Below are 72,089 nucleotides of genomic sequence, written 5' to 3'. Positions count from 1 at the left end.
CTATTTAATTTTCTTTTTGTTCTAAAATGTGTCATTATGTTCTAAAGCCGTCTGAGAACGTTAGAGACTCTATAGAGAACCTTCTCCAAGGTGAAGGAAGGTTTGGAAGCATCAAGGTTTCCGTTCATCGTTTTGCTTTATAAAAGGTTAACATTCATTCTCTTCTTTCTAGTTCTTCTCTTTTGATTGTTTTTACCTACTGTATAGACCTTCTACAAGTATTATATTTGTCTTTATTACTTATTTTTCTATTCTCCATGTTCTAAAGTGAATCTCCAATCACTCTAGCTCTTCCGTGAACTTCACGGTATGATTTTGGTAAAGGCCTAGCATAAGATCTATCGATTTTTATTCTCTTTGATTAATCTAATCTTCAAACCATGTTAGATCAAATTCTATGATGATTTCAGACCTTATTCTACTATTCTCTTTACTCTCATTCACTCTAGTCTATCCGTGAATCATGTGGTTTGATTTTGGAAGAAACCTAATATAGGATTTGTTAGGTTTTCATTCCTTTTGCCATGATTAATGCTTAAACCATGCCAGATAATGTCCTACCATGATTTCATAATTTTCTAGTTAATTTTGGAGTGGTTTGGAACCCAAACGATGAGTTTCCTATCAATCTAGGCTTTTATTGTCTGTACACAACAGCCTTGGCAGCCCCAGGCGACCAAGCTTGGTGCTGACAACATGAAGTCTGGGTTTTGTCCTTTTTTCATCTCGAAACTTTTAGGATTTGTTTCTAACATTGAATCATCATATTGTTAGGACTCTTTGACAAGTTTGAATTCATATTTTGATATACTTTTCAAAGGTTTCAATCAACAACAAGGTGATGACGTTCACTTACATATAACCCTAGTTACATTCTTATTTGTAATAGGACTTGAATGCATGTTCTATATTGTTGTTATATGATTCAGACATGATTGTTATGATTCTGTAATTTCACAATATAGTTTAGTAATGATGTTTATCATATATGATCTATATGTGACTGTTTTGTATGATTTATGATATGATAATGTGATTGGAATCATATTGTAATGCATATGTTAAGTTGTGGTTGTGAATTGGGGAATGCCATTTGGGTGTTTTTGTCTTGGGACATTAGTGGAGGTGGTATGGGACACAATCCTCTGATGCCCCTTGGCACTTTTCATGATCACTGGATGTCATAACTAGAAAGTCTAGAAGTGTTTGGTTAGAAACCTTGCCATATCACACCCTATCAGCATGGGTATTGATGCCGTGTGACCCATGGCAACAATGGGGATTGTGGGCACTCAAGACTGATAGCCAACTCATGAGAGGACACAATCACATTGTGGGGGCCATTCATTGGTAGGGTAGCATCATAATAAGCCTGAGCTCATGGGCGCTCAAGACTGGTAGACAACCCGTGAGAGGACATGAGAGCTTCTCGTTTATTATATGTGGATGACCAATAGGGTCAATAGTCCGTAGTCCAAGCTGGTTGGTGCCATAGGATACGATGACTGTTGTGGGAAAGGATAACGAACTGATTGTGAGAGGCGTGAGGGGAAGTATTTGACCATAAGTTGATGTGACTCAGTAGATGACTTGCATTGGGCTAGGTACAACCTTGATATGCGCCAATACTCATACCAATGGTGTGGTGAGAGAGCAGTGATCTAACCCCAGCCATGTTGATAGTCCGAGAGGGATATTACCCGGGATCCCAAAAGTGGAAGCCAGTCCATGAGAGATCAGAGTGACGATACTTTCCCAGAGGAGGCTAGTATTCCATCTTAATGCGTGTCCGCCATTAGAGACTAGCATCTGTTAGAGTTAGTTGCATTTTTGCATATTGTCTCATATCATTTTGCATCAGGCTATTTTCTTGAATTGGATTGTAATTGTTATTTGTATATGAACTACTTGCTGAGTTCTTTTGAGCTCACCCTTCAGGGACAATGTTTGGTTTAGATGATTTTGCAGGTGAAGAAGAGATCCCGAGCTCCTATTCAGAGATCCTTCCCTCATACCATATAGTTGAGGAACTAATGGGAGTTGACGGTAGCTCGTGGTACGATCCATATACTAGTATGGAGTACTCTTTTGGCTCCGATCAACAATGATAGAAGATGCCTTGCCCGCCGATGGGACTATAAGCTAGACATGAATCCTAAGTTACAAGAGTACAAGTCCTCGGAGAAGAAGGTGAAAACAGAAGAAGAAGAACCGTTAGAAGACATATATGAGATTTGATTTCCTTTATTCTTCTCAGTTTTATACATTAGATTTGATTATTCTTCCGAACACTTTATTACTCTGATTATTGACATCACTTCCACACTCTGATAGTTGTTTCAAGATCCTTACTTTAAAATTTATTCTTTAATTACATTAATACAATGATTTATTCTTGCTCATGATTGTACGGTTGTGTTATGTGGGAGGATGATTGTCTGAGACATGATATTCGGGGTTGTGGATCACACCTCCGGAAATTTCAGGTTGGTTACCGACTAGGGGGATGTGACAGCAGTAGCATGTAAAGAGGAAACCTAACCATGCATCTAGACATCATAGTCATGAAGGACAACAACTAAGGAAAGTGCAGGAAGCACCAAGAATAATGGTCCAAACCACAGTCCGTGATGTTCAAGGATAATGATACCAATCCAAGTACTTTTCAAGTCAAAATCACACCAAACATCATCTCACATCGTATACTAAAGTAAAGCACAATAATTATCATTCATGTATCACAATAAATCATTAATCATGCACAAACAATAATTATAGCATAATAAAGGATTATAGACATGCTTAGTATAATGAACAGATCAACACATCAAACAATCTAGTATAATATGTAATTGTGTCCTTACCTAATTTAGTGGAAAAATACTGATAAATGACCAAGACCTCACAATCAAGCACTTCAGTAGATCCCAGTAGCGTTATGTTCATGAAGTTACATTTAGGTTTAGGAATCAAACGGAGCAAAATCAACATCAAAACAGATTAAGGAAACCAACTGATTGCTTGAGTAGTTTGCTTGAGTCGGTTGATTCAAGTGACCTCCTCAAGCAACCATCAGGTTTTCTAGCAGTTTTTCACATTTGAAATTCAAACATCTGATCACTCGTCTTCGATAGATTATTGAGATGATCCTAGACCTAAATCACGTTCCTGAGGCACTACACAAGCCTCTCCAACCATAAGAAAACAAAAAACCAACTACAACATGGACTATAAATTTATATCTCTTTCTGAAAGTTTTCGCCATAAAAATAGATATATGATCTATTCTCCTGGCGTGATTTGATCGAAAGTGAAGAATATAACTATTTCCCATCTCCAATCTTCTCCCAGCAGATATTTGTAAGAAAAACCACTTTCTAAAGAGAAGAAAATTAATAGAATAAGAGAGTAGTTAGCCTACCTTCTTTTAGAATCCAAAAGTCAATGAACTCTGCATGATTCTCTGTGAAAAGAGGTCTCCTTCTCGAATCACATGCTCTCTAACTTTGCAGCCATCCCCAACAGTTAGAAGCATTAAAATAATACAAAATAGGGTTTAGCGGGCTTTAAATAGGGTGTTGGGGGAAAAACAGGCAAATTTGCTTGTACTATTCCAAGCGATTGCCCAAGGTGCGGTTGCTTGGCCAATCAATCACCTCAAGCAACTGCCCTTAGTACTTTTCAATACTTGGACTCTTTGCACTCCCAGCTGATCCCTAACATTGTTGCAAGCTTAAACATCATAAAGAAGACTCTTACGTTGCTCATTGACATCTTCCAACCTTAACTCTCTTGCACTGGATATTCATTGGCCCAAGCCATCCGGGTTTCGATTGGATCATCTTCCAATTCCGAATAAGGTTGATTCTTCACCATCTTCAGCTAGGTCCATAGGTTCTGGGGCCAAAAAAAGAGTTTTGATCCACATGGCCCACAACTTCTTTCGACTAGAGGCTTGGGTATTCGAACCTTTAGGATCATGGGGGTTATTACATTTGTATTCCTTTGCTCTTTGGATTATCCTATGTTGTACTATGTGGATATGGATTGGTTGTGAACCTAGATATTGTAGTATGTATCACCTTCACGGGTATTTGGGTAAGTTAGATACCAGCTAGGTGGGGTGTGACATCCTAACCCTAACATTCTTTGGGAACCTATACTTCTCTTGGAGGGACCTGAGTTCAGTAGATTGAAGTTTGGACTCAAACCATTCTGTCACATCCTCCCAGCCGGTACCCTAACTGGCATACCCGAGAGTGTGATCCACAGCCCCGAAGATCAGGTGTCGAGTAATCAACCTCTCACATAAACAATAACATAATCATGAACAATAATAATCGATGTGCAACAGATAAACCAAAGATCCAAATAAGGAAAGAATACACAATGTATATGATCAGAGTACGAAAGATAATCAGAATGTCTAAATCAATAAGTAAAGTGAGGCGGAATCCCACTCTACAACCAGCGGAAAAGTAGTTCTAAAAGAAAAGGAACAAGATAAAATCTAATCCCAATAGCAGGTACAATAGGTAACTAAATTGTTCTCAATCTTATAGACAACGTCTCTATAAGTATAAATCTCATAAATGGCACAAGGGCTCTTCCATTCTATGGTCGGATTAAGCATCGTACGGAGCATAACCACCCGCGGAATCTTCAGTGTAATTGTCGTAACCGCAATCACCTTCCTGGAGATATGCCTCTTCTCCTTGTGCTTCTTCATACGAGCAGTCATGATACTCAGAACCCGTAGAATAATCTAACAAAACATTGTACAAAAGGAATGAGTTTCAAAGAAACTCAGTAAGGCAGTTAAATCGTAATAACATAAATGGCAGGATTTCAAAGCAAACATAAATGCAATATGGTATGAGACAAACAATGAATGTATGAATCTAACTCTATGTATGCTGGTCTCTATTGGCAGACATGCTTTAAGTCATAGCACCATACTTCTTTGGGAAGGTCTCATCACACAACGCCTTTTGGTAGTGGGTCCGGCATCCCTCGGGACATTCCATGGCTGGGGTTCAAGTCACCGCTCTCTCACATCACCATTGGTCTAAGTACTGGCGCATGTCAGGGTCAAGCCTAGCCAAATGCAAGTCTCCTACTCAGTTACATCAAGTCAGATCCAGATACGTCCATTCCTCGCCCCGGCGATCCTTTCCGGTATCCTTCACACTAGAGTCCTCATAGTCCCTGACTACGGACTCATCAACCCTATAGGTCATCCACATATGGTAAACGGGAAGCTCTCACGTCCTCTCACGGGTTGGTTACCGGTCTTAAGCGCCCGTGAGCCCAAGTCTAACCATATGCAACCCTACCAATAAATGGTCCCCACAATGTGATTCCTGTCCTCTCACGGATTGGTTACCGGTCTTGAGCACCCATGAATCCCCATTGCTACCGCGGGTCATTCGGTCTCAATACCCCTCCGATTAGGGTCTGACATAACGGGACATCCTAGCCAAACACTACTAGACAGTCCTAAATATATCATCCGACAGTTTAGGAAGGTGTCCAAAGGGCATCTCCGGAAACATCCCATAATATTCCCGTAGTAGTCCTAGGACAGAAGTGTCAAGAGGACACCTCCCCTTTCCAAACCATACTTAAGCATACACAAACATCAATCCATAACCTCACATATATGGTAACTTCATATATGGAAAGAAATCAACAATAACATTCAACTTGCATAAAACTAGTAAGTAAATCATACATTAGTCTATTTAATATAAACAAGTAATGCTACTGATATCAAGACAGTACAACAGTAGTATAACATTGTAAGAATCTAATTAAGGAAATAAACTAACAAGATTCAAATATAGAAACTAAGATATACAATTTATGTTGTTAAGGAAGTAACCATCCTTACCTTTTATAACTTGCAAAGGAATCTTAAGAATTCAAGTAAGACCTTGACAAACTTGAGAAGAAGGTCCTAGACAAGTGTATACAACATATTAGGAAAGATCCCTAAAAGAAAAGATATCAAAACATCCAAAACAGACCAAATCTAGAGTTGCTGTACTCATTGGTCGATTGGATTGGTCTACTGTCCCAATCGACCAATCAGTCGACCAACAGAGACAGTGGCGTACAAAATCAGAGTTTTAAGAATAAAGAACCGAATTTGGTGGTTCAAAAGGGTACTAAACAAGGGGTAAACTACATTGGTAGTATCCTAACATAAAGAGGACTTCAAAACATCAATCGAATCAAGTTTTAGAGTTACAAATTAGGAAATAAAAGTTACCATAATTAGATTAATCATGGTTCTTGAAGAATTAAAAATACAAATCATAGACACGAACAATAGGAGAATGAATCATTGATTTTGATTAAGATATCATAGAAGGTATACATAGGTCTTCAAGAAATAGATCTAAGAACCTGAATCTAAATAAGGAAACAAAACTTACCATAGATGTATCAGTCATGATACTTGAAGAAAGCATGGTATGATAGAGGAGAAACAACTAGAGATTGATAGATCATGGATCATGTAAGGAAAACACAACGATTGACTACTAATATGATCAATAATATAGATCTAAGAAGATCATAATTTAAATCAAAGGCAAACGAAGACAAGATCATGATTTAGATCATGATTCCTTCAAAAGCTTGCAATGATCATGATTACGGACATTGCTTTAGCCATTAATCCTTAGGAAGATCATGAGAGATAAGTTCAGAGATGTTTGCAACATAGAATGCAGCATCTCCTCTACTGTCTCAACTCAAAAAGGAAAGAAAACAAGGATTATGAAGAAGAAGAGAGTGTAAACATACCTTTTTGTATAAGAACACAAGTTTTGACAAAGATCCGTCAAGATAAACACCAAGAGCGCAAGGGAGATGACTTGCAGAGGTCTTTGGTTCGTTCCAAAGAGTTTGGAGGCAGAAAATACGAAGTAGACTCGAGATTGGACTTAAATAGAGCAAGCAAGACCTAATTACCAAAGACAGAACCCATTGGTCGAGTGGATTGGTCGACTGGTCCAGTCGACCAATTAGATCAGCAAGTTCAAAACAGGGAATTGAAGGCTCAGATCAAATCCAAACATAAAGGGGTTTTGCACACACACCAAGTGACTTACCTAATAGGTAGAAATGCCTTCAAACCATGATAGAGAACACTCCAAGTCCATCAACTAATCCGATCTTCATCAAGATTCAGTTTCCATAAATAGCACATTGTCATCAACACTCATGGATTCAAAGCCAGACACCAAGTCCTCCACTGGGATGGCCCAAAGCTGACTTCTTGCTTTACTTCGAGTTGTCGGTCCTACAAACAACAGGGTTTTTCGGGTCAAGGTTAGGCTGGGTTTCACACATTCGGTCTTTACGGAACTGGGGTCAAAGTTTGTGGTAGTCTCTATTGGTTTATAGGGAACAATCTTGTCATTGTGAACTTATGGAACAAGGGGTAAAGTTAGGTTGAGAGCGACATTTAGAACAACATTTGGGAAGTCAAGCACATTCTCCTTGGAAGGTGGAGAAACATCTTGAGACATGTTCGCAGATACAAGCGGAGAACAAGAATTTGAAAACGAAAATAAGAATGAATGAGATAGAGGAAACTAAGACTTACTATTAGCAAAGGAAATGAAGATGGAACCTATTAGTAGAGAAAGGGTAAACGAAGAAGATGAATTGACAGGAATGGCAATTTTGAATCTTGAAGGGAAAGAATACATTTTTTCAAATCAACAAAGAGATTAAGTCGAGACGAACGATCAAGATAAAGAATTTGTTCATCCCCTTGAGTTGTAGTAAATACATGGCTGTGTGCAATCCATAGAGTGATCAGCAAGAGAGAGACAAAATCATGATCCTCAGGATTTGGTGTATCGTGTGCTCAGAAGTTGGTATCTAATTAGGACACGTGGTAGATTGGGTTGAAGTCGAAGTGAGGTGAGCAAGCAGGTGGAAGACATTTTGGGTGTTGAGCATATTCCCAAAGAGATGACTGGATAGGAAGATGGAGAAACCACGATTTTGCTTCAGTGTTGTGCATATGCGAGAAACCAAAAAGGAATTATAGACTGGGAACGTCTAAATACAGCGTTGGATTAGGTTTCCAAGGCACAATCATGATGGTACTAGGTGAATTCTAAGGAGAGAGAAGGATTGATTTGGTGGTGCTAGGAGATTGAAACAAGCGACAAGCCTTACAATAAATGGAATCTTCTTTGTTGTGAGTGTTTTTATTTTTTTTGGGGTACAAAGGGGCTTTATTAAGCTTGGGGGATGGGGATATTAATATGCCTCAGCAATAGTCAAACCCACGATATCTTCACTAAGAGGTGTTGGTTTCACCACTAGAACAGCTCTGCGTTGGCTTTTTTTTTTTGTGTGTGTGTGTGTGTGTGTGTGTTTTTGTTTTTTACTTTGTTATTTTTGTTATAAAATAAAGAGAATATATCAGAGACAAAGAAGAAAACTAGAACAAGATCAATCAGAAGTCATTCATTCAGTTGAGTGCATTACATATTTATAGTAGAAAAATCATCTACTCTGATATGGAAATATAATATATGATTCTTACACACAATAAGATATTATTGATATGGAAAGATAGATTGCCACTCAAGATAGAAGGTGCATAGAATGGAAATATTGATTGGCAACATTGTGTAATGAGATGGTTGTGATCTTCACCAATATTGCATCCTGAGGTAGTTGAGATCTTCAATTGGAAGTACAATCTCTTTGGGAGTAATGGACATCCATAATAAATATTATTTATAACACTCCCCCTTGGATGTCCATCAATAGATAATGTACCTCGTTAAAACCTTACTAAGAAAAACCCTTTGGGAAAAAATCTTAGTGAAGGAAAAAGAGTATACATATCTAAATAATACGTATTGGTAGCTGCCTTATTAAAAACCTTACCAGGAAAACCCAGTGGGACAAAAACTTGGTTAAGGGAAAAAGAGTGCAGCACGTATTTTACTCCCCCTGATGATAGCATCATTGAGTATCTTTGAATACAAACATTCCATTATCATATACCAACTTCTCAACATTTGAAGTAGGCAACGCCTCAGTAAATGAACATGTCAAGTTATCACTTGAAAGAATTTAATGAACATAGATTTCACCATTTCATTGAAGATCATGAGTGAAGAAGAATTTCAGTGAAATATGCTTCAATTCGTTCTATCTCCTTTGATGTATCATCCTTTCAATTGAGCTATGCATGCAGCATAATCTTTATATAATATTGTTCAAACCTCTTCTTTTAGTAGAAGACTGCATGCTTCCTGAATATGCTGTATCATTGATCTAAACCAAATATAAAATAACTAACATTCACTTGTAAATAAATAGCCTGTTTAAGATCTAGTTGTATATAGATCAGATAAAAATCTTACATCTGCATAACAAGTAAGTTGATGTCCACATTCATAAAATAATATCATGTCAATAATTTCTCGAATATACTGAAATATATGATTTATAACATTTCAGTGTCTTCGTATTGGAGAAGAGATAAATCTTGCTAATACACTTATAGAAAATGCTACATCCGATCGTGTATTATTAGCAAGATACATTAAAGCCCCAATTGCACTTAGATATGGTACTTCAAGACCAGTAAGTTCTTCATATTTTCATGGGGTTGAAATGAATCTTTTATTTATGTTAAACGATCTTACAACCATTGGGGTACTCAATGGATATATTTTATCCATGTAAAAATCGCTTCAAAACCTTCTCTATAGAAGTTAATTGATGAACGAATATTCTATTCGTTAAATGATCAATACTTTGTCTCTCCAAGATCTTTCATTTCAAATTCTTTCTTCAAATAGTATACTGCTTTTGGAAGCTCTTCAGGAGTTCCAATGATATTTAAATCATCATCATATACACTTACTAAAATTAGATCCATATCCTTTAATAAAGGCACAATAATAAATTGGATCATTTTTATACTTTTCATTTAGTAAATATCCACTAAGGAGATTATACCATATATACCTTGATAATCTTTGAAGCCTTATTGAACAAACTTCCTAGGAATTTTTATGTGCTTCAAGTATTTTGAATCCTTCAGGGATTTTCATATAAATTTCACACTCGAGTGAGCCATATAAATAGGCTGTAATAATATCCATTAGACGCATGTCAAAATTTTCATATACTGCCAGATTAATAAGATATCTGAAAGTGATTGCATCCACCACAAGAGAACATGTTTCCATGTAATCAATGCCAGGCATCTGCGAAAATTCTTGTGCCATAATTCATGCTTTATATATCACGATTTCATTCTTTTTCTCATTTCATTTTTCGCAGAAAACTCAATTGTACCCCACTGACTTTATACCTTCAGATGTTGGACTACAGGTCCAAAAACTTTATTTTTCAAGCGAATTCAATTCTGCTTGAATTGCGTCTCTACATTTTAGCCAATCACTTCTTGATTTATATTTCATCAACAAATTTATGTTCAAGATCCTCGTCTTGTTATATTATTTCAACAATAACATAATATGCAAAAATGTTGTCAACAACTTTATCTTTTCGGTTCCATCTTTTTCCTGCAACGACATAACTAATCTAGATCTCTTCATTATTTTCAAGTACCTGAACCTCTTCTGGGGTTTTATAGGAAGTTATGTCTTCAGGATTTTCATAATCAATTGTCTCCATATTATGACCATCTTGATCATTTGCTCCTTTCATTTTCTAGGATTTTATCCTTGGAACCGATTGATTTTCCACGTTTTAAGCGTGGTTTAATTTCATTTGCATTGATAGATTGTCCTACTGAGACATCAATTCTAATTGGAGCATTTACAGCTGGAATATGAGATTTAGTAACTCTTAGCAGGTCAATAAATCTGGCAGTTGATTCATAATATTTATTGCATTATCCTTTGAACTTCAAGTTCACAGTGCTCAGTGCGAGGATCTAATGAGATAATGATAATGCATACAATCAATCTCTTTTTCAAACTGTTTATTCTCTCCCCCTCATGTTGGAAAAACTAATTCATTAAATAAATCTCCTATCATTGGCAATTATTGAATTATATAAGGAGATTCATATCCAACATATGGGAACTCATCTTTGTGTGCTGTGGTGGAGCAATTAGAACATAAGCCGCACATCTAAAAAATTTTAAGATGATAAATATTTTGCTTCTGACCATAAACCAATTGTAATAGAGAGAATTTATGACAATCTTTTTTGCCTGATGCGTACAAATGATGCTTTGTTCTCATAAACAATGGTTTAGCTATTAATTGGAGACATTTAATAAATAATTTTATCAAACCATTTTGGATATAAACATGAACAACAGGCTATTCAACTGTGATTTCAGTTGTTATACAATAATCATAAAGCCTGAGATGTAAATTCACCAGCATTATCAAGACAAACTGTCTTTATCTTATAATCCATAAATTATGCTCTCATTATTTGAGCAAACAATCTCGCAAACACCAAATTGCGAGTTCATAATAAACATAAATGTGACCACTTTATAGATGCATCTACTAAAATCATATATTATCTGAATGATCCACATGATGGGTGGATGGGCCCATATATTTAATCCTCTATACGTTTCAAAAACGTAGAATGTTCAATTTCAACTTTAGCTGGTGAATATTTAATAATAAATTTTTCTTGAGAACAAGCAATACAAGAAAATTCACTTAATTGAAGAATCTCTGGTTCTTCAATGGATGATAATTGAATTTTCAATAATTTTTCGCATCATACTTGATCCGGGATGGTTCAACCGGTCATGCCAAATAATAAAATTATTGGAATCAATGTTCATTTGATTTACCCAAGCATGTGTTTCAACCATGCGATATTCGTGTAGTACAAATTGAGGTAAAATATCTAATACCTTTGTATAGATATTCACTTTTACCATTATTTGTAGTCTCAATCTGATAATCATTTTGGCTACATAGGTTAGAAACTTAATAAATTTCTTTGAGACTTACTACAAAATAATGAATTATTCATAGCCAATTTTATCTCCCATATAATAATAGATTAGCTCTTCTGGAGCTTCCAATTAATGTTGTACTACCGATTTTTATATGAACATTGGCTTCCACATCATTAAATAAGAGAAATATGTATATTTTCTCTCAGTATAATATGCGTCACAGCATATAAGAGAATATTCACATTCTTCATCAAAATGAAACAAAATATATAAAAAGATATATAGAAAGTCAATAAAAAAAATTTATAGAAGAAAAATATTAAATTAAAGATAAACTAACATATGAGATGAGATTTGAAGAGAAAAGAATTACAAACTAATATAATATTAATTTTATTTTTATTTAAACTCGACTAACATAATCAAATCTTCAACTATTATCTTCAAAGAAGTTTGCAGCATCTAGATGTGTAGTATCTGTGAGGCCATCAAAATCATTCATTTTATAGGCAAAAATTGCTCAAGTATCATGATTTTGGAAAATCCAATTTATCTCCACATTATTTTTATTTATTTATTTAAGGCTTGACAAAGTTTAATTAAATATTGTGGAGTATGACAGATACATGTCTAATAGCTTTCATACCACATCGTTAACAAATATTATCTTCACTTCTTGAATTGTTATGTTGAGAATCCTTATTATTCTCTTATTTATTTCCATAATAATGACGGTAATTATTCCGTCTTTTGCCTCATCCTCTTCCACAGTCATGACCATAATTTTAATTTTGCCTTCTTTCAGGCATATCATGAATTGCTGCATTCACTTCAGGGAATGGAATAGAACCAATAAGACGAGCTTCATGACTTTTCATTAATAATCCATTATTTTACTCAGCCACAAATAGGCATGATATCATTCAGAGTATTTCTTAAAACTCCTTTTACAATATTGTTATTGTAACAACAAATCTGAAACTTGAAAATTTGTTGGCATATTTTTATGAATAATATTTTCTCCTTATAATTTCAATAAAGAATTAATTTCAAAACCTACAGAACTGTATTTATTTACAGTTTTAAATCTTGCAGTTTCAAATATTGCAACTTCATGTGCATCTGCAGAACTGTATTCATTTACAGTTTCAAATCTTGCAACTTCAAGTGCATCTGCAAAACTGTACTCATTTACAGTTTCAAATCTTGCAACTTCATGTGCATTTGTAAAACTGTATTCATTTACAGTTTCAAATCTTGCAACTTCAGGTGCATTTAATAATATTTGTGGTGCAAAGCTAGCAACCACTATATACAATAAATAAAATCAATTGTTAATGAAAAATCACAATTGTTAAGAAAATCTAATATCTTATTATTTGTTTGATTCTTAAAATCAATAAAACATATACCTTTTTATCATGATGCACTTACATTTCAAGATGGATAAGGTAAACTCCATTGTTTACAAAAACGTGTGAGGAGGTCCATCATTCTTTTCACTTTGGAATAGAAAACATAATGATACATAGTCTGTTGTCTTTCTTCTCAAAACGCAATACTTCGAGCGGAGTCGTTCACAATTACTTCGAGCGGAATCGTGCTGACAACGTGTTATAAAATAAAGAGAATATATCAGAGACAAAGAAGAAAACTAAAACAAGATCAATCAGAAGTCATTCATTCAGGTGAGTGCATTACATATTTATAGTAGAAGAAGCATCTATTATGATATGAAAATACAATATATGATTCTTACACAAAATAAGATATTCTTGATATGGAAAGATAGATTGCCACCCAAGATAGAAGGTGCATAGAATGGAAATATTGATTGGCAACATTGTGTAATGAGATGGTTGTGATCTTCACCAATATTGCATCCTGAGGTAGTTGAGATCTTCGATTGGAAGTACAATCTCTTTGGGAGTAATGGACATCCATAATAAATATTATTTATAACAATTTTGTTTTTCTTTGCATTTTGAAATGAATTGGGTATTTAGATTACTTTAGGAGTCCACTTTGAGAAACAAGAAAATAATTTTTTTCCTTCTTGAAAAAGAAAGAAACAAATTAAGTGTTCGATTGGGGGTAATCTGGTCATTTTACCTTTCAAAACATTACAACCTTAAAATGACCTAAACAAACCCTAAAACACAGTCAAAGCTCGATGTGTCTCTTGCTATTTCTCCCTTGAACCTCGCATGTCCTCTTTCGAAGCTCCTCTCACTCTTCAGTCTCCCTTGAAGGTCGCTCGTTTTCTATCTCTTCAGATCAAACATCCACCAAAACTCAATCATCATGTTGCTCTTCAGCTCCATTTGCAAAGCTCTTCTCGCAGCCTCCCTTGAAAGCTGTTCACCCTCTCTTCTTTCGTTTTTATTTGTAAGTTAAGGTTTTTGATTACTTTTTGCTTACTTTGCCGAACTTTAGGATTTTTGGTGCTTTTATTTCTAAATTTTAGACATATATGTTGGAAATAGATGCTTAAGTCAAGGGCATTTTAGTCTTTATACAGGGGCTGTACTTACTGGTCTTATGTAATTGTTTGTAAGTTCATTCTTGTCATTTCAAGGCCATGTATAAATGTCTTTTAGGTTTAGGGTTTTATGATTCTATTCATTTTTCTTTTGGTTTTTTGGGTTTCAGTTTCTTCTCTGTTGGTGCTTTGGTTCCTAGAGTTTCAACCCTTGTTTTTTCTCTTGTTCGATGGTGGATTTGCCTAGCATGAAGCAAGCATGGATTGCAGCAGTTCTTCTTGCTAGGTAAGATCATTGCATATCAGAGTGTTTGGTGGTGTAAATTCTCAATAGGTTGTTGTGATCTTAGTGTTTCTTTATGTTTGAAAGATTGTGAGTGCAAAGAGTTTTTCTTGTAACATTTTCATTGATTTAGTTAGTGCATAATGAATCCCTTTGAACTCATCCTTGGATGTAAGATTTAGGTCCGATCTAAGTAAATCATTGTCTCTTGTTTGTAATGTGTCTAATTTTAGGTCCGATCTAAGTAAATATTTGTCTCTTGTTTTTATGTGTCTAATTTTCGTTGTGCATTTTACAATATTCTTAACAATATTTCTTGATTTGTTTGTTATTGGTTGCCGCATCTGCAATCGGGTTTTGAAACTATTATTGTGCACTTAAGCCCAAGCTCTCAAGGCTTTAGGGTTCTTGATTCAAACACGATGAAACATACAAATTCATAACTCTACCTGCAACTTTTTTTTTTTTGGAAAGTCTTACACCTATTGTTCTTAAAAATAAAAATGCAGTTAAGACCTTATTTTATTTGTATGATGTTCTATTATCATTGTTGCGTTTTCCTTGTCTGTTTGGTTAACTGATTTTTTTTCTTCTTTTCTTTTGGTTATTGACAGAAGAATGGCATCATCATCAGCGAAGTATAAATACGTCGAGGGAACTGAAATTTGAGTAAACGACAATATCAGGGTCTTTTAAGAATTCAAGTAAACTCTACTTCAACTGTCTAGAAGAAATATGCAATTGATCCGAGAACACATTCGTGGACTAAAAGACAGGAGGAGGGCACTGCTTGAAGAATAGCAAGAGCTCCTTGTGCTAACTTCTATTGGGGTTATTACAAGTACCACTAGGTGCGAACCCAATGGCACGGGTGAACATAAGCAATCTTGTAGAGGCTGATCGAGCAGTTAGCGAAGTGGGGTGAAGTTAGAATCTCTTTGGCTATTTGTGGATCTGGAGACACCACAACAGGAGTAGATCCAAGGCTAAAAGCCATCATCTTGGTAGTACCAAAGGTGAAAGCGATAAAGGCCAGGGTCTTAGCCATGGCTGAGATAAAAAAGCCTGCCAAAATAGGCAAGCCTTTGGGTCTAGAAATGGGTGTTTAGCCCCTTCTGTAGTGGCTGTGCCTATTCGCACGACCGCTAGGGGTGAAAGCCCAGGGGAGGAGAGCAAGTGAAGTGAAAAGTTATGAACATATATAGAGCAAAGGATCCAAAGAGTTTCTGAATCCAAGAACTATTGGGAGTGTAAACACTCACCATGAATGCATTGAAGGACTAAGAGTTTCCTTTGTTTCTCTCCAACTCCTGAACAATGGAAACTTTTAGTCCTTTAATGGATTCATATATGGTGGGTGTTTACACTCCCAGTAGTTCTCAGCTAGCAGATTCAGAAATTCTTTGGGATCTGTTTGTGTTTCGCTCTATCTTCATAGCCTTCACTTCTCTTGCTCTCCTCCCCGAGGCTTTCACCCACAGTGGCCGTGCGTGGAGGCACGGCCACAACCAAAGAAGCAAAACACCCATTTCTGGACCAAAGGTCTGCCTGGTTTAGGCAGGTTATTTGATCTCAGCCGTGGTTTAGCCCATAGGACCTTGGCTTCTATGGGTTCCACCTTTGGAGCTGCCAAGTTGATGGCTTTCAGTCTTGGATCTACCTCTATTGTGGTGACTTCGGTCCACAAATAGTCAAAGAGATTTACTTCTTCCCACTTCGCTGACTGCCCAATCAAGCAATCCACAAGAATGCTATGTTCAGCCGTCCCATTGGGTTCGTTTCGTCTAGTATTGTAGAAGATTTAAATAAATAATCCGTCCACTCATCTGTGTTTTAATGCATGCTTTCTCCAGGAGATTGTGATTTCTTTTTTCTTAGAAGTATCCAAAGAATGATATAGGAGATCTCCAAAGGGACAATCTAATACATAAACAAATGCAGCAACTGAGGGATAAACTTTGTAATGTGAAGGCCATATTAGCATGTGATGATGTGTCAAGTTGTTTTGATTTTATGTTGTAATCATTGTACTATTTGTTGTGAAATAATTATGTAATTTTGCATATTTTCTAAGTTATTGACGTTTAACCTATTATACACACTATTGTGATTTGATATGCACCATTGTGATGTTTTTTTTTTTTGGTAAGAAAGTCTTCTTTATTAAGCAACAAGTAGAGCCGAGGAGGAAGAGCAAAGCGCTCTCAACCAAGGAGTGGAAATGGGCCAAACAGTCACGCCCGAAAGTGACTGGGCCCTCCGGGCTAGGAAGTCCGCAACTAAATTGATCTTCCTAGAAATAAGAGAAAACGTACAATGAGAGAAAATGTTCTTCAAGTGCAGAATATCAGAAATTATGGAATCAACCGAAGAGGGCCTTGGACTTGTTGGCTGATGAAGGAGGTGTATGAGTTCTTTGCAGTCCGATTCCAAAATAACATTTTGAATATCTTCACTTAGCCCATAAAGGAGAGAAGATCTAAGTGCAAGAGCCTCCCCTTGGAGAGCCGAAACGCCCGTTGTGGGTTCTGAGATAGCAGAAATGACAGTGCCCATGTGATCTCGAATGACTAGGCCCAAGCCCAAAAGCTGTTTTTCGGCAACGAAGGAAGCATCACAATTGATCTTAAAGTAGCCTTTACACGGTGGACACCAAATGGGCTCCGTTGCTTGTGACATAACGGTTTGTGCATCACGCTGTTGGGCCTGGGTGTGCAAATGGGCTTTGGGCTTCTTAGCTGTCTAGAATTCGGTATGTGCTTCATATGCTCGAGTTGCCACTTCGACAGGGGTCCATATCCTCCTTATAAAGACCAAATCATTTCTTGCTAACTACAAGTACCAGCAAATAAATGAACATAAACTGTAAAGTTTCCGGTCTGTAGTCTTCTCACATGAATCTAGTTTCTTAAGACCCTCAAACCACTTGACAAAGCTCAGGTTTGGATCATTAGGGGGAATATGGTGTAGCTCACTAGCAAACCACGTGGCCTTGGCGAAATCACAACCCAAAAGGCAATGTGTGGCATCTTCACAATCATCACATCCTCGACCACAAAGTGGATCAATTGGAAGTTTTTTCCGGTGAAGTCCAGCTGCTGTGGGGAGGCCATCTGCACAAACTTTCCATAAGAAATATTTGATTTTGGGAAGGGTATGAAGATTCCAAATACCTTTCCAAACAAACTTTGGGACAGATTGCCATCTTGGTATGGGATTGGTGGAGTGTTGTTGTCGAAGTCTATCCCTGTGCTCATTTGATAGTGTATGGTATGTGGATTTGACTGAAAACACCCCATTTTTTGATGGTTCAAGTTTGCTAGTCTTCTCTAGGAAATATGCTCAGCTTGATCTTTAGAATGGCTACAATATCTAAAGGATGAAAAATGGTAGAGATGACATCTTCCTTCCATATTCGGCTTATTGGATCAATAAGATCCGCAACCCAAGTAAGATGACAATGAGCTGGTCTTTGGTGTTGTATGCGGCCATGAGGTAAGAGGGGTATCCATCTATCCTCCCAAATCCGAATCTTGTCACCATTCTCAACCCTCCAAATAAGGTTATTTGCAAGAATTCTTTGACCTTCCATTATACTTCGTCATGCCCAAGAAGGTTGTTGTCCCAAAGATGCTTCTAGAAAGGACACATGCGAAAAGTAAATGGCTTTCATGAATCTTGCCGAGAGAGAATCTGGATTTGACCAAAGTCTGTATGCGACTTTGGTAAGAAGGGCCAAGTTTTGCCTATATGGATCCCGAAAGCCCAAACCACCTTCTTCTTTAGATAAACATAAGCGGTCCCATGAGACCCAGTGAATCTTTGATCTACCTCCTTCTTCCCCCCAAAAGAAACTTGCTGAATTCTTCCTTATATCATCATGAACAGTTTTAGGGATTTTGAAATGCGAGCTTGCAAATTGTGGTAAAGCAAAGGCCACAGATTTGAGCATGGTGTCTTTCCCTACTGGAGAGAGTAGTCTCAATTTCCAACTTTCCATCTTGGATTGCACTCTTTCTTTCAAGTATGAAAAAGGATCTTCAAGCCCCCAATTTCAGGTGGTAAGCCAAGGTATTTAGTGGGTTCTTTCTTGTAAGATACCTTAAGGATTCTGGAGAACCACCTCTTGACCTTGGCCTGGGTATTGGGACTGAAGACAATACTAGATTTCTCCAAGTTCATATCTTGGCCGCTACTCTGACAGTAAAGAGTGAGTGCATCCTTAAGGTTATGTACAGCTCTTAAATTCACCTCTGAGAATAGTAGTGTATCATCTGCAAAAAGGAGATGTGAATAGGTGGTGCTCTATTTTTTATCAGAACGCCTTTGATATGTCCCAAGTTTGCTTCCCTATTGATAAGAGCACTCAGACCTTGTGCACACAAAATGAAGAGGGCTGGTGAAAGAGGGTCTCCTTGTCTAATTCCCCTGGTAGGAAAGATGGAGCTACTACTATTCCCATTTACAAGTAGCTTATAAGACATAGATGAAATGCTATTCATGATCATAGAAACCCACCGAGGATCAAAGCCAAATTTTAATAAGATAGCTTGGATATAGGTCCATTCTATCCTGTCATAAGCTTTTTTCATGCACCATTGTGATGTGGTAAACACTATTTTGTGAGTTGTATCGTATTCTAATTAAGCAGTAGACTAACAATTCTGCTCTCACCCTTCTCCTCTCTTTTTATGGATTAGAGGACCCCACCTTCTACCTCTTGGTTGATATAGGTGGGCTGTCAAGACAAGAAGTTTGACCATTAGATTAACAAGGGTCCCTCTTGATAAAATGCCAAGTTCAAAGAAGAAAATGATGCTTGAAGTAGTCAGTGGGTACTAGTGGATATGCGCTTCTCATTCCATAAATTGAAAATCTTCCATGGATGCATTATCATTCCATATACTGCAGATCCTTCGTAAATGATATATTGTCATTCCATATATTGCAAATCCTCCTAAGATGGTAGTATAATGTAGATCCTCTAAAGGTAGGATGATATACACTTTCCATTATTTTAGAAGATCTCAGCCACTCTACAACAATTTTGGCAATCTATATTTCCATTGGTGACACCTTTTTTATGTATAGTAGTCTATCTTTTCTTTCAAACACAGTGTATATTGTCTTTCTATATAATCTTTGATTGTATTTTATAAGATTTATTATAAATAAAAGATGCACCTCTATGGTGCAATGTGGAGTAGGCCGGGGTGAAAGTTTGACCCTAGCGGCCTTGACCTGCCCTAAGCCTGCTCTGAGCCCGAATAGGGCTTGGGCTAAAGATTTGGCCCTAAGAGCGGGTTAGGGCCAAAATATTATGGCCCTAAACTAGGGCTTGTGGTGGGCCTAGGATTACTCTCTGGACCGCTCAACCCGTCCCTGATTTTGTCCCTAATTTTGACCATGATCTTTGCAATGATCTTGACCCTGATTCTAACCCTGATCTTGGCCTTAAAACTGGCCATGATATTGGCACTGATCTTCGCCCTGATTCTAGCCCTGATCTTGGCCATGATCCTGGCCTTACTTTGAGTCTGGACCCTCCACCCATATGGAGAGGAACTAATTCTAATCCACATTAGTGAATACTTGACATGTGTCAAATTTTAAAAACATGATCATGTTTTGTAGAAAATTAATAAAACGAAATTACATTCTCATTACCAATGTAGTAAGCATCTATTTGATTTTGGCCCTGATTCGATTCTAATTTTGATGCTACTCTTAATGTTAATTTGACCATGATCATGTACTAGATTTTTTTCCTAATCTTCATATTATCATTGATATAATTATAAGCCTCGATTTTGACCTTCAGTCATTTTGATCATATTAGACTATGAGTTTCCTTTTTATATTATTTTTAAGGTAATTTTTACTTTTCGAACTAAGTCATTTTTAGTTAAAAAAAAACCATTGACTTTTTTTTTTGGACTAAAGCAAGATAATATATTATAAATAATAAAAACTAGTATAGATAATTAATATCTAACAAATCAACACCCCAACTTCTCATCATGAATATTAACTTCTTTATTTTGCCCCAATGTGATATTTCATAAAAATTTATTAAAGATAGATAGTTGTGTTTGTAACTAAAATATCATTTTCTTTAACTACGAAAAAATATTAATACTAAATTATTGTTGATTTACTTGTTAATAAGGTTTTGAATGTGGATCTTTTTGTTGAATAAGGATATAAATTGGAGAGGTTTTTAATTTCTATCACCAAAGTAATGGGAGAGGTTTTCAATTTCCATCACCAAAGCAATGGGAGACTTTCAGAGCTCAATATAGAATTATGGAGTGTGAATTTATTTATGTTTACAACAACACTATTAACTTATTGACTATTTTATCATTTTGTAGGAGCTTGAATCATCTTATCTTTCTATAAATTTTACTTTTAATTTACTTGACCTTTTTATGTTTTTTTTTTAATTATTTATTATTATTATTTTTTTAAATGAATTTACATTTGATTTTTTAAGTCTAAGGATAAGACCAATTAAGGCTAGGGACAAGGCCAATCAGGGTCAAGGTCAGAGACATGGCCAATCAGGGCCAGAGACAGGACCAATCCATCCCGTCTTGGCCCAATTAGGGCCAATCAGCGCGAGAATGGGCTTGGCTTGACCCTATAGGGCTTAGAGCTAGGGACAATAATCATTGATTCTGAATTAGGGTCAACGCAGGAATGGGCTCATATTAGAACATATAGGGCTGTTGTAGCCCTAATGTGGAGTCATTGATTTAAGCTAATCCAAACCCTAGTTGAAGATTAGGGAAAAAAAATGGATGGGTGAAATCTAATGGAGTTATCCCTTTATGATTTCTCAAGCCTAGGGTATTTATTCCTTCAGATTTCGCCCATCTATCTTCATTTCCTAATCTCCAACTAGGGTTTTAGAAGTAGGGATTTAGAATTGGTAAAGTTAGGGTTTTATTTTGTAAATTTTATAAAATAATAAACCTTTAAACGTAAAAAGAAAACTTTTTAGTTACATATGTACCTGCATTTTCTCGGAGAACCTTTAAATTTTTTCTTGTACACGTGACAGTGTCATAACGACTTGCTAGAACAAATAAAAATATAAGGGCGCGTTTGATAACGTTCTTAGAAAACGTTTTTGGAGTTCTTTTGTTCTTTGGGAACGGAAGAACGGGTTAGAGGCGTTTGATAAAACGGTTCGTTCTTCTGTTCTTTAAGAACAAACCGGACAGAAAAGTGTTCTAAAGAACGCTTTTTGCAGAACATCAAAAAGATGTTTTTACCAAAGAACAGAAACGAAAGTGATAAAATTGGTTCAAATTGAAGCTTTAAAACGAGTTTATCAAACACCAACTTTATTTTTCAACCCAAAAAAGGAAAAAAAAAAAACCAACTTATTCTATTATTAGTGTTCTGAAAATATTTTTAAAACGAATTTATCAAACGCCATTTTTAAGCAAAGAACGGTCTTTTAGCACATAAACATTAAAAACGGTTTTGCATAAGAACTGGTTTCTCATAACAGAAACGTTACCAAACGCATACTAAGAGAACACCACGTGCACCCAAACAAAATACGAGGACAACAAAGAGGAGTTTGAATTTCCTTTTCATCAAGGGAGAGCAATGTGCTCTTTGGATGTTTTTAAATCACATATAGTGGTGGGACCCACTTATTAAATATCGAAGAAAAAAACTAGAAGATAAATATTTTAGCGGGATTTTATATGCGCTATCTCCTACTTTGTGGTTCAAAAGCGTTAATTGAGCATATTTTTCTCCCATGACGGAGAGCTGATCCGCACTCCCAAAACAAACGCGGAAAGCGGAAACGGTTTTTATTGGTAGAGAAAAACTGAAACGGTTAATTCAATGTGGGTGGGGGGAGATTAAAGTTTAAGCAGTTCATGGCTTCAATGGCGCGTTTCCTACAGATCTTGATACCCTAAGATTTCGGGAAACGCTAAATATTCTCTCTTTTTCAACATTCTTTCTTTCTCTCTGCAGTTCTGCCTGAGATTCTTCATGATGGCTTAATTTGAAACTTGGATTGATTTGAAGGCCTACGGCATTCTTTTTAAGCTATTTTTGAGTTTGCTTCGCTGTAGAGGCTTTGCTGTGTCTCTCCAAGAGGCACCTTAGCTTCTTTATATGGATTTGTGCAACAATTGATTGCGTTTCGGGGGATTTAAGGATAATTGATTGGACTTTGAGGAAGTCATTGGAAAACGCTTTGATTCTCCTTCTTTTGAGGCTATCTGAGGAGATTTGGTCGCCTTCAGGGGATTTCATTTCAGGAGAACCCCTTATTAGCTCTGTCTTATATTGCTTTGCAAGATTCAGTGGCTGACCGGTTCTGATTTGGTTGATTAGAGTGGTGCAGCTATGAGGTAGCAGCTGATATGGGAGGCCGTGGTGAATCATACGTTGCCGTGAGGAGGATTCCTCAGGTTTTGGAACGGCGTAGCCCTCACTGCTCACCCTCTGGTAGGTGATAAATGTTCTTTGTTTTTTTTATTTTTTTATTTATTTTTATTATTATTTATAAAGTTGATATGCTTTTTCCACTCCATTACCTTAAACAAACTAAAATTCCTAGCTGTATCTAATATATTTACTGCATTATGTATGTATTCTGAGAATGAATATCATGTTAATTGCGAGAAATGTTGGATTTCTTGATTGAAAACTCAGACAATTTCAAACATCGTTGCTGCTTTCTTCCATAACCTCGTGAAGTTATCCTCTCTGAAAATTTCAGCATTCTTACGTAATGTGCTGAAATTGCAATTTATTTTTAAATTTACTGTTGCTGCAAGATTCATGGAATTTTCTAACGCATGGTTTGTTGGAATTACATCTTTTATATAAGCTTTGTTCTTGTGAAATATCTTGTCTAAGAAGGCTTGAGATATTATAAAATCTAAAAATAGGTAAGTTAGCTTAGGTACTGCTAACTAAAATCAACATATGTGTTTAATCTATACCCTTCCCTGCACTGAGAATCGATCCTTTCACAGATTCTGCTTTTTCAGTTTAGTTCATGTTCATTACTGACTCTTCATCTTAGGCATGAAGTTAGGTTAATGGGTGATGATGAAAAGAGGAAAAATCAAGTTCTTTTGATTGGAGCAGATGCAGGAAATAATTATAAGGAATCTAAGGGATTTTGATGCAGGCTTGACCTGTGAAGTTTGGTCAGACTGAGCTACTTCTTGTAGGATGACTTTTAGTATTTTGGCATTCGTCCTGTTGCCTAAGAGTAACAGATTATTGTCTTAATATCTTAATACCCCTCCTTGTTAAATAAAGGTCAAGCATTCAAGCCACTTGCAAGTATAATTTAGATATCTTGAAATTAAACAGGTTGCAACAATTGAAGTATCAAGGCGCTTTTAAATCTAGAGCAAATTACACGGCACCCGCTATATTTGGGGTAAAACTCTTAACCACCCGCTATTACCTCATAAATTACATGGCACCCATAGTCAAAATTACAAGTTACCTACAATGACATATTCAGTTAAATGGAGGTTTAAAATGACCAAAATACCCTTACTTGCATTCAACTCATTTAAATTTTGAAATATAAATTACCTAAATGCCCTTTGGACAGTAAAATTACTTTAATGCCCATGTGCCTTCACCTTGACTCACCGGCTTGACTCCCCTTCCTCTTCTCTGACTCCGACGACGAAACCCATCCTTTCTAGAGAGGCACAAGCTTTCTCAAATTTCGACCTTGCTCCTCATCAAGCTCAATCAAATGAGGAACTGCTGATTCCTTCTTACAATACTTCAGTTGCAGATCTATGGCAATATCGTATCCTAGCCCCAATTGACTCAATCACTGTCTCAACAACTTTTTGTGGTGAAGGACTTAGAGCCAATTTTACTCCACCATGCCTCTCCAGATTAATTCCCTTTCAGCTCCAAACGCAGCAACTCCAAACTACCTTCTGGAGAGCCAATCTGGCGCTCGAACTAATTACTTATGCTTGCTTGCCATCACCTCACTCTTATACAGAAAATTTCAAGGCTTGCCAATATCATCCTCTAGCGAATTCCGAAAAACCCACGGAGTCTGCTGCTGCTTCTATTTATAGTAACACATAAAAAATTAGTCCACTGTGAAATCCAAGCCAAACTAGCAAAATCCTCTTATACTTAGCTTCTCATAGATCGCTCAGTGGAACTCCAACCTTGGGCCAAAAAAAAAAAACTATGTACACCTCCAAATTAGCAGTAGATTACTCAACCATTCTGATTGAGAACCTTAAAGAAGCATAGATTTGCAAAAATTCTCAAGTTTAAAACACGGAAACAGAAACCCTAGATTTGCAGCCAGCCAGCCTAACAGCCAAGTGCTGCAGATTTATGGAGAATCTCCGTGTACCCTCTTGGATTCACACCTTACAATTAAAGAAATGGTAACTTGTAAGAAGAAAAAGTCTTCGGTTTGGTGTGTCAAAACTAAGAAGAAGAAGAAGAAGAGTGCATCAGTATGTGAGCTTGCAATAGAAAAATCTATTTCCCGCTTTTGTTTATCGCAACTGATTGAGTGATTGTTTTTTATGAGTTTCATCGTCGAAGTTTGGGAAGGGGAGTCAAGCCAGTGAGTCTGGGTGAAGGCCAGGGGCATTAAAGTAATTTTACTGTCCAAAGGGCATTTAGGTAATTTATATTTCAAATTTTAAATGAGTTGAATGCAAGTAAGGTATTTTGGTCATTTTACACCTCCACTTAATTGAATATGTAACTGTGGGTAACTTGTAATTTTAATTGTGGGTGCCATGTAATTTATGAGGTAATAGCAGGTGGTCAAGAGTTTTGCCCCAACTATAGTGGGTGTCGTGTAATTTTCTCTTAAATCTATTAACAAAATAAGAGAGGATGCTGCTTGGTCGCATGGCCCCTGACCAAGCAGTCGGGCAAATAGGAGCATGTTCCCAAGCATCAAATTAGGGCAGCGTGGTTGTCTCACCTCCCCTCTAGTGTAGGGGCATGCAACAAGCAGGATACATTTTCTCTAGACGTAAATATAATGAAAGACAAAGTCACTAGTGCCCGCTAGTAAATATTTCACTGTTTTTACGTGATCTTTTATTGTGGCATTTTTCTTAAACTATTGATATGCTACCCAATATACATTTTGCCTTTTTTTGTGTGTGTTAGGGGGAAAGGGTTGGGCATTTGTAACTTGTAAGTAGAACTATAAACTGATCAGATTCAGCTTGGATGCACCTCTATCTGAATCCAAATCCGATAAGTAAAACCACTATCTAAATCCATTCCGATATCCGGCAGAAATTTTTAGAAGGTATTAGAATTCGAATTTGAAACTTTATCGGATATCCGATAATAATCTAATAAGATAAACTATCGGATTACTGTTGATGAATGTATTTCTTCCCCCTGATATCCGATTTCTGATTTTTAGGTTACCAAATATTGGTTTTCGAATCCGATTATTAGCCCCTTTTAAAGAAAAAAAGTTTAATACTTTACTTTAACTAGATAATTTTTTTGCAGATATTACCTCATCCAATAAGCAATTATTCGATTTGTTGCTTACCGGACCAGTACAAATATTTTTTGATAAGAAAACTTCCGGATTCAAGCACCCTTAAATGAATATGAATGCGATTCGGAGGTGGATTTCGACTATCCATTTACAGGTCTATTTGTAAGTGCTAAAGCATGTCTTTGTTTTAGCAGTATACTCAAAAGGGGTAGATGGGGTAGAATAACTGAAGTCAATCCAAGTTCTAGGGTCTTCAGTACATGTAGTAGATATAGGAAGATCAATTTACATGAGGAACTGATCTAACAACATGTTACTTGCAATTACAGCAATAGGTAACTGCACACTAAAGAAAGAAAAAAATCTCACAAGAACACAATTAGAAGAGGTCTAATTTGATTGAAAGAGCTCTGATACCATGTTAGTAATTAGTCTCTAAGAATCAAATCAAATGCAAGGTTGAAGAAGAAAGCAACGAAGAAGGAGAAGAAGCAAGGTCAAACCAGCAGGGGAGAGCAATGCCCTGTGATTCTGAGTTAGTTTTCTAGAATTGCAGGCCCCATATATTTATATTTATTTAGTTCTCTAGTTACAACCTTGGAAGACAAGTAATTTGTCCTCTAAAAATGGAAACAAAATTATAAGCAAAGGACAAAATAAAGTAACAAAAGAATATGTCCTAAATAGGAAGAAACAGAAATAAAAAGTATGAAAAATAGAAACAAACTGAAAATAGAAAGTATGCTGAAAAAGAAACTCCAAACTCTCCAAGCCTTGCACAAGTAATTCTCCAAGACTGACTTGTGCACCAAGATTTGTGCAAATGTCAACAGTATCAATATGTATCAGCATGTACCGATATATACTAGGATGTAGAGAACATAACTTAAGTCTCAGCTTTACTTAGTGCCAAAAATTCAATCACTTCTCTTAAAAATTTGTTAGAAGAATCACAGTTGGATTGGATTAAACTTTTCATTCACTTTAGACTAGAGTTTCACAAATGAGTTAGATAAGACTATATTTGTATAAGATCCTCTTGTCACATTGATCGACCCTTGCTCACTTCTTGAAGCACTAACCATCGTGTACTATAAGGTGGAAAACTTATCAAACTTATAAACCATTTAATTAGTGGGTAATACAATACGTTTCTAGGTTTCCATTCAATGTATTGTCAGCTAACAAAAATCATCGATGGCATCAATGGTACTAAACATGCAACCAACAAGGCATATCTTGATTGCTATCAATTACAAAAATAATGAGAAGCAAATATATTGAAAATTAAAGGTGTTCTTAGTTAGAAACCTATTTAGGGGGTCTTTGTTTCATAAATCTGATCAGGAATCGCTCATGAAAAGCCAACTGAACATAGAAACATAAGGAAGAGTCAGCTTATGGTTATGATCCTTCCCTGGTATTACAAGTATTAATACATGTAACAAACCTCATTTTTTATAACTAACAACAACTTTAGTTTATCGCACTCCTCTTGAAATATTGTATTCTTCATTTAAGTATTTATGTATGTTAGATTGACCATTTATTCTCTATATTTGTAATTTTTTTGATTAAGTTTAACCATTTCCATGCAATTTTAATCCATGATATGATATTGTTGAAGTTTGGGCTGTTATTGTTCACGTGAACAGTGTTATGCCATTATTCCTTGTTTCCTTTTTAGATATGCTACTCTTTCTAATGTAGGAATCTTGCTACACAAGTTTTGGTAGTTTCTAGAAAAACATAGTTTATATTTTCTATTAGTTACTCATTTTAAAACTTTCCTTTTTCAGTACTTTCTATTTTTGACAAGTTTTAGGAGTAAGAAGACTAGAAAATTATGTCCATAAGTTATACTCTTTATTTCATTTTTAGAGGGCAAGATGGCTTGCTTCTCAAGTTGTCATCTAGATTATTGATATCTATAAATAAGAGGCTGCAATTCTTGGAGTGCTAAGCTAGAAGCGCAAGCTTATGTGATTCCTATCAATTCTTCTTCTTCCTTTTTCTTCTTCTCAATTGTTCTTGTTATTGCATTGTTTTGGTTGATTAAAGTTTATTTTGTAACATGGTATTAGAGCAGGTTTAGTCAGCACTTCTTTCTCTTTGTGATTGCCAGTTTGAGAGTCGTTTAGGTTTCTAGTTTGAAGAACGGAACCCTAGTTCAATGAAGATGACAAACTATTCATTGAACTGGGTTCCCATGGAGATTTAACTTCAATAGTTCATTTTTTGTTTTCTAACCTTCCATTGGAGGTTTTCCTTGGATTGGAAGTACTGGTTCTCTACACTTTATCTGCGTACTGAGTTTTCTGCAATTTGTTCTCTCTCGTTCCATGATGAAGAAGATGAAATTTTGGTTAGTTTTTGGTTCATATTTGTTCAGTTTTGGGTTCAATTTTTGGACAGTTTTAGTTCAATTATGGGTTCACTTCTTGGTTCAGTTTTGGGATCACTTTTGGTCCAATTCCTGGTTAGTTTTTATTCTGTTTTTTTATTTTGCTTCATTATGTTTTTTATTCTAATTTATGGTTTTACTTTTAATTATGGTTTCTGGTTTTGTTCCATAATTCCCAGACTTGTTTATTTTTTGTTTCCATTAGTATTTGTTTCCATATTTAATTAGGATGACTTGCCACTTTGTTTCGTAAATTTAGGCTTCCAACTCTGTCCTCCATTTATAAATCTAGTTCCTTTCATGTCCATCACTTTTTTATTTACATCTAGCATCTTTAAAAAACTGATTTATTACAAAATTGTCATTGGGCTTATATATTACCAGTAACCCCTTGAAAAATTTTGGTTTATTACAATGTTGTCATTATCTTAATCTACCATGGGGAGAGTTTGGAAGTCGTTTCTTGGATTCCGACTTGCTAGACAAATGAAGATTATATCTACCATAAAAGTCTCATTGAAAATTGTTGCTTGGGATCTTTTAATACTGGATATTGGTTGCATTAATTATCCACGTGTAATGCTACACGTGAGAGGGAGAATGGTATCTTATTCTATATCTACTCAAGATGTGCTGATGGATATCATTTGTGAAGATTTTTGTCCTCAACTTATGGCATTCTACAACAGTATCATACCTACCTTCACCTATATTGTCATCTACATAACTACTTGGTCCATAGTAACCCATACTACCTTACCTACTTGGTCTACAGTAACCTATACTGTCTTTTACCTTACCTATTTGGTCCGCATTAACCCATATTGTTTGTTACCTTACCTACTTGGTCCCAGTAACCCATACTGTCTTTTACCCACCTACTTGGTCCGTAGTAACCCATACTACCTTACCTACTTGGTCCACGGTAATCAATATTCCCTTTTATCTACCTATACTTCACCTACTACTTGCCTTCTTGCGAAGCATTTATATGGACATTGGATTTGCAATTTTGAAGATTTAGTGTGGATATTTCTCTTTACTACCGGCATTATGTGGATAGTGCATTTTACCTACCTATACTTTACCTACTACTTGCCTTCTTGTGAAGCATTTATATGAACTTTGGAGTTACAATTTTGAAGATTTAGTGTGGATATTTCTCCCTACCACTGGTATTATGGGGATAGTGTCTTTGATCTTGCTATACTTATGGACTTTGTTCATCTTTAATATCGTCGATTGTTTTCATTATTAGATGGTTCGTTCGATATGAAGAATTAAAGTTTTTTTTAAGTTGGTGTTAATTATCTCTTGGGTGAAGTTTTCTTGGTGTTTATCGACGTCTATTATTGCTACATGATTCAAAATTGGTGCTACCTTTCAAGTTTATTCTTATTGTGCAAGTTAAGGTTTTCTTTGTGTATACTCCAACTTAAGGGGGAGTGTTGAATGTAGGAATCTAATGTAAACAGTGTTATGACATTATTCCTTGTTTCCTTTTTAGATATGCTACTATTTCTAATGTAAGAATCTTGCTACACAAGTTTTGGTAGTTTTTAGAAAACATAGTTTCTATTTTCTATTAGTTACTCATTTCAGAACTTTCCTTTTTCAATACTTTCTATTTTGGATAGGTTTTAGGAGTAAAAAGACTAGAAAATTTTGTCCATAAGTTGTACTCTTTATTTCCTTTTTTAGAGGGCAAGATGGTTTGGTCCTCAAGTTGTCATCTAGATTATTGATATCTATAAATAAGAGGCTACAAGTCTAGGAGTACTAAGCTAGAATCGCTGGCTTATGTGATTCCTATCAATTCTTCTTCTTCCTTCTCTTCTTTTATTCTTTTTTCTTCTTCTCAATTATTCTTGTTATTGCATTGTGATAAGCCCCTTATATCACGAGTCTATACTCGTAAGCAAGGCAAGAGATCCACAAGATCTACTGACCAGCAGCCAAGAAGGGAAGGAAACGGTTGAGAGATTCAGAGATTCAAATTACCTTAAAGGAATAGATTTGGGATGATTCTACGGAGGGATATTGTAGGCAAGTATTTACTATTAATATTGGGAAGGAAGAGTAGGTTTGTTTTATGCTTTTGAGTTATTGGGGAAGTAAGGGTGAGGGCTATCGCTCTCGGGTAGCTGTAGGTACACCTACTGCTAGTAGCGTGCTCTGTTTCTAAGTTTAGCATTCAATAAAAGTTATCATTACTACTATTTCCTTGTGTCGTTCCACCATTGTTAAGCTACTGCATTTGGGTACTTAACAAATTGGCATCAGAGTCAAACGACTCTAGGGTAATGGTAAAAAGCCGAATAGAACAGAGGGTAGAGGAATTAGAAACCATTGTTAAAGAGATTCAAGGTCAAGTAGGGGCCTTAGCACATCAGATAGAAAAAGGGGAAAAGGCCAATGACGAATTCAGAGATGAATTGAGATTCATGTTCTCAAAAGGAAAATCAGCCGATATCCTAACACTAGAGATAACGGAAGGAACACCAGATCATGGTGAGGGAGGGTGAAACAGAAAAATCGAGGGAATTCTTTCCTAGGCAGCTTGAAATGCCAATTTTCTGGGAGAAGACCCTATGGGATGGATCGCGAGAGCAAAAAGGTATTTCGACCTGAATAAATTGAGCGATGGAGCAAAACTTTGAACCGCAACTTTGTGCTTTGAAGGAACTACGTTGGGGTGGATACGTTTTCGCGAATTGCAACAACCATTACTATCATGGAGGGGTTTGAAAGAGGCAATGATCCAACGTTTTAGTTTGGCACGGATGAAGACTCCTCAAGAAGCATTGATCACACACAAACAGGTTGGGTCATTCACAGCTTACAAAGATGGATTCGAGGCGCTTACGGCTGCTGCCAGAGCTGTAGAAGAAGAATGGCTAAAGGGCGTCTTTTTGTCAGGGTTAAATGAGGACGTGAGAGCTGAGGTTAGGTTATTTGGACCCTCTATGTTAGGCCAAATAATGGATTTGGCCCAAGCAATAGAGGCAAAGAACTTGGCTGGGAAATTTAATAGGAGATCCTCTTGGGCCCAGTCCACTCCAATAGTCCAAAGCTCAGCCCAATGTTATATTAACTTGGGTCCCACCAGCAAAAATTATAAAGGAATCAACTTGAATCAAGGAACCGGAACAAACCAAGGACTCAACACCCCGGTTCAACCAACCCAAAAGTTTGAACCCTCGTCTTCCTCTCAAAATCGATCTACAACTTCGATGGCGACTGGAACCGTCGAGCGATCGCAATGGCTTTCCCAGGAAGAAGTTAAAGAGAAAATGGACAAGGGAGTCTGTTTCTGGTGCGACGCCCCTTATTCCGAAGGCCATCGATGCCCCCTAAAGCAATTGAGGTTGCTGCTGTTGCATGATGACGATGAACCAGACCTCGCGGCTACGGTAGGAGTGACGATGAAGGTAGAGCTGTTGAAATTGAACCATTGCTCAAGACGGAACTTTCGCATACTTCTTTGGTAGGAATCAACTCCCCACATACCATGAAATTGACAGGGCAGATCCACGGTTGCAACGTCATCGTTCTGGTTGACTGTGGAGCCACGCACAATTGCGTTGCTCAGGCGTTGGTGGAATCTTTAGGATTGGTGGTATAGAAAAAAGATTTTCAGGTGGCTTTGGGAGATGGCATGGTTAAAGAGGAACTGGAGTGTGTCGACAGGTTTAGATTAAAATAGGCGGAGAGATCTTTGTACAAACTTTTTACCCATTCAATCTGGGAAGTATTGACATTATCCTGGGTGTCGAATGGTTACAGACACTAGGGGAGGTGAGAAGTAATTGGCGCTTAAGAACCATGAGTTTTAAGTGGCAAGGACGACCTGCAAAACTGTGTTGGGATCCAACTTTACTGAGGCTGGAAACAACATTGAAAAGCGTGATACAGTCTGTCAAGGCAGGCGGTGATGGGTATTGGCTGCAACCTCAACTCACTGAATGTGAAGCTAAGGAAGAACAAGAGAATGAGACTGTCTTGAATTTATTAAAAGAATTTGCACAACTGTTCGAAGAACCCACAGGGTTACCACCACGGAGAAAACAGGATACAGCTGGCTGAGGGAAGTACACCACCTAATATTCGGCCTTATCGCTACCCACACTCTCAAAAGAATAGGGTCGAAAGGTTAGTACAGGAAATGTTAACTGTCGGATTGATACGGCCTAGTGTGAGTCCTTACTCCAGTCCGATATTGCTGGTCCGAAAGAAGGATGGAGGATGGAGATTCTGCGTGGATTATCGTGCCTTAAATAAACTTACAGTTCCCGACAAGTTTCCTATTCCTGCAATTGACGAATTGTTGGATGAGTTAGGAGGGGCCACAGTGTTCACCAAACTTGATTTGAAAGTTGGTTATCACCTGATCCGAATGACGGAAGACGATGAGGAAAAGATGGCTTTTCGTACCCATAATGGGCATTACGAATTCCTTGTGATGCCCTTTGGGCTATCAAATGCTCCAGCCACTTTCCAATCACTTATGAATGAGGTATTTTGTGAGCATTTGCTAAGATTTATTTTGTTGTTTTTTGACGATATTTTGGTGTATAGCAAGATCATGGAGGAACATGTGGTTCATCTACGAACCACCTTTACTGTCGTAGCACAACCTCGTAGTAAACAAAAAGAAATTCATGTTTGGGACTTTGGGGTTGGTACATTGGAGTATTTAGGGCACATCATATTTAAAGGAGTAGCAGCAAATCCACGAAAAATCAAGTGTATGGAGGAGTGGCCCCAACCACAGAATCTTAAGGCCCTACGAGGGTTTTTTAGGTTAATCGGGTACTACGGCAGATTTGTCAAAGATTATGGAAAAATTGCATGGAAAGATTGCAGCTCCACTCACTAACTTGTTGAAGAAGGACGCATTTGAATTGAGCGACGCCGCCACAAAGGCGTTTAGCGCCCTGAAGATAACCATGACAACCGTCCCCATGTTAGTTATGCTCGATTTCACAAAGGAGTTTTTGGTAGAGACTGATGCTTCAGGGTTTGGGCTAGGCACGGTTTTGATGCAAGAAGGCCATCCAATTGCTTACTGGAGCTAGGTGTTGTCACCTTGAGCTCAAACCAAATCCGTATATGAGAAAGAACTAATGGCAATAGTGCTCGCTATTCAGAAATGGCGTCACTACTTGATGGGGAGACATTTCAAAGTAAGAACTGATAAAAAAAAGTCTGAAATATTTGTTGGATCAGCGTATCGTTGCTACGGATCAACAAAAGTGGGTCATCAAGTTGTTGGGGTTTGACTTTCAGATTCTTTATCGACCAGGCAGCAAGAACAAAGCAGTCGATGCCCTCTCGTGGCAGTCAGAGGGTGATAAACAGCTCTTCTCTATGACAACAGCAATTTGGCTGGAAAGTGAGGGTTTAGACGCAGCAGTACACGCCTCGAAACGTTACCAAAAGATTATTCAGGCATTGATGAAGGGATCCCACGACTACCCCAATTATCAGCTTAAACAGGGAACATTACTTTATAAAAATAGGTTAGTCATCCTCGAGGGATCTCCATTAGTTCCCAAATTACTGACAGAGTATCATTCTACCCCATTTGGGGGGCATTTAGGGTTTTTGAGAACCTACAAATGACTGGTGGCGGTGGTATACTGGGTAGGAATGAAAGCTACTGTCCAGGAATTTGTGGCGAGTTATGATGCTTGTCAACGCAGTAAATATCAAGCCATGAAGCCCTCTGGTCTCCTTCAACCGTTGCCAATTCCGGAACGCATTTGGGAGGATATTAGCATGGATTTTATTGGAGGGTTACCCAAGACTAGAGGTGGGGATACAGTGCTGGTAGTGGTTGATTGTCTGTCCAAGTATGCTCATTTCCTTGCTCTTTCACACCCTTACTCCGCGAAGGATGTGGCTGTCTCATTTACTAAGGAAGTTATCCGGTTGCATGGATTTCCTCGATCCATTGTTTCTGATCGAGATCGTGTTTTCCTTAGTAACTTTTGGATGGAGATATTCAAATTAGCTAGCACACACCTGAAGTATAGTAGTGCCTACCATCCTCAAATGGATGGTCAAACGGAGGTGGTAAATCGTAGCCCTGAAGTTTACTTACTCTGTTTCTGCGCTCACCAACCGAAGGATTGGATTAATTGGCTACCTTGGGCGGAGTATTGGTACAACACGACATTTCATTCAGCCACTAAAATGACTACATTCCAAGTTGTGTATGGATGTGCCCCACCTTCTCTTTTGCGTTGGGAGGATGGCCGATCTAAAGTGGATGAGGTCGATGTGTTCCTTGGGGAGCGGAATCGAGTGTTGGATGACCTCAAATCAAACCTACGAGTGGCCCAAGATCGGATGTGGGCTTCAGCGGATTCCAATCGCTGGGAGGTGCATTATTAAGTGGGGGATGAGGTTTTCCTTAAGCTTCAGCTTTATTGCTTCCAAAAACTTGCCAAACGACCCAATGAAAAACTCAACCATCGCTTCTACAGGCCGTACCAGATCATTGGGCAAGTGGGACCAGCTGCCTATCGTCTACGTTTACCTGCTGATTCAAGGATCCATCTGGTGTTTTATGTTTCGCAGCTGAAGAAAGCAATTGGGCAGCATATCACTCCACAGCCACTTCCATCACGTTTGCAGGGGAACGGCGAGTTGCAGCTCACACCAGAAAACTTGGTTAGCATTCGTTTCTCTCCTCAAGGAGTGCTGGAGGTTCTAATTCAATGGAAAGGGCTGCCTCCGTGTGAAAATTCTTGGGAAACTTTTGATGAGCTGCAGTACCAATTTCCAGATTTTCACCTTGAGGACAAGGTGAAACTGTTGGAGGGAGTATTGATAAGCCCCTTATATCACGAGTCTATACTAGTAAGCAAGGCAGGAGATCCACAAGATCTACTGACAACAGCCAAGAAGGGAAGGAAACGGTTGAGAGATTCAGAGATTTAGAATGCCTTATAGGAATAGATTTGGGATGATTCTACGGAGGGATATTGTAGGCAAGTATTTACTATTAATATTGGGAAGGAAGAGTAGATTAGTTTCATGCTTTTGAGTTATTGGGGAAGTAAGGGTGAGGGCTATTGCTCTCGAGTAGCTGTAGGTACACCTCCTGCTGGTAGCGTGCTCTGTTTCTAAGTTCAGCATTCAATAAAAGTTATTATTACTACTATTTCCTTGTGTCGTTCCACCATTGTTAAGCTACTGCATTCGGGTACTTAACACACTGTTTTGGTTGATTAAAGTTTATTTTCTAACAGATACCATACAAAACGAAACGTCTCTTAAAATCACCCAACCAATACACTGCCGATACGCAATACTTTTAAACCCTGTCTGCTACTACTTCTGTCCTACTGCAATGAAAATTGCTCTTAGACCCATGGAATGAGTCATTGCTGCTTTCAATTGAGTCCTACCACAAAATGAGTTTCTTTCATCGGAGATTTCCATTGCTTCCCCTGCCTTCCCAGGTTGGAGAATACCTCACCACCTTTTCTTGTAAGAATTCTTCTGGTTTGTGTGAGACGGTCACACATCTCTGCCTTGGGTACTCTGTTCCATTGTGGAGAAGATCATGTTCATTCTCTGTTCCATTGTGGAGAGGATCATGTTCATTTTAATGACTAGTAGTTCCCTGTTCAGTTATAGTAATCCTATATGGTCCTTCCTTGGGACTAGATTCACATAATTGCGCCCCAGGGCTTTCATTGGTCAAACTTTCTGATCATTTTCTTAGGATGAATTTTCTAATCTTATTATTGTCCTTACCTAAAATATACAAATTCACGCAATATTCCTTTATGTTTTTTGTGAGGTGGTTTCCCATATTTCCCCCACCCACTCTTGCTGCAGCCTTACTAGAGTGAGGGTCCTTCATCCAAGACATGTAGTTAGAACCAGCTCCAAGCTAAAGCAAGCCCATGTTTGTTAGGTTTCGTTAGGGTATAGGGAAGGTTTAAGGTTGTGGGATCTCAACTAGATTTCTTCTCTGTGACTAGTGATGTAGATGATGAGCTGTTTGGGTTCAACTGGTTCCAAATTAGGTTAGGTTAGGTGTAGGTTAAGTATGGGCTAACAGGAGAAATCTTGCCGAGGGCAAGATTCAGCAATCACTGAAGTGAGGAATTTGGGTGACCTAGGATTCTCAAAAGGGGGTGAAACTTGTACCAAACCTAGGATTTCTGCCAAGGTCATGCTCACCAAGTTTGGCAGATTTCAAAGAATGACAAATCTTGAATCGAGATTGGTGACATCCGAGGTTTGGCTGGTCAGAAAAGGATGGGTTTGTGTTGAAGGTAGGGGGTAATGTGGGGATGATGGGTCTGTGATATGGTTCCATCTTGATTTGGGGGGGTGGGGGGATTGGGAGTTATGGAAGCTCTTGATTTTGGAGGGAGAGGAGTGATGGAAAGGGACTAGGTGTCAAAACAGAAATAAGAGGGAAAAGAGGAGGTGGATGGCATTGCTGGCTGCCAGATACTTGGATGGGGGAGCCTTATATGTTCTGCCGAGGAGATCGAGTGGATCAATGTAGGTCAAATCCTCAACCACAAGATCTTGACTTGTCTTCACCAAGAACCCTTGAACAAAACCACTTTGGAGGTAATCTTACTGAAGCTAACACTAGTCTGAGAACTTAGATCAGTAGAATCACTCAAAGAGTTACAGCGAAAGCTGGGAGAAATATATCATTAAATTGACCGTAGCCTTTCCCATAGAAGGAGGAGGGTATACAAATGAAGTCCTAATAAAATTAAGACTTAAACTAGGTCCTATAGTTTGACCTGTACAAGGACTGCTTCCACCAATTGTGGGATGCTTTGATTACATCAGAGCTGAAATTGAAGAACTTAAAATAATAAAAGACCTAAAGGGAGTCAACTGTCTGATTGTCCTTGACTAAAATTGAGCAGAATTACTAAACTTTTCCTTCCCAATCAAAAATTACAAGACTGAAAAAAGAAAAAAAAAGGTATGAAATTCTATAATACTACTATAGTGCTGCTAGGCAGCAAGTCTAGGAATTTTCTTGGGCCTAGGGTTTCCACTTGGTGTAGGTCTTGGGACTTGCATCAAACTTTTTGTCATATTCCTGTTTCACTCTTCATTTTCTTTATTGCCAAGTCTGTCCCAAATAATAAATTATAATCTCTGTTGTATTTCCTCTGGTGATTTTATATATTGGGGGTGAGGGACTATTACATATACCACCAGGGAGAGTGGAAGTGTGGAACCACTAAGAGGTGTTGGTATGTGCATGGAGATTACTTCCTATTTATGAAGGTTAAAAAATATTTATTGGGATCTTACTTACATGGAGATTATTTTCTACCATAAAGGGGTGAACTGGAGACTCTGGGGATCTGCTTGATATCTTGATTATTGGTGGTCATTATTTGTTTATGTGTAATGTTATAAACGAATAGAGAGAAAACTGAAGATTATTATTCTCTTATCCACTATTGAAGATTATTATGATTATCTTATCCACTATTAAAGATTACTACTATTTTATCTACTCAAGACTATCTTTATGTGAAGATCCTTGTTATTTATTTTTCCCTGTCCTTGACAACAATTTTGTCTGCAAAGATGGCATCCAATTCATATTTATCTGGTGACCTGATGTTGTCTGGTCTGCATTGACCTACTGCCAATTTGGTCCACAATCCACAGTAGCTTATATTCTTTTATCGGGTCTATGACCTGATGCCTTCTGGTTCACAATAACCTATATTGCCTACTTATTGATAAGAGTATTTGAGACCTCTCTTTGGGGGGTCCATATCTGTCTTTGCTTGAGAGAATGCACTTAGTATGTGCCTTCTTTGAGAAGGGATTAAGTGGTGCTATTGGAGCTGCACTTTTGTCTTTATTTGGGAGGATTATTATCCGATGTTTATGATGTAGTCACTGAGTGTTTCTCTGTTATTTCTCTTTGAGAAAATGACCACTTTCTACTACTAAGATTATTTAAGAAACGCCTTTTGTATTGTTGTTGTCGCTATGACATTGTGGATTGAGATAAGTGTTCACTACTGCCTTTGTCACTTGCTGATTAGATTTATTTGACATGGAGATCATTATCTAGTGAAGTTGATCATCGTTGGTGTGCTTGAATTGATGCTGCTTCCTGAATCAAATTCTCCTTATGCTCACTGGCATCTACCACTACTGTTTATGCTCAAGATTGGTGTTGCTTTCAATATTTGTTCTTGTTGTTCAAAACTGTAGCCTTTGATCATTAAGAATCTATCATACATTTCTCTCATTCTGTATTCAGTTCTTTACATTGTTACAGTCTTTATATTGGATGAAGTCCCACAACCAGCACAATTCTAGGTGTTTAGATTTCACCATTGAGTGTGGAATCCTAAATAGACTGTCAGTGAAAAGCTGGAGGAAGGTGAAGATGACATTGACTCATCATGGCCTTCATGACTTAGGTGATAGACGTTGAACAATGCAAAAAGCCATGATCGCATGAGGTTGAGCAAACTCCAAATATCTTCATCTCGTTTTCCCCCTCACAATCTTTTTAGCTTCAATTTTTGACATATATGTACCTTTTTAAGATCCTTTACATCTTTAGTGCTTTGTCCTTTGTCATCTTTTTTGTTGTTGATGTTATTATTATCATATGTTTGGATAGTAACTGTGGTTTCATGATTCACTTATTTAAATAAGAAGTTCACAAACCCAGAAGAGAAATACTAGAAGCTCCTCTCACTAGCAGAACATGATGAATATAAACATTAAAAGAGAAAAAGCTATGGATCACATCAGTCTGTCATGAAGGAATAACATTTCCCATGTTCCTCTTTTGCCTGCACCTCTTTGCTTGGCATCAGATCTTTCATATTATTTGCAGCACTGGGCTTTCGATGGAATATGAGATGCTCACCTGGGTGGTCATATTTCAATAGCTTGCCTAGATCTAGGTAATACCTCTGTTTTGGGATTCAGAGATGAGATGCACACAAATTATTTATATCTTAAATATCCTGGTATCTCGGTGAGATCCCAGGATATGTTGAAATTTCAGTGTAAGCATGTACTTCCCATGCAAACCTGGCTTCAATTTCAATATTAATAAATAAATAAATAAGTACCCAAACTTGGAGACATTTGGTCCAACTCGTTTTTTTGGCTGACTGAGTTGTGCTCTAAAACCAAGTTCTTGAGCTGTGAATATGTCTAATAGTTTCAATGACAATTGCATATTTTTTATGCTTTTCTAGTGCTTTTCCTTTGGTAAAGTCATGCCACCTAGGGTGTAAAGGGATCGGATAGTGGCAATGCCATATCTGTATCTTGCTATATTTGGACGGATTCAGCCAGATTAGGATGATATTCATTTTTTTTTTAAGAGATGCTTTTAAATGGGTACAAATATAGATTGAATACAAGTTTTCGATTACCTATTGACCTATTTTTACCATTTTATTTGCGAGGGTTAGGTTTGAAATTTAAGAATTCGGCGACTTTGTATTTATTTTAGTAGAAAATCTAGAGAACCAAAATCACACATCTCAAGTGAAAAAAATTATTAAAAATAAAAAAACAAATCCAAAAAAGTAAGTTAATCGGATAAATTTATCAGACCAATGATAATCGGTTGGAAAGGGTATTACCATATCGGCATCCTATTAGTAATTGGAATGGATTCGGATAACCCCTAAATGGATATAAATGTGATTTGGAAGCGGATTTTGGTTATCCATTTACACCCCTAATGCCACCCATGGCCAAAAGACGTGTCCCCTCCCCAATGGTGATAGGGTTTCATGAGCATGTGTTGCTTATTTGCTTTTTTACAATAAAAATAAAAAATATGCATCAGAATTAAGGATTCTGCTTTTGTGTTTTTGTCTAAATTCCTCATGCTCAGTGCATCTGTCTCATGGTGGGGAGGGCAGCCAATGCAGTTATCACCTACTAATTTCAGCTGGCTGCAATATTATGTAATCATGGTATTAACTTATAAACATGGAATACAAATTTTCTTATTTAATGACCTCAGAAGGATGGACCTGTCATCTCATCTTCCTGCTGAAGTTGTTTTTTCTCTTGAGGCACCCTATCACATGACCACGTTTTCACTAAGGAATAAACAAACAAATTGAGCGGGAAAAATATTATAATAGATTTTGACAATTTTATTGAAATCATTGTCTATTCATTTTAATGCTTATTACCATGGTGGCAATCATTACTTCTAAATTACCTCCTGGTTTGCTGGTAATGTCTGTTGCTTTCATACTGTTGGCCTACTATTGAGTTATTCATTGAAGTCAACCAGTTTCAACATAGATAAAAGCCAATACAGTAAGTGTGGTCCGAAATCACTTCATTCCTGCCATAGCCACTAACTTGTTAATGCTTTGGTTAGGGCTAGACTTGCCTGATTAATTCATGAACTTTTACATTGATGATACTGTTTTGTTTTTGGGTGAGTTTATCATTCATTTGAGCTTTGCTTTAACAATGTAATTCCTTCAGGGAAATTGACATTGGGAACTTGGTTTTATAAAAGCTTGATTAAGATAATCTTTCCAAAAATTGTTCAAAACGGCTATATACTGCTCTAGAATCTTACCATGTTACATCTACCATGCATGGGATCTTGGTACTTTGGCCTCGACTTTTTGACCACTATAGGTGGGTTTCTTTAGTCTGGAGAATTTCTTTGTTTCACAGTAACAATATGTATCTTTATATCTTTTGAAACTCCGATTCCAATGGATGACAATTTTGTATTTCCACAGCTGATGCTTTGGCAGGATCCACTGCATGGCTTGCCAGAAGCCTGTCTTGTGTTTGTGTGCAGAGAAAAGAAAGTGATCTTTACCTATTATTTGATTTAACCACTGCAGAGGTAATTTTCTTCCTAGTCATAGTTAAATTTGATTTTCAACTTTTGCCCAAAATGTGAGATGCAGTTTATATGAACCAGTTCTGGATTAACTAGACTCGGTCACTTCTACGAATTTGTACAAAATGAATTTGCATTGAAGTCATCCCGAGGGAGAACTGTATCAGCTCATATGAGCCCCATTTGTGTACTTATTGAGATTCAAAACTAATATATTGCCAAACTAAATACTTGATTGGAGTTTGTAGTTCATGTCATTTCTCAAGAAGAAGCTAGAAACTGATTGGAATGATCAGCATGGCAAGGAACGATGGCTTGTGGGTTTGGAAGTAGCAGTGGGGTAGGTTACTTCTAGAAGAACATCAACAATTAACCCAACTTTGTCCCAAGTTACTGGGGTTCGCCACATGGATCCGAAAAAAGAAAAAAAAAAGAATAAATCTAATCAATATGTAGGTGAAAATAGAGAGAAAGGTAAAGGGGAACGGAAATGGAGCACAGCCCAACAGATCAGCAAAATAAGGTAAACGGGATCAGCTACATGAATCCTTGCCCTAGCTCCTTCAATTGATATCCACAGGGCCCACAAAATTTTGAAGTTTAACAATTGTGGCTGGAAAATAAACCAAAGAATCTGTTGTATTTATATCAAGTAATCATTCTGAATGAGGCATATTAAAGAATTCTCATTGCAATTAATTTCCATAATCAGATCTGACTGTCCTCGACAAAGGCCTATTTAGAACTCACAATACTGAACAACTCAGAGTGTATAAGTGCAAATTGTGGTAGACTTTTTGGGGTACTGAGGTACACATTATGGGTTACCATTCTTTTGTGTGTAATCTGATTTTGTGCTATATTTCTTTGGTACCTTGGGGCTTCACTGATCCAATCTCCATGAAGGAATGTCCCATGGAAATGATTTTCTGGATTTCTTCTGTATCAATGTAATAATGAGGTCAGGCCCATTGGTTTTGTTGATGTGTTACTTTTTTTATGAACTCTTGTCAAAATATAATTAATTAGATACTTTTTAACCGCTCATTATGGTCGCTATGTAGTGAAAGCCACCTTTTGTTGTACACCAAAAGATATACTCCTCAGAAATTGAGATCTTTCTGTGGATTTTTTTACTTATAGGAAGAAGTCTTGCAGAGGTTGCAGAGCCGCATAGGTGTCGCCTTTGATAGTTCGAGGCCTGAACATGAGGTAATGTGTCTTTCTTGTGGCTGTATCCCTTAATTGAGCAAGATGGATATTCCCAAAAAAAAATAACTCCATTATTTCTATGCTGCAAGATTTTACCCTCATGGATAATGTATTAGCTTTCGAAGCTTTTGGATGTTTTAGTAGTGCTCTCTAAAGCTTTCATTGTTAATGTTGGAGCAGATTCGCATCCAGTCATTTTGAATTCAGTGATTTTTTAATCTGTTTCAGCTGCATTCCTCGGAAAATATTGCAAATTATGCAGAAAATGAATCTGAAAACAATGACCTAGCTAGATGTCACTAATCCATTTAATTCTGGAATCCCTTTGTAGTGGCATGATCCACTAGTGCTGAAAAATAATATGAATGGTTTCTTTCAACATGGACTTACAATTGCTGCAACATTATAGGATGCTTTAAGAGCTTTATGGTGCGCTGCCTATCCTAAAGAAGAGTTTTGTGGTTTAATATCTGAGCAGTGGAAGGAAATGGGTTGGCAGGGAAAAGATCCATCTACAGATTTCAGGTATGCTTGTATTTCTTTGGATTTATAAGTATCTTTCTTCTTTCTATCACTATGCTGACCTTATGCTTTATAATTTATTGGTGGAAGGGGTGGTGGTTTCATGTCGCTGGAGAATCTTTTGTTCTTTTCCAGGAACTATTCGGTACTTTCTAATACTATTGTGTTGCATAATCGCATAATGGATGTGTATGGTGTGTATAACATTGCAGAGGCTTACCAAGGTGTGTGCCAGTGGTATTTATTCCAAGAAGCTACTAGTATTAGCTCCTTGAAACACCTGTTCCAGCCAAGATTGCTGGATAGGTGTCTGGCACTTGCAACTTGGTAAGCATCAGGCATGCTATTAATTCCTCAGACACTTATTGCTTGAAAGTCCTATAAATTTCATTTAATTTTGGTTTGAGTTATTCTTCCCTGCTCATTAAGTCACATTCCTAAGGTAAATTTTGCATACAGAAATCATTCCAGAACCTTCTTGGGAAGCGAGAGGGAATCCGGTCCCTGTGGGAGTACCCATTTGCACTAGCTGGAGTAAACATCACATTCATGCTCATTGAAATGCTTGATCTAAAATCTGGTTAGTGTCTTTCCATGTCCAAATTCGTGCTTAACAGTGATGGTTGTAATTGAGCTATCAGAACTCCATTTTCATGGATGGGTTTAAGAATCTTGATAAAATCTCAGTTAGCAGATTTCATTACTTTTTACCGAAAATGCATCTCAATCTACTGATCCTTTTCCAACTTTGAAAGTATTGATATATCTATGGAGATCTATATTGAGTGATAACCAATAAATCCTTTGTGGAGATCTATATTGAGTGATAACCAACAAATTCTATTATCCAAGTGATAACCAACAAATCCTACTATCTACGTTTAAATTATGGAGTTACTTAGTTGAATAAGTATGCATGCTGTTCTCCAGAAACTACATATAATAACAAACTACATTTTATTTTGACTTTGATCTGTATTAGATGATGTTAGTTTTTAAAGCTCAACTCATTCATAATAGGAGGGTTATTTGTGTTTTACAGAAAATGTATTTTGTATGTGGAAAGGATTCATCCACTGACAACTTTGTATTATGGGACTTTGTCCCTGTAAAGGATAAGTCTCTAAATTCAAATTCAAACTGAAATCCACCGTAACTAACTCTATCCTCACTTGTGTGTAATTCAAATTCTATAACTTGTTGATACTTTAACCATAACTCAAATTCTTCTTGATCGGATGGAGATAAGATCAATCGAAGATAGAGTTAGTTACTGTGGATTTGAATTTGAATTTGAATTCAGAGACTTATGCTTTACACTCCCCCCACAAGATCATTGGTTGGGAACAGACAGTGAGCTTGGATTTTAAAATTTTGAATTCAGAGACTTATCCTTTACATACCCCATCCAAGTGTTTCAGGTAGATGAAAAACATTTTGCCTTTCAGTAGTTTTCACTAACGAATAGAAATATTCTGAAGCTCGATAAGTCATTAAGATAGTAATTTTTTAGTACTTGCTACTTTCACCAATTGTACTGGTTTTTCTTAACAACAAATCCTCTTTCAACGCTGCAGTGAGACCAAGAACGCTAGCTGGGGTAGTTTTCTTGAAGTTACTTTCAGGTAATCTTCTAGCTTGTAATCTACTTTTGATTTAGAATATCCAATCACATTAGCTACTCTATAGAATATGCCCAGGTAGGGTTGTCAACTTGTTTAAGGACTGAATCCATTCATTGCAGTTTGAACATGTTTATTTCAAGCATGAAGTGTAACTTGTTTTTATTTATCTGACTGACAGAAAATGAGTTAGCGTTTGACCTTCTCTATTGTATAGCATTTAAGCTAATGGACCTGAAGTGGCTTACTATGCGTGCTTCTTATATGGAATTCAATGTATGTACATCTCCAGTCAGAGAGTTCATAGACGAATGATAGTAATCCTGACTTCATTGTTTGTTTTATTTCAACTGGTCATATCTGTATATCTGATCCTTCTTAATTTAAATTCCTAACAGTCTGTAATGAAATGCACAAGCCAACAACTGGAGATGGAGCTGCTGCTTGAAGATACAAAACAGCTAGAGGATATTCCTTCATACAGACTCCTCAGATAGTCTTTAGTTCGGTTTGAGATGTGATGGCCCTCTGTTCCATTCTGTCTAGTCTCTTTCAGTCCCTCCTTCCTCTCTATTCAGAAAAAATCCGATTCATGGGCAAATCAATGTTGAGAATTTGTGGCGGATTCCACAAAGTGGTAATCCTGGAAATCTGGAGTTCCCTGTTAGATGTTATGGTACATCCCAGATTTCACGAGTACCCACATCCTATACTGATAGCTCATTGCTCTTTCCCTCTTTGTTTGTGCGTGTATGTGTGTTTGTGTGTGTGTCTTTAGTATTTAGATTATTGGTTTCAGGATCAGCTTTTAAGAACATACAGTTGTTGGAATTGTGGTCCAATGCTTTCTATGAAGATCTTGTGTTGTTGGAATTGTGGTAGTTAGAATTTCGTTTGAGAGAGAATTCGTCCACACTCAGGTTAGTGAGTGGGAGATGTATATTAATATTATATGAATTACAATTCAAATATTTGAGTTTGAACTACAACTTGTTTACAATCAAACTCAATAACTTGTTGATACTTTAACTATAACTCAAAACTCTTCTTGATCGGTTAGAGATAATATCAATCGAGGATAGAGCTAGATTTGAATTTGAATTCAGAGATTTATCCTTTACGCTCCCCCCGCAAGGTCATTGGTTGAGAATAGACAATGAGCTTGGATTTTTTGTGGCGACTTGTTCACGAACAAAGTGATAGTCAATCTCGATGTGTTTGGTTCGTGCATGAAAGACCAGATTTGCAACAAGGTAAGTAGTTCCAATATTATCGCAGTATAGAATTGGTGCAGAAGTGACAACCCCAAGTTTAAGCAGTAGTTGACGTAACCATATCAACTCAACGGTAGCATTAGCAACTCCTTTGTACTCTGGTTCTATAAAGGAGCAGGCCATAGTGGGTTGTTTCTTGGAACTCCAAGAGATCAAATTAGGGCCCAAGTAGACACAATAACCACTTGTAGATCGTTGATTAATAGTTGAACCGGCCCAGTCTGCATCACTAAAGGCAGTCAGAGAAAGATTAGTTGTTGGCCGAAATAGAATTCCATGGGATGGGGTCTCTTTTAGATAACGAAGAATTCGCTTAACTGCAGCCCAATCATCAATTGTAGGGTGATGCATATATTGACAAACCCTATTGACAGCAAATGTTATATTAGGGCGTGTGAGAGTCAAATACTGAAGGGCACCCACTGTACTTCTATATTGGGATGGATTATCATAGAGGGGAGGTTCCTTAGTGGTTGCTTTGGTGATGGAGGTCGGGGTTGCTACTGATTTTGCTTCATGCATATTGGTCCTTTGCAAAAGATCTGAAGAATATTTTGACTGGTAAAGATGTAAACCGTGAGATGAGCGAGTGACTTCGACCCCTAAAAAGTAGTTTAAGTCACCAAGATCTTTGATGGCGAATTCTTTGCCTATGGCCATAATGACAGAATTAACTTCAGAAGAACTAGATCCAGTGAGGGCAATGTCGTCCACATATACAAGAAGATAGATTGTTTGATGTGCTGAAGTACGAAAATATAGTGCCGTATCAGATGAGGACTATGAGAATCCCAAAGTGAGTAAATAACTACCAAGCCGATGAGACCATGCCCTAGGGGCCTGTTTTAAACCATATAAAGCTTTCTGAAGGTGACATACATAAGTAGGTCTCTTTGGATCAATGAAACCCTGTGGTTGAACCATGTAAACCTCTTCAAATAATTCACCATTTAAAAATGCATTTTGAACATTAAATTGGCAAAGAGTCCATTCTTGGGCAACTGCTAGCGATAGAATCAAGCGTATGGTAGTAGGTTTGACAACGGCACTGAAAGTGTCAAAATAATCAATTCCTTCACGTTGATGAAATCCCTTGGCGACCAAACGAGCCTTATAACGTGAAATAGAGCCATCACTGTTTCGTTTGATTCTGTAAACCCATTTATTTCCAATCAAATTCATGTGGGGCTGATGAGGAACTAGACTCCAAGTACCATTACGTAAGAGAGCATCAAATTCGTCACTCATAGCAAGCCTCCACTTGGGTTTTGTTTTAGGATTATCAACAAAAGAGGTGACTAGAAGGTTCAATTTAGAGATGGGTTTAGGATGACCCGTTTTGGATCGGGTTTGAACATGGTAAGGTTGAGTTGGTTGGGATGGTGCAGGTGACTTATGGGCTAGGGTTTTGGGTGGGTTATGGGCTAAGGTTTCGGGTGCAGGGAGAGGTTGTGATAGAGTTTCCGAAATTTCAAATTTTGAATTTGAATTTGAATTTTGACTGGGAAAGGAGAGTTCAAAATTTGAATTTGAATTCGAAGTTCGGGTGGGGTGGGAAAATTCAAAATTTTAATTTGAATTGGAATTTCAGGTGGGATGGGAGATTTCAAAATTTGAATTTGAATTTAAATTTGAATTTGAAAAGAGATTATCAACTGTAACTATGGTGGGAGTGGAGTGAGAGCGGGAAGGGTGGTTAAGAGGTTGAGTTGCAAAGGGAAACTTGGTTTCCTCAAAAACTACATGTCTAGAGATGTCGGATCGGCCAAGAGTTGGATCATAACATATATCCCTTGTGTGAGTTGCTGTATCCAAGAAAGATGCATTGCTTGGAGCAATATTGCAGCTTGTTTTTGTTATAAGGCCGTAACCAAGGAAAACATGCAACATTCGAAGATTCTGAGAAATAAAAGATCTGTATCTTTGTGATATAACACCTGAAATGGAGATTTATTCCCACGTACCGGTGTAGGCATTCTGTTAATTAAGAAGACGGTCGTTTCAAAGGCTGGCCAGCCATAAAATAAGGGGGACTAAAGCACGAGCCATAAGAGTGAGGCATGTTTCTACTATATGTATATGCTTTCGTTCCACTCTCCCATTCTGTTTAGAAGTGTGTGGGCATGAATATCGATGAGATATATCATTCTCTTTTAAAAAATGATCAAAATATTCATATTCCTTGGCACCATCAGATTGAAAAACTTGAATCTTGGAATTAAAGACATTGGCTGCATAATAATAGAATTGCTTGAATACTAAAATTATATCAGAACGACGTACAAGTGGAAAAATCCCTGTAAATCTGTTGTAATCATCCAAGAAAGAAATATAATAATTATAACCCTGCGTAGATGGTGACGGAGAGGGGCCCCAAATATCAGAGTGGAATAATTGGAATGCAAACACTGCCCTTGATTTATTCAACTTGAAAGGCAATTTATGCGATTTTCCCATCTGGCATGGGACACACAAAATTGGTGAAATAGATGAAGTTGGTGCAGGCCAGAATTGAGAAAGAGAGAGTCCAAAGTTCTCTTCGACGAATGCCCTAATCGTTCATGCCACACTTCTTGAGACACATGTTCGCTGAGATGAACAGAGGGAGATGCGGATGGTGGATGGAAGCGATAGAGGCTAGCTTCAATTGATCCTTGAAGTAGAACAGTCCCCGTTTTGAGATACTTCACAAAGCACGAACTTGGATGAAATTCCATATAAACATCATTATCTCACGTGTAAATTTACTCACAGAGAGCAAATTTTTAGTAATAGAAGGAACATGTAGCACTTTAGATAAAGTAAGAATTTTAGAAGGCGTTGATAGAAAAGCACTTCCAATATTTTTTATAAACAAACCTGAACCATTACCAATGTGAAGTTGATCAATACCATGGTAAGACATTGTTGTATCCATGTGGGTTACATTGGATGTAACATGATGAGTGGCACCTGAGTCAAGATACCAAAAAGGATCAAATGAAGCCGTGGGTCCTGCCAAGAAAGCTTCTGGGGAAGAATTCAGCTTGGAGGCATTGTCACTTAGTGCATAGCAAAAATAACATTGCACCGTTGTATGATTAGATTTGTTGCAAATTTTACAAGCAACCATAGGGGTAGGGAGGAAAGGTGGAAGATGTTTTGCATGTCGACCACGATTGTAGTAACCTTGAGCTCGTCCTCTGCCATAGCTGTGAAAGGGGCCACAATTTCAGTTAGTGGGTGGGGGGTGGATCTGGTGGATAGATTAACTTCTGATGAAGGCAAGTCAAGTTGTTGTCTTGTTTGATCTTTGAAGATTTCTTGATTTAGTAAAAAGCCAATGAAATCATCAAGGGGAAGAGGGTCAAGACGGGAGGTAATTGAGGTGGCAAATGATTCATATTCATGGCCTAGGCCACAAAGCATTGTGAGGATAATATCTGCATCAGGAACTGAGTGAGCAACGGCGACAAGATGATCAACAATAGATTTAATCTTCTAGACATATTTGGCCATAAAAGAGCGGCCTTTGTGAATTTGCAAAAGTTGGTATTTCAATTGCATTATGCGGGCTTGAGATTGGGAGGCATAAATCCGTTCAAGGGAATTCCAAGCAGCGTGGGAAGTGGTGAGACCAACAATTTGGAAAAAAACACTTTCAAAAAGGGAGGAGATGATCTGGTCTTGCTTGTGCCATTAAGAATATGTAGGGTTAGGAATGGAGGTTGATGTGGGTGATGTGGTGGAGGGATTGGGTATAGGTTGAGGAGGAGCTGGATTGGTTCCATCGACATAGCCATAAAGGTTATGTGCATGAAGTAGAGGAAGAAATTGCGATTTCCAAAGGAGATAGTTGCTTCGATCAAGCTTTACAGGTAGGAGAGAAACAATGTTGGTAGGTGAAATCAGAGACTTTACAGGTAGGAGAGAAACAATGTTGGTAGGTGAAATCAGAGAAGACGCCATGGCAGTGGTGGAGCTGGTCTTGAGGATTGTGTAGACGACGATCAGAGGTTGAAAAACTGATACCAACTTAGAATTTTGTTTGAGAGAGAATTCTTCCACACAGATTAGTGAGTGGGAGATGTATATTAATATTATATGAATTACAATTCAAATATTTGAGTTTGAACTACAACTTGTTTACAATCAAACTCTACAACTTGTTGATACTTTAATTATAACTCAAAATTCTTCTTGATCGGTTGGAGATAATATCAATCAATCGAGGATAGAGCTAGTTACAGTGGATTTGAATTTGAATTCAAATTCAGAGACTTATCCTTTACATTGGTCCAATGCTTTCTATGAAGATCTTGTGTTTCTAAATGGATGCTAAATTGATCCACTGGCATTTGTTAATGGGAGACTCGCAACCCTACTTCCTTAACAGCTTTCCCCTCTCGTTTCCGTGCAAAACTGATTTTACTTGCAAATAGTGGATTAGTAGAACGGTTAAAAGCCCCATGGGGAGATCCTGGGTTTGCACACATCTAGCGGCACCTATATTAGTAATATCCCCCACATTATATATAAACACTTTAGATTCAAAAAAAAAAAAAAACTGATTTTACTTCCAGAAGGTTCACTTCATGTTTGTAAATCTGTAGCATCCATCCCATAGAATCAGTCCATAATTTCATTACGTTAGGGCTTTTGAGAGTTTTTTGGGATTAGTGAAAGAAGAAATAATTTCTTTTCCTGGAAAGATACTCCCAACAAACAGGTGGTAGGGTCCTTTGACCCTTCTAAATATGCACATTAGTATCAAGCGCTTCATTCTCCAACGCATCTATAACATTTTTTTCCACCTAAGAAGAAAAGTATGATAAAATTTATTTTCGACTAAAAGAAAGAAGAAAAATAACAGTCCTAGTAGAGTCCTGCAAGGAGCACACAGTGTTCTTCTCCGCCACATTACAAGTGTGAAGTCAAAACCTCATTAAGTATTAATAAAATTAATAAATAATTTAAAAATGAAATTTTTAATAAATCTCTCATAAACCCTCCCCCCCTCTACCGTGAGCCGAAGAAAGAGAGAACAATTTTCATACGCAGAGCTATGGAGGGTGACAAATAGGTCATACCTCTTTTCTTTTTCTTTTCTTACCTAAAGCTCATCCATGCATATACAATTAGAATGCAATTGATTAAATTATTTGGTTTGTTTTGTACAAAATTAATTAGATACTTAATTAAATAAATAGTTAATCTTAATGAGAGATTCTATTATGATTTGAAATTATGAACTTGAAAATGAAATCATGATCAACGCAACCATGGAGGGAATTAACCACACACCTAGAATAATTTCAATTGACTTACCTAATCCATCATAGAGTTTGTTTTGATAAATATTTTCTAAAACAGCCCCACTAGTCAAAACACTAAAAACCATATGAAAATCAAAACCAGAACAGCAATGTCATCTATTGGTCTAATAGACCATACAACGCTTCAAAATTACACAGCAAAAACTCAATAAAGATCAAGACCAGAGACCCAACTCGAGACATACTTCAAAATTACCAAGATCTGGATAACTTAGTTTTACTCGCAAATCCAGGGGTGAAGGCTGCTCTGCCAGTTTACTGGACCATCAGGGAACCACAAAGCAATCTCCTTTCTTGCACTTTCAACAGAGTCACTGCCGTGAATGACATTCCTGCAATTAAATTGAAAAGGGACAAATCAATTCATAGAAGAACTTCAAAACTACCCACAAAAACATCCAATCCAGCGCCAATAGGATCCAAATCCTTCTCCGTCTCACATTGCCCTCTATCCCGTCCGTTTGACTATCGGATGAACGACTCATGGACTGGTTTAATTGCAACTTCCAAATAGAGAAGAATCACACCTTTTGGAAACGGACTGATTCCGTTTTAGTTTCAGTTTCAGTCTTTCCATCCGACAGTTGCAATTATACAAGTCCACGGATCACCCACTCAATAGTGGGACGAACAAGACAAAAGGCAACAAAGAGGATCCGGATTGGTGGCAATAACAAAACTAGTGGATTCCTTGGGTTTGAAAATGAAGCAGCATGCAATAAGTTAAAAATGGGTGAAAAGCTAAAAGAACAGCTTTATATTCTTAATGCTTCAATGAGGCTGTTCGGATTAGTTATGTCATTGCTTATGAAACAGATGATCCATAAGAAGAAACAAGTCGAACTAGACCAGTAATTGAAGCTAAACTCACAGCCAACCCAACTGTTATCCACCGTATAATCATCTGAACTATTTACAATTCCACACAAAACTTCAATTCCACAAGAGTTTTCTGGGTTATGTGCCATTAAGATTGAATCGCCAACTTATTGATCTCAAATCCATCATGTATGACTAGATAACTAATGATATAGTCTAGTTATTTACCTGCCAATCTCAACAGCAAAATCACCACGGATGGTGCCAGGGGCAGACTCTGAGGGGTTGGTGGCTCCAATTATCTTGCGACCGGTGGTAACGACGCTCTTACCTTCCCAGATCATGGCAACTACCGGACCAGAGATGATGTACTCAACAAGCCCATTGAAGAATGGCTTGGATGAGAGATCCTCGTAGTGCTTCTCAGCAAAAGGGCGATCCACAGTGATCAACTTCAAACCTAAATGAATAAAATATAGTAAATTACCAATTGAGTAATATTATTACTTGCTAAAAGAATGATACTAAAACATGAATACAAATCCAGCGAAAAACACAAGTTATAACCTTTCAAAGTAAAACCCTTCTTCTCAAATCTGCAGATGATCTCACCAATCTGAACAAAAAAGTCAAATCTTTAAGATACAATTCAACTCATTCAGAAACGTGCAGTTTCAAATGAATCAAAACATCATTCACCAATGGTAATTGGACCTTAGAGAAGTCCAAAACAACAACAAAAAGGATTAAATCGAGATTGGAACATCTTATTGTCTGTTTCATTCAGATCGAAATTAACTCTTAAAAAGGAGTTCAGAGTAATCAAGAGTCTTAAATTGAACTCGGAACATGTTGTTGTCTGTTTCAGATCGAAACCAACTGTATATGAAGTTTACAGTGCAACGAGAAAAAAAATCTAGTACAAAATACTAGTCAGATCTAACACATTAGCCAACACTCAGTCTTTGATAAAGAAAGAGATGACAAACCAGGCCTCTTTGGACACCATCAGGCTTGATCATGATGAATGACTGCTCCATTTTTGCTTGGCTTTGATTTGGCGATACCTGCGAGTGGTGGTTTCGGGGGAGGAAGAAGGGGAGACACGAAGAAGTGTCAACGTAGGGAGCTTTTATAGATAAAAAGAAACCAAAAACCCTAAACCTACGGCAGTGCCCCAGGAATATCTGTGCGATATTCCAAATCCACACCTTTGATTTTTTCTCCTCACAAAAAACCTTTTCAGAATCTCCGTCTTTTCCCCGGATGTTTGGTTGAAGTAGAATTCTATTCATGGGTATTCATTACTTTTCACTCTTTACCTTATTTAGGGTTTTCTAACCTACACCACTAGTAAGGGTCAGGCTGGGTCGGGCTTTTTCGATTTTTAATTCCGAATAATTGGCTCCGCCCTAACTTTTGATTTTAAACTTGACAAGCTGAAAAGGCTAAAACCCTCGATACGGGCCTTACTTGGGCTAAGACCTTGATTGAACTTAACCCTCTTTCACCGTCAAGGGTTGGGCTCTAGGTCTAGGTTGAAAACCCATGAAACTATCACTTAGTAAGATCAATTGCTAACTGATTTTATGATGTGATTTCAATTACTCAAATCATGAATATGATGTTACATCAGACCTAACATTTAAGTGGTGGTGCTCCATTCAGTTGAGTTGTCACTATGAAAATAGTCATAGGACTAGAACTGTGGCTTCAAAATTGGGCAAATTATATAGATACCATTAAATTCATTTCGAATCATGCTAGATCGCCCAATTAGACTCCAATTACTCAATCCAGGAACAATTGCGTACCTTTGAAAAGAAACATCAGTGGGTACTTAGGATTAGATTTAAATATCATAAATTAGACCAAGATTAGGATCAAGATCAAGGTCAAAATTAAGGTCAAATTACGACTGAAATAGGGTTAGAATCAAGACCCAATTGGGTCAAACATTAAACCTTAACCTTGCCCTGAGCTGTTCTTAAGGCCAACATTTTGATCCCAGCCCCTATGTGGGCCTAGGGCAGATTTGGCCTGCTAGGGCTAAAGTTACAACCCCATGCACAACCCCAAGTTAGTATTGATTTGGCTTAGAAATGGTTTGCATTGATTGTTCTAAGAAAATCGTAGAATCAATAAGTATTGGGTTCCGTGAATCTTCACGTGCATAAAATTCACAATGTGAGGCCTATGGCTGATGGATACTATCTAGTTGCCTCAGGTATATTAACTTGGGTCAAGAATTCCTATACTTAGGAGTATTCTAATGAGAATTGTTAATGTCCCTACCTTTCTTAATACTAGTAAATTTCCACGACAAGATGCACGAGTAGTCATGTATGAGTGTTGTCGCTGACCCGAAAGGAACCATCAAACCGGAATGGTTCAATCAACCCAACCCAACGGGTTGACGGTTCAGATGAATGTTGCATACTTGCACGCCAACTAGAACAAAAGGGGCTTCTCGGCTAATGAAATGCTAGACTGGAGCGATTTGGTGACAAGTCCAGACGCCCAGTGTCTTTTCAGCAAGGCCAACGGCCTTTGGAGATCCTTGATATCTCTTCGTTTGCAGTGCCTCATAGCATTAATTTTAGAAATAAATGTCTCGAGGGCCGTGTAGTGATAAGAGACAGCTTGGATGCTCAACATTCGTTCTACGACTGCTACAAGGACAGCGACACCACTTTTTGTCTCCTCAACCAAAGAACCATCTCACATCCAGCCAACACTTGAGTTGACTCCTTGATTATAAAAGGTGTCCACAGCAGTCCTAGGGTCTGCAATCGTCAAAAGATGACGTCACCAGATCTTAAAAGCCATCTCTGCCGTTGAGCTATATCATGAAGGGTCAGTAGGCCATTGCAGGCAGCGAAAAGGTCACAGGTTCGTTATAAATAGAGGCAACGTTCCCAAGTATAACCAAGAGCTTCTCCTGCCATTACTCTCCCTCATAACTCCATGAAAAACATTCTTTAGCAAACCTTTAGCATTTATTCCACTAGCATTGATTCTCAGCTTCTTCCTCAAGACTGAATTAATCATTGGAGGTGGCTTCTCGTCCTCAGAGGCGGCCCACTCTCACCTTTGTTTTGTCATCAAGAAGCTACGGAGAACCAGAAAGAACCGGGGTTGGTCAAGGAGCCTGATCTTCCCCACCAACAATGAGAATATAAAAAAAAATATAGACAAAGGAGGGGAATTATCTCATATTTATGTCATGGAAATTAATTTCTAAAAAAAATTATAATTAACTAATTTTTGGATTTATGTACAAAATTACTAATAGATCTCATAATACCCCGCTTATAGGGTTCAAACATATGGTGAAATTTGTCAAAATTAGGTTGGACCCACTCTCAACCAAATAAACCTATCCCAAGTAATCATATCATATCATACTATCATACTACTATTATAAAAGTATGAACTCAAGGGACATGGCTACTTTTAGTTTTCCTCCAATACCCCTTTGTACTCACTCAATTATATATTTACATTAATAATAAATGATGTTTATAATGGTCAATTATGATAACAACCATTTAAAATAAATTATTTATTCAATAAATATTAATCGATGAAAACAAACTTCATTAAAAATGATGAGATTTTTTGATCTCTTCCAAAATTACATGGGATTCTGTAATTGGACATTTATAGTTTAGTTTCCCTCCAAAATTACATTGATCTCGTGTAAAGATTCATCAATTTGATAGAGTGTCCCGCCCTTTCATTAGTCATTTTTTTTTTTTTTTTTTTTTTGGTAACCCCCTTTCATTAGTCATTACCAACATCTTACAAATTATTATGATGCTCCTGGTGGCCGGTTATGGTTATTTTGGGATGAAGGGAAAGTACAAGTCCAGGCTTTAAAGGTTTCCAATCAGATGATCCACATCAAGGTAAAGTGTCGTACTACTTCTCAAGAGCTTGCTTTAACCTTTGTATATGGTTCCAACTCTGTTAACGATAGAAACCACCTATGGGAAGACTTAACAATATTAGGCGATAATATGACACTGCCTTGGGCTATTCTAGGCGACTTCAACGCATACAAATCTTCATCAGAAAAACGAGGTGGGCTCCCGCTTCGTCCCAGTCAAACCTCTCCTATGTTTGAATGCTTTCACTCCATTGACTTACAGGACCTCTCATGGTCTGGGTGTAAATACACATGGAGTAATAAAGGTACAGGGGCCGGCAGAATTGATGGTAAGCTTGATCATGTTGTCGTAAATCCCATGTGGAATGATTGTTACCCACTCTCTTCAGCTCAATTTCAGAATCCCGGTATTTCAGATCACAGTCCTATGGTTGTGTGCACTGGTGACCGCCCTCGTATACGTGGTAAACAATTTTACTTTGCCAATCATTGGGTGGAGCATCCAAATTTCATTCCTTTAGTCAAAGAAGTGTGGGCTCGCCCAGCCCCTGGTAGACCCATGTTTGCCCTCATGCATCGCTTGAAGGATTTGAAGGATGTACTTAAGAATTGGAGTCGTAGTACCTATTCTAACTTGGATGGAAAAATAAATGAAGCTCAAAAGTTAGTAGATACTCTCCAATCTACTTTGATGACCAATAATTTTGATGATCAAGTCATACTTCAAGAGAAACAGGCAGTAGCAGACCTTAAATTTTTCCTGGCAGCTAAGGAGGCAGAACTACGTCAACGATCGAGGGTGAGGTGGTTGCAACTTGGAGATGGGAATTCTGAATTTTTTCATCGCTCCTTAAAATCTAGACGAAGTAGAAATACCATTACAACAATCACCAAAAATGATCTCTCCATTCTAACTGATCTTGATCAGATTAGAGTTGAGGCGGGTAGACACTTTGAAGAAGCGTATGCAGGCTCTCAACCCTTGGTTTGTCCAGACTTTGAGTTACCTCTAAACATGCATCTCGACTTTGCAGATGGAGAATGGCTGATCAGACCCGTTACTAATGATGAAATTAAAGGGGTTGTTTTTGAAGCGGATGATGATAGCTCACACAGGACCGACGGATTTGGGGCACTTTGTTCTTCAAACATTCTTTGGGATATCATTGGTGAGGATGTCTGCAAATCCATACATGATTTCTTTGACAACCTTCGCATGCCACGGCAGGTCAAACTTTCCAGACTTACCCTAGTTCCAAAAAGGGAGTCTCAGAATTCATTTAATGATTATAGACCTATTGCGGTGAGTTTGTTGTTATACAGGTTTATGGCAAAATTTATTGCAAACAGGATGAGGGGTATCATCCATAAACTGGTAGACCTTACTCAGACTGCTTTTATCCAAGGAAGGCAAATTAGTGACAATGTTCCTTTGCCAAGAGCTTCTTTATGGCTACCACACCAACACTGGTCAGTCGAAATTTGTAGCTAAACTGGACCTCAGGAAAGCTTATGACTCAGTACAATGGGACTTCCTTTTTAAGGTGCTTTCTAAACTAAATTTCCCTCATAAATTTATTGATTGGATTAAGCATTGCACCTATGAACCCAGCTATGTTGTATTTGTGAATGGAGCTCAATCCCCAATGTTCACTGCCAATAGGGGCCTTCGGCGGGGCTGCCCACTGTCCCCTTCCCTCTTTAATATTGTTCTACAATTTTTCTTTGATTCCCTATCTAGCGCCGCTGTATCAGGTGTTTTTGAACATCATCCTTACTGCAAAGAGCCTGGGATCACAACAGTTTGTTTTGCTGATGATTTGATTGTATTTGGAAAGGGTACCCAAGCAAACGCCATTGCTTTGCATGCGTCTCTTGAACAATTCAGGGCGCTGTCGGGCCTCTCAATAAACTGTGGTAAATCCGCCTTGTTCTTTGGGAATTGCCCCATTGATATCAAGACAACTTTCACCAATACCTTGGGTATACCAGAAGCAAACCTTCCAATCAAATACTTGGGCATCCCTCTAGGCTCCAAATCTCTGCGAGCTACTGATTATGATGTTCTACTCGACAAGATTGAAACCAGAATACATTCTTGGAGCTCAAGTGTGACACCCAGCCCAAATCTAGCCCGAAGACCCAATCTGTTTTGGGTGAAGTCGGGTTTTGTGTAATGTTGACTTTGAAGTTTGACCGTGATTTCAGTTTTACTATCTTTTAAAATCTTAGGAAGCCATGTCAGACCTTTTCCTTAGAGTTGATCCAATGTCCCAAAATGACGAAGATGTCTTTGTGGGCCGTCTCAGTAGAAGATATGGTGTTTGACCCAAAACCCATGGATATTGATGATGGTGTTTCCTTATGGAAAGCTTACTTGATTTGGTGTTGAACTATTTATTTGTGAAGAAGAACTTGATTGATGGACCTAAAGCTTAGTTGGACCTGGTTTGAAGACTTCCCTCCATACTAGGTAAGTAGTATGATGTGTTGAAAGAAGCCCATCCAAAAATATTGAAGTTAGGCCCATTAAATCCCTATTTTTGAATAAGCTGTCCGGGCAGTGGCATTTTGGTAAATATCTGTTTTGAAGGTTTTCAAAAGCTTTATTCCTTTAATTTCGTGGTAAACTATTCCCATTATGTTTCTAAACCTCTAGATAGTGTGGGATCAACCTTTGAACTTCCTCTTTGGCAATCAATCAACCACCGGGGTCAATTTGGTCGGTTTGGTGAAACCCTAGTAACTCTTGAACTCTTTGTGCTATTTAAAAGGGGGAACTCCATGTTTTTCACTCTCATTCTATTTCTAAGCCTTGGAGAACGTGGGAAGATCCCTAGAACCTCTCCTTCGAAGTCAAGGAAGATCCTCAAGTATCTGTTCAGGTTTCTTTAGCGGTTTCTCTTCTAAAAGGTTGGTATTCAATTCGCTTCTTCTTTAATTCATTCTTTCTTCTCTACTTCTGATCTTCTGATTTTGAGAAGGGTATTACACCGCTGTAATGACCTTTTCTTTAATTCCTTTAGCCCTAGATCTATGTTCTTGAAAGCCATATGGCGATGATTCTTGAATTTGATTCCACCAAAGCTCTTAATGATACTTTCCCTAATTTTCTACTTATCTTTATGATCGTGGGGAAGGTCTCATATTATTACCATGACCTTCCCTTGTGTCCTCATGATTGAGGGATTGATCCTTGTTATTCCTTGGACCATTGGAAACCATAAGGGTGAGATTTTGAAGGGAAATTCTTGGGTAACTCTCATGAGAGGGTAACCAATTGGCAACCCTTTTATTTTCTATTAATTCATTTGGACCCTCCCCAAAACCTTTCTTGATTGTAAATTCTTTGCCCTAGGGTGAATCTTTATTCTCCCTAGTCTTTTCGTGGGATACACGGATGCTCGTTAGTAAATCCCTAATTATATGATTTGAATTTCTTTCCTTTCACTTTAATTGTGAACCTTATTTTTCTCTCATTGGAAGACCCTTCCTAATTCCATTCTTTATTTTGAAATACTAATGAGATGCTCCTTTATCTATCTTGGGTTGTTTTTGTGGGAGTTAATTATGGGTAACTCTCATGGGAGGTAACCAACTCTCATGAGAGGTAACCATATCTGAAACCCTAATGTTCTTTTATCTGTTGGAAACTTCCCAACACCTTTTCAGATTGTGCATTCTTTGTTTCTCTTTCCCATGGGTGAATCTTGATTCGTTGTTTCTCTTTCCCTTGGGTGATATTTGTGTTAACCTAAACTTGATCACTATATTTTCTTCATGATCCATGTTTAACCTAATTAGGATTTCTAATTATTCTTTCTTCGTTCTTGTTCTTGATTGAGATCAGGAAGAAGATGATGCATTGTTCTTGATTGAGATCAGGAAGAAGATGATGCATTATTGCAACCATCTATTCCATGATCTCATCCTATTCTTTGAGATCTATGATCATCATCATGATCTTAACCCTAGCCAAATAAATTCCTTGAAACCCTAACCCTTGAATGATCTTTCTGGAAACCTTTTGTAACCTTCCATGTGAGGGAAACCTCATGGGTAATATTTCTATTAACCTAAACTAGATTTCCTATGATTTCTTGTTATTTTGATAACAATCATTCCCTCTCTTTCCGTGATCATAACCTTTTCATGAGCCATATGTTATGATGAAACCCTAACCCCTTTATTATTGACCTATTGAGATTGATTTTTCGGACTATGATCTCCCCCATGTCTTCATTTGGGTTAGGTTGTACTTGGTCTTCAACCCCATGAGCAAAGCACCCTTGTATAGCAATATACATGGGGGCGGTTGCTAGTGGCGGTCGATTGAACCAAGCGACCGCCTGGAGCGACCGCCCGGTTCTGTTTTCGGGGTTTTTGCCCTATTTTGCCCCCTGATCGTTATAAATAGCATCCCTCGCCCTATTAACGCATTATTATGTTCGGGATTGCTATTTTGGGCGATTAGGCGGCTGTGGAAACGTACGGGATTCAGGTCTGAAGTGTTGTTAATGATATGAAACCTTTTCTCTTCTATTCTTGGTGATTCTGATTAAGGTAATGAATCTCCATCTGCAATTCTCTTCTTTTTAACCTCTGATTGATATGAACCCATCTCCTTTTTGTTGGTGGTTACCCAATTGATTTGTTGTATCTCCCTTTTCAATGTTCTTGATGAGATCCTGTCCAGAAACGAATCCCTGCATTTGTTAATGGATGGATCCCATCAAGGGGAATGATTTGGGTAATAAATCTTTGTTAATTTTAGGGTTTCTTGTTACCCCCTTGTTCTAGACCTATTAAGCTTGAAATTCGGACTAAGATCATCCCAAAACGGATTGAAATCGGATGATAAAAAGTCTGATTTTCGGAGTTGGAAACTGTCTGAAACAGGGGCGGTCGCTTGTGGAGGTCGCTTAACTTAAGCAACCGCCACAAGCAACCGGCTGGTTTCCAGTAACTGTGTAGGTTTGATTTTTGAATTGTTTTGACTCTTGACTCTTATACATTCTTGTAACCCTATGCCTAGGTGTTCTCTGTTTCAAATAAAAGTCTTATAATAGTTTTTGGATTGCAAGTTAGAGGACTTCTACTAAATTACAGGTAAGGACATGCATTCTTATTTATATGCAATTACATATACATGATGATTCTGTTGTTCTATTTACTATTCTTTGATCATGTAACTTGCTGTAATTGTATAAAGCATGTGAATCTTATTGTACCCTTCCTGTTTGTGGTATTCCTTGATGTACTTCATCTTTTATGATATTGCACAACTGTTCATGGTATGATAAAGAGTGTTGTAGTGTAGTTGTGATGGAAGGGGTATTCCTTTGGGATATCTTAGCTTGGGATATCAGAAGGCTGTGGAATGGGACACATGCCTGCTGATGTCTCCAGCACTATCATGATTACTTGATGACATACTTAGGGAGTCTAGAATTGCATGGCTAGGTACCCCACATGCTATTACCCTTTCGGCAGGGGAATTGAAGCCGGGTGACCTGTGACAATGGTGACATGACTATGTTTCATCCAACAACGGTAACCAGTCTATGCGGAGACTCAGTGGTCCACTATTAGTCATGTAATGGTAGGGTTGCATATGTTAGGGTTGGGCTCATGGACGTCCTAGGAACGGACCGGGTGTCGTGAGGAGTCATGAGAGCATCCGCCCCAATAATATGTGGATGACCATAGGGTTAAGGAGTGGAGTCCAACAGAGGTATCCAGTCCGTGAGGATTCTCTCTCCTAGGTTGCGAAGGATACTAAACCGAGTTGGTTGGTGCCATAGGGGAAGTATCTGGACTTCATATAGTATGTTACCATTATGACTTGCATTGGATTAGAAACCCCGACATGCGCCAGTACTCATTGCCAATGGTCGTGGTGAGAGAGTGTTGACTTAACCCCTAGCCATGGTTTGAGAGCCAGGTGTGGACTTACCCCTTTGCCCAGGATCCCTACAGAGGTAACCAGTCCTTGCCGGATCAGAGTGATGAGACTTACCCAAAGGAGGGCTGGTGTATATCTTAAAGCATGTCAGCTGTTAGAGACTTGCATAGTTAGATCTTAGTAGCATTCATATTTCGCATACCATCCATATCATTTCATCTGTGCATTCGTGGATTGTATTGACATATATATGAGAATTGCTTGTTCCTTCTTGAGTTCGTTGGAACTCATTCCTTTCATTGTATGTATTATATAAATTGTACAGATGATTGCACAATGTCTAAAGTTAGAGATGATTCATATGAAAGAGCCTTCTCGTATGAAGCTGGTGTGAGACAGACAGTGATACATGGACTTGCAGAGCATGAAGCCTCCTGAAGATGCTTGTGTGCATTTTTAGCACTCATTGATGGCCGACTGAAGCAGATTGCCAGGATTTTGATGATCGTATGAAGAAAGATTGGAGGACCCCTCTACTTGCTGATTTAGAAAACTAGTTTTTAGATTTATAAAAGAAAACCTGAGAGAAGATTATTTAGTTACTTATTTTGCTTCCGCTGAACTCAATATTACTTTTGATTCTTGATCTTCCTTCTTTCGTTCGTTCTTGGATATTTATTGGAGTATTTGGACTCCTGTAACCTTTTTATTGATTATTGTACTATTCTTGCCCTTGATTCATGTATTTGTATTTATTATTATTGATAGACTAAAACCATGGATCCTGTGACGGTTCACATCCGCGGGTTGTCGGGCGGTTAACCGGGCCCGGCGGGCGGGGTGTGACATCAAGAGCTCTCTCTTATGCTGGACGATTGACATTGATAAAATATGTTCTTATGGGCATCATTTCGTATTGGATAAATATCCTTGTTGTACCTGTTAGTGTCTTGGATAAGATTGAGATGCGAATGGCAAGATTTCTTTGGAATGGTAATGCACACACAAATAAATACAAGGTGGCTTGGGCTAATGTTTGCTTACCGTATGATGAGGGAGGACTTGGCATAAGGCGTTTGAGGGAAATGAATGTTGTTGGTCTAATGAGACACCTATGGAAGCTTGCCTGCGGGGAACCTTCATGTTGGACGAATTTTATTCGAATTCGGTGGTTGGGAAATCACTCGGTTTGGTCTCTACCTAAACCGAACCGGTGTTCATTATCTCTCAGTCATATTCTAGACACCAAAAAATCAGCAGCTAGTCTCATTCGATGCCTTATCAAGGATGGGAAGACCACAAACTTATGGGACGATCCCTGGTTAAAAGGAGGGGTTTTGCAAAAGGAGGGCATGATGATTGCTCAAGCACTTGGTAGACATACATTTGACAAGGTGCACAAGCTTTTATTAAATTCAGCTTCATGGCAATTAACAACGTCTGACCCATATATCTTGGAGCGGTGGGATGAAATAAACGATACCCACATTTATTCTCGCCTTCCCGTGATTCGAGTAGTTTGGATGCCTAGCACAAATGGTATTTTTTCGCTTCGCACTGCATGGGATAGCCTGCGTAAGAGGTCTGATAAAGTTGTTTGGTCGGCGGTGGTCTGGGCAAAAAGAAATCACCCTCGTTTTGCATTTATCACTTGGCTGGCATGTCTAGAACACCTCTCAACAAGAAGCCAGTTGCGTAATTGGGGCGTAGTGACAGAGACAACTTGTGTGCTTTGTAATAGATGTGAAGAGAACTTAGATCATATCTTCTTCTATTGTACCTACTCTAGTGAAATATGGTGTCATATCTTAAAGCTAAATGGGTATACTAGGTTGCCATTGGCTTCTTGGAAGGATGAACTCATATGGATCACCACACATTTTGCAGGTCCAACAACAAGAGCTGCAGTTTGTTGTTTCTCTATGACAGCAACTATATATAGAATTTGGGAGGAAAGGAACAGTCGAATATTCAGTGGTACTACTACAGAAGCTCAGGTGGTATTGGGAAAAATTAAGAAGGATACCCGCTTGCGATTCGCACACCCTCCACTCAAACTTACTGACACTCAAGAAGATAGGAATTTTTTTGCTCGATGGCACATTGGGGTGACTTTTCAACTTCCAAAGGCAGTTTTTCATAGATGGCCCAAGCCAGAAGGTAATTGGGTGGCTATAAATTGTGATGGTTCTAGTCGAGAAGACATTGGTGGGTACGGAGCTATTGCCCGAAATCGTCATGGTAAGGTTATTTTTGCTTTGGCAGGTGGTAGTAACGAGAAAAATATTACTCGATTGGAATTATATGCGATCAAGCGTGGCATGGAGACTGCTCGTGAAATGGGTTTGACGATGATAGAAATTCGATCTGATTCCATGGTGGCCATCCAATCTATTTAGGGACATTTTTCTACATCTTGGAAGGTTGTTGATTTGATCATGGAGATTAGGGAGTTAAGGGGTGGTTTTTTGATATGTAATTTTGTTCATCATGTTCGGGAGATTAACGTTTGTGCGGACTTCCTGGCAGGTTTCCTTAATACCTCCCAAGAAATCCATCTAGCTGTAGATGCTCTTCCGTTAGCTCTTTCTGCTTTTGTTCGGGATGATGCTAATGGTAAGAAATTCTTCAGAATGTAATTTTCTTTCTTTTTTTCTCTTTATTTAATCAAAGCTCCCTTTCTCCAAAAAAAAAAATACATGGGATTCTGTAATTGGACATTTATAGTTTAGTTTCCCTCCAACACCTTTATGTACTCACTCAATTGGATCTTTACAATAATAATAAATGACGTCTATAATGGTCAATTACGATTACAACCATTTAAAATAAATTATGTATTCAATAAATATTAATTGATGAAAACAAACTTATTAAAAACTATGAGAATTTTTTTTTCTCTTCCAAAAAATTACATGTGATTCTGTAATTGGACATTTATAATTATGATATGATAATGTAGTACATGAATACCAACAAGGTATAATAATATAATTATCATTATTATTAATAAATGAAATCCAACTGTTTGTATCCCAAAAGAATTGCTGACTACTACGTTTCTTGGAAAAAACAAAAGAAAAACTTCCCCTTTTTTCTCTCCAAAATTAATCATTTTCAATTCACCCTTGAAGGGGAAAAAAATTATTATTATTCTTAATGAAATCCAACTGCTCTTATCCTAAAAGAATTTCTAACCACTAAATCTCTTGGAAAAAGCAAAAGAAATTTTTTTTCCCTTTTTCTCTCCAAAATCAATCATTTTCAACTCACACTAAAAAAAAATAATAGTAAATAAAAATAAATAAATAAATCCCTCTTTTGCTTTTTATGGGTTTCCTTATCTTAATAAAGGAGATGATATATTTGACAATATAGAGGAGTTATACCAAAGATTATTCCAATAATGACAATTATGGTACAAGTTAGAACTTATAAATCGTAACGTAGTATCACATAAAAACTAAAAAAAATAAAAAAAGAGCGCTTTATACTATAGAATTACACTTAAAAACATTGAAGAAACTAATAAAAGAATATTTGCTCAATTGAAGGAAATTAAAAAGAAGGAAAAAAAAAAAAGAGTATTTGCTCAATTGAAGGAAATTAAAAATTAAAAAGAATAAAAAAAAAATCTTGATTAATAAAAATATATTTATAATTTACAATGAAAGATCTAGCCTCCATGTATTATAAAGTAAAGATAAATTTGTAGTTCACAACAAAAGAAAAGTAGTTTCATGTACATATAAATCCGACCATTAAATTTATTGAATTAAATTTGAACCGTTTATGATGGAACATCTACATTCAATCCTACCAAATTTAATAGTAGAATTTCTAGGATTTTTCAATACCGCCTTCCCTAAATATAATTAATTTTGCCAATTACATATACATAATTTCTAACACACCTTAAAAGGTTAAAAAATTTAAGGTAATTTTCATCTGGACCCCCTGAGGTTTGATCTCTATCATTTTTAGTCCAAAGAAATGGATACTTTGCATCTGCCTCCCTTGAGGTATCCAATAAAGTTAATTAAGGACAAATTGTGATTTTTATGACCAAAATACCCTTGTATCTATTATACCGTAAGATTGCATCATATCTTCACAATCAAATCCAACGGTGAGAATTAAAAAAAGTATTTATATCTTATAAATTTATCAATTATTAAATCTTTGAATATAAAAATATTTTAAAATTTACATTTTAACGATTTAAACTTTCTTAAATTTTCTTTCCAATCGTTACGTCTTTTTCATCTTCTTCATCTTCTTCATCTCTGTTTCTGCCATGGCCAACAGATCTTTAAACCCTAAATGGGGAAAGAAAAAAACTCTACGAAAACCAATACACCAACAGAAACCCTAGGTCTAATCGGATTTGCACATCGGCTCACCTTTCCGCCTGAACTGCAGAGACATTTAGGCGCAGAATAAGCATTGATCGCAAATTAACCATACCTGCAACTATTTCTTCTACTTTGAATCCCATTGATATCAAGATTCAGATGAAAGTGTTTTATAAACAAGTAAAGAAGGAATCGACCTACCATCATTAACTGTAAATCTGGGCAATCCCATTTTCCTTTTTTAATATTTCTCTACAGAAAGATAAAGCATTCCAAAGGAGACGAGTGGGTTCTCCAGAGACTCGTTCGTGGGCCAATTGCAATTCCCTTCATCCACCTTCAAATTGGTGAGCCGATGTGAGCCGATGTGCAAATCCGATTAGACCTAGGGTTTCTGTTGGTGTATTGGTTTTCGTAGAGTTTTTTTCTTTCCCCGATTTAGGGTGTAAAGATCTGTTGGCCATGGCAGAAACAGAGATGAAGAAGATGAAGAAGATGAAGAAACCTAGGGTTTCTGTTGGTGTATTGGTTTTCGTAGAGTTTTTTTCTTTCCCTGATTTAGGGTTTAAAGATCTGTTGGCCATGGCAGAACCAGAGATGAAGAAGATGAAGAACACGAAGAAGACGTAACGATTGGGAAGAAAATTTAAGAAAATTTAAGAAAGTTTAAATCGTTAAAATGTAAATTTTAAAATATTTTTATATTCAAAGATTTAATAATTGATAAATTTATAAGATATAAATACTTTTTTAATTCTCACCGTTGGATTTAATTGTGAAGATATGATGCAATCTTACGGTATAATAGATACAAGGGTATTTTGGTCATAAAAATCACAATTTGTCCTTAATTAACTTTATTGGATACCTCAGGGGAGGCAGATGCAAAGTATCCATTTCTTTGGACTAAAAAGGACAGAGATCAAACCTCAGGGGGTCCAGATGAAAATTACCCAAAAATTTATATATAGGAAAAGAAAGGTTACCGATATTATGCCTTTGATTTTTTTTTTTTTTTGGGCTATAACACAATCTCTTTGATAATCTCTGAAGATATTGATCTCGAAGTAATCTCCCAGATCCCCAAAGTTAAGATATTGTTGCTTTACTAGGAGACAATTATGTTATCATTTATCCAAACTTATGGGTGACATGTTTGACCATAGTAATAAAGCGCTCAGTCTGTTTGCAACCATCACTATGATTAAGCATCACGAATATATAAGTTTTAGATTAAAATTCAACTCAAAGGGAAAAAATTGAAATTTATAAATTACACAAAAAAATAATATATTCATGAACACATCAATCACACGTGCATTTGCATGTGCGTTATTACTAGTACTTATAAGTGAATATTAGTTATAAGGTTATTGGATGTATTATGAAAACATTTCAAACTATATAAAGTGAGGTAGTGAATACAAGTGAATTAAGTGAACACAAAGAAATGTTTAAAATTGTTATGTCTATTTAAGGGTGTCAAAACCTAACCCGGACCGTTAAAACTGGACCTAACCGGCCTGAACCGAAGCTTAATGGGCTGTGTTTGGGCTGAACAACCTTAGCTCGAATTGGTTCGGGCTGGGCCAGGCCAGCCTATGTGTTGCCCACTAGCCCTAACCGTTTGGCCCGAAACCAGCCGGAACTCGAACCAACCCGTTAAACCCATTATAAATAAATAAATTAATTTTAATTTAAATGTAAAAGACAGGAAAACCCATTCATTTGTTTTCTTTAATTGTTTTGCTTTGGAATATGTAAACAACAAGCCTGTCAAAGCCTTCGCCATTTGGAAGATAAGCTTAGTAAATATTTAACAAGTGTATTATCATTTGAATATCTCTTAATGCTTTATTTTGATCCATTTTTACAAGTGTCAAGAAGGGGGAGGAGAATAAGGAGAAACAACCCATTAAAATTCATCAAGTTGCCAACTTTCTTTTGTATATTAGTTCTATAATTTATACTTATTTGTAGAAAAAAAGTTTTTGGTTTTGAACACCCAATACAAAAGACTTGCAAAGAACTTAATGCTTATATGTATTCACACACTCTTGATAAATTTCACACATAAATAAGGTATTCAAAATATACCGCTAGTAAACCCGAATCCAAACCGTTAGTAAACGCAATTCTAAACCGTTAGCCCAAACCATTAGTTAGCCCGAACCCAAACAGCACCGGCCCGAAACCGTTATTTTCTTAATGGTTCGTGTTTGGGCTAAGTGTTTTTCAGCCCAAAACCGGCCCAACACGAACCATTGACACCCCTGTCTATTAAAAATGTTAATCACGTGACGCATTTTAAGAGTACTTCATTCTTTTCTTTTCTTTTTCTCTTGGTGATTTACTACTACTTTGTTCATACATTATACATGATTTTTTTTGTTGAAAATTTTTCAAGGACACCCCAAGAAAATTGGTGTATACCCTTAACTGTATTATTCTATACCTTATAATATACAATAGAAAATTGAAGAAGAAGAAGGAATTCATTGGGGGGGGGGGGGGGGGAAATGAAATTTAAGATTCAATTTCTTTTGGCGGGAAACATTGTAAATTTACAAGAGAGTAAAAGTAGCATAGGAATTATCTAAAATGATCGAACTGTGACTTAACGGAATTTGCTAACGAAGTGTACCATTGTAAAAGTTTAAGAAACATTTTAGGGTGTTTGTGCCTAGGGCTGAACTGGGTCGGGCTGGGCCGGGCTTTTGCAATCCCAAGCCCAACCCTATATGGTATAATTTGAGCCCATTTTCGCCCTGGCCCTAGTTCAGGGCCAATGATTATTGTCCTTGGCCCTAAGCCCTACAGGGCCAAGCCAAGCCCATTCCCGCCCTAATTAGCCCTAATTGGGCAGGGTCGGGATGGGTTGGCCCTGATTGGCCCTGATTGGCCTTATCCTTGGCCCTAATTGGCCCTGTCCCTGGCTCTGATTGGCCCTAATTGGCCTTGTCTCGGCCTTGATTGGCCCCGATTGGGCCCTGTCCCTGGCCTTGATTGGCCCAGGCCCTAATTGGCCTTGTCCCTAGCTTTAATTGGCCATATCTTTGGTCGTAAATATCAAATGTAAGACAGGTAGTAATTAAAATACATATTAAAGTAATTAAATTCTTAAATTCCAAACTCAGTTATGGAAAATAAAATAGTAAAGATGTTAACAAATAATCCAAAACTTATATTCAATATGTATTTAACTATTTATACCCATTTAGATTTTAGAGAAATAGAGAAATCCAAATTTCTAGGGTTTTTTAATTTGCTATTCGATGAGAATTATGGTTATTATATGTAAGCTTGAAGGGAAAAAGAAAAAGGTTTATCTCAATTCTCAATTAATTTCTAACTTCTAAGACAATGGTCAAACTTCATTCCAAATTTCCAATTTGTCTTTCCCCCAAATCTCTCTCTCTCTCTCTCTCTCTCTCTCTCTCTCTCTCTCTCTCTCTCTCTCTCTCTCTCTCTCTTTTATTCTGTTTTTTCCTTTGGTTTTTCTCTAGCAGCAAAGAGTTAAAATTATTCATGAAATAGAATAAGTAGAGAGAAGAATTGTAATTAAATTTAGGCATATTTGAAAGTCACACAAACTCTTTTTGTAAACTTAGAAACATCAGAGATTCAGAATTCAAAAGAAATCTGATAAATGAAAATTTTATCTTCAAAGTCAAGAACTTAAGCCGTAGGTAGATATGTTTTCATTCACATCTGTTCAATAAATTGATATCTTTATTCAATAAAAAAAAATCATATTCAAAACCTTGTTAACAAGTAAATCGACGATAATTTAGTATTCAACAAAAAAAAAATGTATTTTTTTCATAGTTAAAGAAAATGATGTTTTAGTTACAAACATAATTATATGTTTTTAATAATTTTTTTTTGAAATATCACAGTAGATTTGTTAGATATTCATGATGAGAAGTTGGGGTATAGATTTGTTAGATATTAATTCTTTATGTAATAGTTTTTATTATTTATAATATATTATCTCGCCTTAGTCAAAAAACAAAATCAATATTTTATTGAACTAAAAATGACTTTGTTGGAAAAATAAAAATTACCTTAAAAATAATATAAAAAGTGAATTTATAGTCTAATATGATTAAAGTGACTAAATGTCAAAATCAAGACTCATATCAATGTTAGTATGAAGATCAAGGTAAAAATCTAATACTGTAGTACATGATCATCGTCAAATTAATATTAAGATTAGAGTCAAAATTAGGGTCAGGATCAGGGCCAAAATCAAATAGATGCTTATTACATTGGTAATGAGGTTATAATTTATTTTTATTAATTTTCTACAAGACATGATCATGTTTCTAAAATTTGACACGTGTTAAGTATCCTCCCATATGTATTACAATTAATTCCTCTCCATGTGGGTGGAGGGTCCAGAGTTTTTAGACTCAAATCAGAGCCAGGATCAGGGTCAAGATCAGGGCTAATATCAGGGCCAAGATCAGGGCCAAGATTGGGCCAAGATTAGGGCCAAAATCGGGGCAAGGATCGGGATCAGGGCCAAAATCAGGGCCTGGGTCAAGGCCAAGATCAGGGCCAAGATCAGGGCCAAAATCAAGGCCAAGATCAGGGCCATAATCAGGGACGGGCCGGGATGGGCTGGGCGGGCCAGAGAGTAATCCCAGGCCCGCCCTTGGCCCTAGTTCAGGGCCAGAATATTTTGGCCCTAACCCGCCCTTAGGGCCAAAATCTTTAGCCCAAGCCCTATTCGGGCTCAGGGCGGGCTTTGGGCGGGTCAGGGCCGCCAGGGCCAAACTTGCACCCCTATTTGTGCCAATTTGATAAATTTTTGGGGGGGGGGGGTTTTTTTTTTTTTTTTTTGGGGTGTTTTTATTTTTTTTTTTTTTACCCTTTTTGTTTATTTTTTATTTTAAAATACATTATGCATGATTGAGGATAATAATGATCATAAAAAAATTCACATGGATAATTGGAATGTTTGTGGCTTTTATTTATGGTTTTTCTATGTATTTCATTATAGTTTAATTCAATGGTTTTCAATTTATCTTTTTACAAAGAATAAGTTTAATATTTTGCCGGCAATTGAAATAATGCTAACTTATAAGAAGAAAATCTCCAGTAAATTATTATTTCTAATTTGATAACAATATGAACTAAATTAGACTATCCATTTACCCATTCTTTAAAGATTGTGTTGAAGCAATTGATGGGTCTCATATACCAGCGTGGGTTTTCGATGAACAACATAAGAAGTTCCATAATAGAAAGGGTCAAATTACACAAAATATTTTAGCTGCATGCGACCAAGACAAAAGATTTACATATGACTTGCTGGTTGGGAAGGGTCTACATCTGACTCTTACATTTTGGATAATGCTATTCATAGAGATGGAAAATTAGTTGTTCCACCTGGTAAATACTATCTTGCAGATGTTGGTTTTGCCAACCAGAGAGTTTTTTGACACCATATCGGAATATTAGGTACCATCTCAAGGAATAGAAGAGGGGAAATCAAAGACCCAAAAATGCAAAGGAGTTGTTTAACTTGAGGCACGCGAGGTTGCGCCATGTCATAGAAGGTGCTTTTGGTTGGTTGAAGCAACATTTTAAGACATTGGCAACTCGAGCAGAGTTTCCATACAGAACTCAAGTAAAGATTGTCAT

At 37.4% G+C, this 72,089-nt stretch overlaps 2 protein-coding genes across 3 annotated transcripts; one reads left to right on the top strand and one right to left on the bottom strand.

Annotated features, from left to right (window-relative positions):
* The first annotated feature begins 22,536 nt into the window (after positions 1-22,536).
* Positions 22,537-45,802, top strand: LOC149029260 (uncharacterized). 2 transcript variants are annotated; one of them, XM_089141330.1, is made up of 9 exons: positions 22,537-23,203; positions 41,415-41,524; positions 42,665-42,733; positions 43,212-43,258; positions 43,346-43,400; positions 43,715-43,835; positions 44,833-44,880; positions 45,059-45,153; positions 45,276-45,802. In XM_089141330.1, exons 1-9 carry the CDS (start codon positions 23,119-23,121, stop codon positions 45,372-45,374), a joined length of 729 nt encoding a protein of 242 aa, XP_088997456.1. In that variant the 5' UTR covers positions 22,537-23,118; the 3' UTR covers positions 45,375-45,802. The 2 variants fall into 2 exon arrangements, with proteins under 2 accessions (XP_088997456.1, XP_088997448.1); XM_089141322.1 differs by having other exon boundaries at positions 43,143-43,258.
* Positions 45,803-51,532: 5,730 nt separating this feature from the next.
* Positions 51,533-53,401, bottom strand: NDPK1 (nucleoside diphosphate kinase). Its single transcript, XM_089141314.1, has 4 exons — positions 53,275-53,401; positions 52,853-52,901; positions 52,514-52,745; positions 51,533-51,798 (listed from the first exon to the last, which is right to left on the bottom strand). Exons 1-4 carry the CDS (start codon positions 53,323-53,325, stop codon positions 51,684-51,686), a joined length of 447 nt encoding a protein of 148 aa, XP_088997440.1. The 5' UTR covers positions 53,326-53,401; the 3' UTR covers positions 51,533-51,683.
* Positions 53,402-72,089: the final 18,688 nt, after the last annotated feature.

Source organism: Hakea prostrata, chromosome 1 (assembly GCF_041222555.1).
Source record: "Hakea prostrata isolate BN-2017 chromosome 1, UWA_Hpros_2, whole genome shotgun sequence".
NCBI lineage: Eukaryota > Viridiplantae > Streptophyta > Magnoliopsida > Proteales > Proteaceae > Hakea > Hakea prostrata.
The sequence above is the reverse complement of the archived record's forward strand: the minus strand, read 5'-3'. Positions and strand labels throughout refer to the sequence as shown.

Excerpts from the sequence above, each read along its gene's own strand:
- NDPK1 (XM_089141314.1), bottom strand. The coding sequence starts at position 53,325 with ATGGAGCAGTCATTCATCATGATCAAGCCTGATGGTGTCCAAAGAGGC. Across the intron at positions 52,746-52,852 it reads GAAGGGTTTTACTTTGAAAG|GTTTGAAGTTGATCACTGTG; the intron begins GTTATAACTTGT and ends TTATTCATTTAG. Across the intron at positions 51,799-52,513 it reads TTTGCTGTTGAGATTGGCAG|GAATGTCATTCACGGCAGTG; the intron begins GTAAATAACTAG and ends ATTTAATTGCAG.
- LOC149029260 (XM_089141322.1), top strand. The coding sequence starts at position 23,119 with ATGGGAGGCCGTGGTGAATCATACGTTGCCGTGAGGAGGATTCCTCAG. Across the intron at positions 43,401-43,714 it reads TCTTTTCCAGGAACTATTCG|AAATCATTCCAGAACCTTCT; the intron begins GTACTTTCTAAT and ends TTTTGCATACAG. Across the intron at positions 44,881-45,058 it reads TTTCTTGAAGTTACTTTCAG|AAAATGAGTTAGCGTTTGAC; the intron begins GTAATCTTCTAG and ends TCTGACTGACAG.